Source organism: Loxodonta africana, chromosome 8 (genome assembly GCF_030014295.1).
Source record: "Loxodonta africana isolate mLoxAfr1 chromosome 8, mLoxAfr1.hap2, whole genome shotgun sequence".
NCBI classification, from domain to species: Eukaryota; Metazoa; Chordata; class Mammalia; order Proboscidea; family Elephantidae; genus Loxodonta; species Loxodonta africana.
Window position 1 is genome coordinate 76,360,524 of NC_087349.1, and position 72,089 is coordinate 76,432,612.

A 72,089-nucleotide genomic window follows, 5' to 3' on the forward strand; every position below is an offset into this window, starting at 1 on the left:
ACGGGTACAAAACAGTTCAATCCCCAAATACAGTGTGAAGATAGGAAAGAAGTAGGTCGTGCAAATTAACTTTTTAATCTACGTATTTTAATCTTCAAGAATCTTTATAACTATGAGAAGAATACTTTTTTGTATATTTGGAATTCAGAATTAAAGAAGAAATTATTGTCAGATAATGTGTGGACTGCCTTTCCAATAAAATTAAGGAAAGGAGGGAATCAAACTAATCAAATTAAAAACAATTATTTACTGGACAATGCTTTGCTGATAGAAATTCTGAAATTTAACAAGTGATATGACATATAATCTAATACCAAAGGAAAACTTGCCTACCTATTCCCTTCATAGCCTTTGATGTAAACACGTAGACTTTTAGAAACTCCCAACATTTCCTTCCAGCTATGTGCCTTGCTGTAAAGGAAGGAGAGGGGCCCAGTACTTACATATTATCTACTTTATGCCAATTGTTTTACACATACTAGACGGCACTGGGTTTTGTTTTTATTGCACTTAAACTATATCAAATGTCATCGAGAGAAACATTATAGTCATCTTTTTAGTGAAGAAAAATATGAAACCCAAACAGAGAAAATAACTCTACCAAGGGAATATTGTTAACAAGTGGTGCTTTGGATTTGAACCAAGTCATTCTTATCCATTAACCCCCCATATTTTAATTACTTCGCCTACAAGCTACAAAATGGAAAGCAACTAAACATATTTCCGTAAAAACCTGTACTTTACTTACTAGCACCAAAGAAAAAAATCAAAGGAAAAATGTGTGCTTCATTCACACTTCATTCATTCAGCAACAATAGTTTGGAGCAGTGAGCTGACCAAAGCCCAGGCAAAGAAATAACAAATGTGTCTGCAGCCTTTTCACGTGTATCCTTACTTTCTGGTAAAGCCAGGCTGCCTATTTTACTCATTATGGTGATTGTCTTTTGACTTTCAAGTCACTGTCCTTTCAGAACTTTGGTTTGCAAATACAGTGAATGTTCTTTGCCATCTGTCTAGCAGACTCTTGTCCTTCTGCCTCCCAGAGAAGATCAAGTTGGATTCAGTTCAGCAGTCCACCCTCCTGCATGCAGCCCATGTGACTCAGAAGAAGTTGACCATTCCATTCTCCACTCAAGGGCTGAACCTGATTTGTCTAAGGCTAACTCCCCTCTATTATTAACAGTTGAGTCAAGTATAGGCATGTGACTCCATTTTGGCCAAAAAGATGTAAAGAAAAGATTTCTGGAGGATTCTAGAGTTCTTCATGGATCTGCTGACAGGGATACAGAAAGCCTCTTTCTCTCTCATGATGGATATTAATTAAAGCACATGTGCCTTAGTGCTGCAGGCAGCTGCTCCAGAAGCATGAGAAAAAGCAGTCTCAGGATGAAGGCAGCACTGCATATGGCAGAGCAAATAAGTAGAACTTTTAAACAATAGCATTGTGGAGCCAGAGTGCAAACAATCCTGAAGAATATCCTACCTCTAGATGTCATCTTATTGTTTAAGTTAAGTTGAATTGGGTTTTCTATTTCACATATGGCTCCAAAAGCTTTCTAACTGATGCAGAAGTTATTTAAAAATATATATATATATATATATATATATATATATTTTTTTTTTTTCATTGAGTCGATTCCAACTCATAGTGACCCTACAGGACACAGTAAAATTGCCCCATAGAGTTTCCAAGGAGCACCTGGTGGATTTGAACTGGTGACCTTTTGGTAAGCAGCCATAGCTCTTAACCCCTATGCTGCCAGGATTTCCACAGGAGCTAGAGATGAGTAGAAAAAGATGGAGAGAAACCTCCGTCAGCATTGGCACTGATGTTTATCTGGGAAAATTGTTTGAAAGCTCTACTATTCCACTTGTGTCTTTTAGCAACTCATTGCTAGCAAGTTGATTTTGACTCATAGTTACCCTATAGGACAGAATAGAACTGCCCCATAGGGTTTCCAAGCAGTGGCTGGTGGATTCGAACTGCCAAACTTTTGGTGAGCAGCTGAATGCTTAACCACTGCTGCCACCAGGAGTCCTCTTTTAGCAAGTGTCATATGAAAGGAAATTAGCATAGTCGAAGGTATTTTCAGTGATCCTATGTCCCAGGAATTGGGATCACACAATAAGGCAGTTAGATGAGCATCTACTCTGTGTCCACCACTGTTCTTGGCTTCCCTCTAACAAGAAGCTTACTGTCTCAAAGGCAATAAACAAATGGATAGATAAATATATACCGTATCAGTTGAGAATAAGTGCTATAAAGAAAAGTGAGAGAAAGTAAGGGTGGTGTGCTATTTTATATAAGATGCTCAGAGCAGGTCTTTCTAGGATGGGACATTTCAGCAGAGACTTGAAAGGAACTGAGAGAAATAGCCTCAAAGCTCTTTGGAATATAGAATCTTCCAGACAAGAGGGATAGCAAGTACAAAGATCCTGGGGTGGGAGCGGGGGAGGGGGGAGCATGACTGTTGCATTAGAAAAAAAACAAAAAGCCAGCGTGGCTTGGAGAATGAGTGAGAAGAAAGCTTGTTGGGGATGAGGACAGAGAGCGAAAAGACACGTGCCTTGTAGACAGACATAAATACACAGCACTTCATAGGCCATGAAAAAGGTTGTGGACTTCCCTCTTTTCAAGAATTTTGGGCAGAACAGTGACATTCTTGCTATAGTGAGGAAGTAGGCTGTAGGGAGACAAGATGGCAGACAGAAACTTTGAAGGTAAATGGTATCATACAATGAGAGAAGATAATAGCTTGAACTCAGAAGACAACAGTAGAAAGAATGAGAAATTGATGGAATCTGAATATATTTCTAATATTGCTGAAATGTTGACTATGGGATAGGGGAGAAATAAAGCCACCCATGTTTTTTGGCCTGATAAGCCATCTTTTGCTAAGATTGGATTAACTGTAAGACGGACTATTTTGTGGGGGGATAAAAAACCAAAAACCAAACCCGCTGCCATCGAGTTGATACCAACTCATAGTGACCCTATAGGGCAGAGTAGAACTGCCCCATAGAGTTTCCAAGGAGCTTCTGGTGGATTTGAACTGCTGACCTTTTAGTTAGCAGCCATAGTAATTACCCACTACGCCAAATAAGTGGGTGGAATTATAAGTTAAATTTAAAACCGGTAATTACTAGATTTTGTAGACATTCATAAGAAGTGTTGAGTAAGTGGTTGGGTATACGACATTAGAATTTAGGGAAGAGGTTGATTGTCAAGATATAAATTTGAAAGTTATCAGAATATGGACGTATTCAAAGTCATGGGACCAGAATAAATCATTTGGGGAGTCAGTACAGGTAGAGCAGAGGTTTAAGACTGACCCCTGGACACTCCAGTGTTTAGCAGCTGGGTAATATCAAGATAATTCAAGGAGGGAATACTCACAATCATTAGCCATTAGGGAAATGCAAATCAAAGCTACAATGAGGTACCATCTCACCCCAATAAGGCTGGAATTAATCCAAAAAACACAAAAGAAGAAATGTTGAAGAGGTTGTGGAGAGACTGAAACACTTTTACACTGCTGGTGGGAATGTAAAATGGTACAACCATTTTGGAAATCAATTTGGTGCTTCCTTAAAAAGCTAGAAATAGAAGTACCATATAATCCTGCAATTCAACTCTTTAGAATATATTCTAGAGAAATAAGAGCCATTACATGAATAGATATATGTACACTCATGTTCATTGCAGCACTGTTCACAATAGCAAAAAGATGGAAACAACCTAGATGCCCATCAATGGACAAATGGATAAACAAATTATGGTATATTCACACAATGGAATATTACGCAACAATAAAGAACAATGATGAATCCGCAAAACATCTCATAACACTCATGAATCTGAAAGGCATTATGCTCAGTGAAATTAGTCAGTCACAAAAGGACAATTATTGCATGAGACCACTATTATAAGAACTCAAGAAAAGGTTTAAACACAGAAGAAAACATACTTTGATGGTTACAAGGGTGGGGAGGGAAGGAGAGGGGTATTCACTAACTAGATAAAAAACCAAACCAAACCCATTGCTGTCCAGTTGATTAGTTGATTCTGAATAATGGAGGCCCTATAGGGCAGAGTAGAACTGCCCCATAGAGTTTTCAGGGAGCTCCTGGTGAATTCGAACTGCTGACCTTTTGGTTAGCACTTAACCACTTCACCACCAGGTTTTCCACTAAATAGATAGTAGACAAGAATTATCTTGGGTGAACGGAAGGAGAACACACAATACAGGGGAAGTCAGCACAACTGGACTAAACCAAAAGCTAAGAAGTTTTCTGAATACAACCAAACACTTAGAGGGACAGAATAGCAGGGACAGGGGTCTGGGGACCATGGTTTCAGGGGACATCTAGTTCAATTGGCATAACAAAGTTTACTAAGAAAATGTTCTGCATCCCACTTTGGTGAGTGGTGTCTGGGGTCTTAGAAGCTAGTGAGCAGCCCACCTGGAACAAAGGAGAATGAAGGACACCAAAGACACAAGGAAAACTGCCCAGAGACTCCATCAGCCTGAGACCAAACTAGATGGTGCTCGGTTACCACCAATGACCGCCCTGACAGGGAACACAACAGACAGTCCCTGATGGAGCAGAAGAAAAGTGGGATGCAGAACTCAAATTCTAGTGAAAAGGTCAAACTTAATAGTCTGACTGAGACGGGAGGAACCCTGGAAGACGTGGCACCTGGACTCTCTGCTAACCCAAAACTAAAACCATTACCGAAGCCAACTCTTTAGGCAAAGATTAGTCTGGACTATAAGACATAAAATGATACTTATGAAAAGTGTGCTTCTTAGGTCACGTAGATACATGAGGCTAAATGGGCAACGTCTGTCTGGAGATGAGATGAGAAGGCAGAGGGGACAGGAGCTGGTTGAATGGACACGGGAAATCTGGGGTGGAAAGGATTGTGCTGTTGCATTATAGAGAGAGCAATCAAGGTCACCTAAAAATGTGTGTATAAATTTTTGCATGAGAAACTAAATTCAGCAGTAAACCTTCACTTAAAGTACACTAAAAAATAATAATAATAAAAAAGATAATTCACTGAAGAAAGTAGAAGAAGAGGTCAGTGAATAAGAAGAAGAGTCAGGAGAGTGATATCCCAGAGGCCAAGTAAATTAAGTGTTTGAATGAGAAAGGAATGACCAAGCATGTCAAGTGCTGCTGATTGGTAAGGTAAGATGAAAACTGGAAAATGAAAACGTTTTTTTTGAGAAAAAGGCCAAATTCAAGCTGCTTGGCTTTCCTTTTAGGCAGGTACCACCTTATCATATTTCCCCAGCATTTGGAATGCAGACTAATTGGCCTCTTTTATTTTTTAGATTAAATTTGACCTCTTATCCTAGCTCAAAATGAAAGCCAATAAGTTGTACAATGTTTAGTATGATTAGCAAGCTGAAAGCCCCTGTCTCTATGCCTATAGCTAGACTCCAACTCTATCAAATAGGAATACTCTGAGGGGCGTTTTATACAGATACACGAGACACTTAAGAATACGGAAATAAACCATCTGCACGCATTGTCGAAGCTACTAGGAATTAAGTTTAAAACCAACCTGATTGGTTTTAGCAATAATCAAAGGATAAGGACAGCATAGATTAATGCTTTTTGCCAACACAATTTGGTCAATGCTGTAATTGAATATTTGGCAAGCCATTTGGAGGCTTTTATTTAACTTTCATTGTATATGTGTTAAATTATCAGATGGCCTCATATCAATAAGATAGAGTACGTCTTCCAAACTAAAACCTTTCCACATCTGTGAAACACCTGAATATATGTTAAGTTTGTGAGACTACATGCTTATAAATTTAATTAAGTTCTAATTATATACTAATGAGGAATTCAGGCTTCTAAAATGAATATTATACTCAGATTTGAGTATCAAATATACAGACAGGGCTTCCTTCCTGTATATTTTTTATCCTGACAATCATATTCAATGTCAAGGCTTTGTATTTTAATTTTGTCATTTTAAAAAAGTTGTTTTTAAAATGTTGAATTGACAAATGTTATATATATATCTTTGCAACAATAAAAATTGTGTTTTTAGGCTGAAAAGAGCTAAAGAAGTACAGTAAAATAAAAAGGAAGACTGTATTACCGTAGACCTGGTGATCTGTTCCCATAAGGATTACAGCCTAGGAAACCCTACGGGGCAGTTCTACTCTGTCCTATAGGGTCACTGTGAGTCAGAATTGACTAGACAACACGCGATAACATTAACCATATTCTCCTTCTTGGTTATTTCTATATGGTAATAAGAGTAAAAATAAAGAACTGGCTAGCTTTTTATTAAATTTCTGGTCTTTAAACAGTTTTTTGCAAAGAGATTGTTTTTGTCTTCTAACGAATGATTCACAGAAATAAAGTTTCCATTAAATTGGCATTAATGAGTTTCTATGGCTAAAGATTTGAGAAATATCTAAGCTGCACTGAATAAATTAAAAAGAAATAAATTGTAGATGATACATAAATTACTGATTAGAGACATATGTTTGTCAAGTTTTAAGAAAGTAATAATTTCACGTGGCCATAGGTAACTATAATAACCAAATAATTATTTAATAATTCTTTATGTGCTAGACACTGTAGTAAGCTCTTGATATGCAATTAATCCTCAGAAAAATTCTGAGGAATAATACTATTTAGAGAAAGAGTATCATTTTAAACATAGGAAACTGAGAATTGGAGATTTTAAGTAATTCGGTGAAGGTTGTAATCAGTAAAACAGGATCTTAACCAGTAACTCTTAACTCTAACTCCAAGACTAATGGTAGCAGGGACTCTAAATCTTTTACACCTAAGAATGTCTCCCGCAGATTTATTGTTTGGTCTTCCAGTTGCATCGTTAGAATAATTTTTGCAGGTTTTCTGCACTTTTTTAATGGCTGTGCCATGTTATCTGAGGATGACACAACTCCTAGCTATCACAATAGTGCAGATTCATTACTCATTAGTAGGCATTCCTTCCACAGAGTTTACAAACTAAAAACAGCATGAAGAAGTGGTCTTAACCTTTTTTCCTAGTGTGTCTCTGAAGGAATCGTTTGAAAAACAGTGTAATTCCTTAGACACATTTAGGTGTACATTTTTAAGAAAAACTGTTAAAATATATCCATTGTAATACAAATGGTAGCCATTTGACCTTCATCACTATCTATTGAATTTTCATGAACAAGCTCTTCTTTAATATTTAGAAACATTTTTCTAAATGTTTTCTCCTTTAAAGTTTATTTCCTTTCTCCTTATCCTCACCCAAATTCATCGTAACATAAAATATTGTTTAATACTTGAAAGTCTTTTCATTTACCACCCTTTGCTTTCATCCTCATCTGCAACATCAATATTTGTATTATGCATATGTATATATAAATTGAATTTTAAATTAAAAACTTTCCTGTGAAGATATGTTCTTAAGTGTTAAAATATTTTCCTCTGGTATTCAACTTTTATTGTTATGATTAATAGCATGCAAATAACCACATTCTCATACTTAAAATTTTGATAATTACTCATCATCAGAACATAACATTTATTTGTAAATGCATCTCTCAATGAAGTGGATTATTGTCCCTTCATTTAATGCTTTGAGGTTTTACATATGGAAACAATATATGAAGTAATATTTATTATGGTCAAGAGCTATCCATCTTATTTGAAAAGTATGAATATGACTGTTGGGGTAAAGGAAGTAGCAAAGAAGGATTAGCTTGCCTCTTGACCACATCAGTTTTAGGAAACACACGTATGGAATTTGAGAACATTGCAATTTATTGTCGTAGAACTATCTGTACCATTAACACCACCAGTGATGAGAACCCCTTGAAGGCCCATTGGTACCACTTGTACACTCCCAGGAATATGATATCCTTCTTTGAAGGCTGCTGGGATAAAGGGTAAGTAATTTTTGATGATGCAGAGCGGGCAGCCTGACAACACTGTGTGTGTATGTGTATGTGTATGTGAGAGAGAGAAAGAGAGAGAAGAAGCAGAAGGGTAGTAAAAAAGACTGTGGAAGAAAATGAATAATATATACCATTTTAGCTTATGCTGTGTTAATAACAGGGTGACTGTTTTTTAATAAAATATTTTGATTTGATTTGATTAGTATTTTGAACATATAAGTATTTTCATCTACGTAATGAAAAATAATGTAACCGTCAATATTTTTTTAGTTTTCCAATAATATATATGTAAATTATAATAACTTAGGCTTAAATTTTATTAAATGGCTATTCAAATAATTAATTTCATCAATTACTGGCTAAACGGTTACTACTGATTGAATTCTTAATTCCTTCTATAGATAATATTTGAAAAGTTGATTCAGACGTAACTATATAAAGAAAATTATAATCATTTCCTCAGAATTTGTTCATTTGATCTTTTTTCTCTTCATAAGCATTTATTGAGCACCTAGTATGTGCCAGGCACTGTTCTAAATTCTGGAGATAATAGTACTGAACAAAAGACCAAGTCATTGTCTTTTAGAAGCTTCCATTCTATAAGAGGAGATAGACAGTAAACAAATAAACCAATAAATGTGTCAAGTTCCTTGAGATATTATTTTTTGTCTGAATGGTGAATAGTGAATAACTCTAACATACACAGATTTTATAACTTGCTTTTTTTTTTTTAACATAAGACAAATATTTATGTTAACTTATTAATAAGGTAGGGAGCCAATAAGATACTAGAACCTGTTACAAAAAATTCAAAGAAGAAACACAGATAAGAGCAATCAGGAGTACAGAAATTAATTTGTTAATAATTGCAAAACTGATTTCCTAGAGGTACACCAAACATATTCCTTTGGATTTTTATGGAAAAGAATTATTTTCATTGCTGCCAATTTTTTACAAATTACAGTTATAAAATAGCTCAAAGACAGAGAAAAGCACAGACAGACAACCCAACAGAGTGTGTTAGACAGGACACCAAATAATTATTTCTATCTGTTTCAAAGTCTTTCACATTTTTTCCTTGTCCCCTTTGTGTTCATAATAATATTAAAGATTATTCTTGATCACCAAAAAAGGGTTATTAGGTTTGACCTGATTATTTACATAGCTGCAGCATGAGTGTTAATTAATCACATAGGCTATTTGAGTTTGCAATTCTAGAGTCGTATAGTATTGAACAGCTACTAAGAGCATAAATTAACGTCTACTTGGATATTTTCATAAGAAATCTCATATTGTATTATAAAAGCATATATTTTTCTATCTCAAAGCCAGAAAATCAAGCCCAAGAATCTCTCTCCACCAGATTTCACCTGGAGTATCTATACATTGGGGTGAATTTCTCTCTTTTGTAGGTCTCTTAAATTTGTTAATGTCCCTGGGTTGCTATGGAGTGGCTTTGCTTTCCTTACACCCTTAAGGGTCAAACTGGATCCCTGTAAGCCAGATATCAGGTCAGTTTTCTTGGAAGAAGTTTTTAGGCATCGGCTGCATAAGTAAAGTCAATTTTTTCTTAAATGTAACTGTCATACCTGATTAAAGGAGCATCATTCTCAAATATGGTACCCCATGTAAGTCCTTGGTGGACAGACTCTTATTGAACCTTTGTAAATAACTATATTGCTGTGACAGGTAAGGAGACTTAGTAAGTTTCTGAATTATAGGGGGTAAATGAACATCAAATACTATTTAACATGCTGTATTTCAGTTTTTTTTTCTTTTTATTTCAGTTTACTAAAGCAGATTTTGCTAAATTGTGGATCATAGATAATTTAAAAGATAAACAGCTTTCTCATATATCCAGACATTAGAATATTGAAATGACACTGTCTTAGTCACCTAGTGCTGCTATAACAGAAATACCGCAAGTGAATGGCTTTAGCAAACAAAAATTTATTCTCTCACGGATTAGTCTGAATTTAGAATGCTATCTCCAGGGGAAAGCTTTCTTTCTCTGTTGGCTCTGGAGGAAAGTCCTTGTCATCAATTTTCCTTGTTCTAGGACAGTCTCAGAGCAAGGACCCTGGATCCAAAGAATGCATGTGTTCCTGGCTCTCCTGGCTTGGTGGTAATGAGGTCCCCAAGTCTCTCTGCTCACTTCTCTATTCTATATCTCAAAGGAGATTGATTTAAAACACAACCTAATTTTGTAGATTAAGTCCTGCCTCATTAACATAATTGCCTGTAATCCTGTCTCATTAACATCATAGAGGTAGGATTTAAAATACAAAGGAAAATCACATCGTATCACAAAATGATGGACAATCACACAATACTGGGAGTCATGACCTAGCCAAGTTGACACACATTTCTGGGGGACACAATTCAATCTATAACAGACACCAAATATTTTCCAAAAGAGAAAAAAAATTACAATAAAATTTTCCTCATCAGTTTATTCAGTGCTAGGAAATGAATTCCACTTCTTGAATCTTGGATTCATGATCGGCTTTCAAGAAGCTAGCCATGGCGTGAGAGTTGTCTAAGTAATTTCAGCTCTGAAGCCTGTACCCATGAGGCTATCCTTTGAATTGTCAATCATTGACAGGTTCAAATACTTTCTTTTTCACGATACAACTCTGGCCTGTAAATTATGGCAGAGAGTTTAGGCAAGAGTCAGGGTAAAATAAAACTATCTGTAGATGAAAGAAACTTAATAACTGTTGTAAGTTTATCACCATAATCAATAACATCTGAAAGGAGAATATTGGGATAGATTTCATAGCCATTTTATAAGATCAGTTATTCCCCTGCAGGTAAAAACATATTATGGACAGTAAGGACACTGACAAATTTCCAGGAACTTCCCATATTTCTTAAATATTTATATTAATAACATTTAGTTATATACACATTATCTAGGGAAGGCTGAGTCCCTCTTCTGAATTGATAAATTTTGCCATGCAACTCTTGCAATAGTAACACATCAAATGAACGTTAAGTTTTTCTCATATCTCTCTTTTATTAAGGTGAAAGAATATTTCTCCCCCCTCAAGGGACATCTGTGCAATCTCAAAAATAGTTTTAGGTGTAAAAGATATCCTGAAAGTTTTTTTTTATTCTTTTCTAAATCCTGATACTGATTTTAGGAAGGCAAAACAAAAGAGTTACCAGAGGCAATTTGAGTACTTTAATAAGATAGAATTGTGGATGCTTGAGCAATAAATCCTGGTTATCTATTTAACCAAAGTGACAATAAAATATGTTAAGCAGGCACTTAGAAGGTAATGTGATTGTAAGGACTAGCTCTTCCATAAGTGAGAAATCTTTGTTCTTTTTTTTTTTTTTTAATAACAAAGGACCTAATAAAGTCGACATAAAACACAGAAAATTCTTCTGGTGAGAAACAAGGTCTTTGCTATCTAGATAGGTGTCATGGTTTGAATTGTGTCCCCCCAAAATATCCGTCAGCTTGGCTAGGTCATGATTCCCAGTATTGTATGACTGTCTACCATTTTATCACCTTATGTGATTCCCCTTGTATTGTAAATCTTATCACTATGATGTAATACAATAGATTATTGACAGTTATATTGATGAGATCTACAAGATCAGTCTTAAGCCAATCTCTTTTGAGATATAAAGAAGAGAAGCCAGGAGAGACATGGGAAACTCATATCAGTGCCAGGAACAGAGTGCGTCCTTTGGACCTGAGGTTCCTGCTCTGAGATGCTCCCAGACCAAGGGACAAGTGATGACAAGAACCTTCCTCCGGAGCCGACAGAGAAAGAAAGTCTTTCCAGGAGCCACTGCCTGGTATTTGGACTTGTAGCCCACTAGTCTGTGAGAGAATAAATTTCTCTTTGTTAAAGCCATCCACTTGTGGTATTTCTGTTATAGCAACACTAGATGACTAAAATAATAGGTGTTATGGGTTGAACAGTTTACCCCAAAACTATGTGTGGTAAATCCTAACCCCTATAATTGTGGTTTCCCTCATGTGTCTGTCAGTTTGTTGTACCGTGGGGGCTTGTGTGTTGCTGTGATGCTGGAAGCTATGCCACCAGTATTCAGATACCAGCAGGGTCACCCATGGAGGAGAGGTTTCAGCTGAGCTTCCAGACTAAGACAGACTAGGAAGAAGGACTTGACTGTCTACTTCTGAAAAGAATTAGCCAGTGAAAACCTTATGAATAACAGCAGAACATTGTCTGATATAGTGCTGGAAGATGAGCCCCTCAGGTTGGAAGGCACTCAAAAGATGACTGGGGAAGAGCTGCCTCCTCAAAGTAGATTTGACCTTACTGATGCGGATGGAGTCAAGCTTTCAGGACCTTCATTTTCTGATGTGACATGAATCAAAATGAGAAGAAACAGTTGCAAACATCCATTAATAATCAGAATGTGGAATGTATGAAGTATGAATCCAGAAAAATTGGTAATCGTCAAAAATGAAATGGAATGCATAAACATTGATATCCTAGGCATTAGTGAGCTGAAATGATCTGGTATAGGCCATTTTGAATTGGACAATCATATGGTCTAATGTGCCAGGAATGGCAACTTGAAGAGGCATGCTGTTGCATTCACTGTTAAAAAGAACATTTCAAAATCTATTCTGAAGAACAACGCTGTCAGTCATAGGATAATATCCCTATGCCTACAAGGAAGATAAGTTAATATGACTATTATTCAAAATTACACACCAACCACAAAGGCCAAAGGTAAAGAAATTGAAGATTTTTGCCAGCTTCTGCAGTCTGAAATTAATAGAACATGCAATCAGGATGCATTGATAATTTATTGGTGATTGGAATGCGAAAGTTGGAAACAAAGGATAGGTAGTTGGAAAACATAGTCTTGGTGATAGAAACAATGCTGGAAATTGCATGATAGAATTTTGCAGGACCAACAACTTCTTCATTGCAAATACCTTTTTCCACTTACATAAATAGCGACTATCTACATGGACCTCACCAGATGGAATACACAGGAATCAAATCGACTACATCTGTGGAAAAAGACTACAGAAAAGCTCAATATCATCAGTCAGAATAAGGCCAGGGGCTGACTGTGGAACAGACCATCAGTTGCTCTTATGCAAATTTAAGTTGAAACTGAAGAAGATTTGAACAAGTCCACGAAAGCCAAAGTACGATCTTGAGTATATCCCACCTGAATTTAGAGACCATCTCAAGAATAGATTTGACGTGTTGCACACTAATGACCAAAGACCAGACGAGTTGTGGAATGACACCAAGGACATCATCATACATGAAGAAAGCAAGAGGTCATTAAACAGACAGGAAAGAAAAGACCAAGATGGATGTCAGAGGAGACTCTGAAACTTGCTCTTGAACATCGAGCAGCTAAAGCAAAAGGAAGAAAAGATGAATTAAAAGAACTGAACGGAAGATTTCAAAGGGCAGCTGGAGAAGACAAAGTAAAGTATTATAAGGACATGTGCAAAAAGCTGGAGATAGAAAACCAAAAGGGAAGAACATGCTCAGTGTTTCTCAAGCTGAAAGAACTGAAGAAAAAATTCAAGCCTCAAGTTGCAGTAGTGAAGGATTCTATGGGGAAGATATTAAATGATGCAGGAAACATCAAAAGAAGATGGAAGAAATACACAGAGTCATTATACCAAAAAGCATTAGTTGATGTTCAACCATTTCCAGAGGTAGCATATGATCAGGAACCAATGGTACTGAAGGAAGGAGTCCAAGCTGCGCTGAAGACATTGGCAAAAAACAAGGCTCTGGGAACTGACGGAATATCAATTGAGATGCTTCAACAAATGGATTCAGCAGTGGAAGTACTCACTCATCTATGCCAAGAAATATGGAAGGTAGCTACCTGGCCGACTGACTGGAAGAGACAGTATTTATGTCTATTCCCAAGAAAGGTGATCCAACCGAATATGGAAATTATTGAACAATATCATTGATATCACACACAAGCAAACTTTTACTGAAGATAATTCAAAAGTGGCTACAGCAGTGTATTGACAGGGAACTGTCAGAAATTCAGGCCAGATTAGGAAGAGGACTTGGAACTAGGTATATCACTGCTGATGTCTGATGGATCCTGGCTAAAAGCAGAGAACACCAGAATGGTGTTTATCTGTGTTTTATTGACTATACAAAGACATTCGACAGCGTGGATCATAACAAATTATGGATAACATTGTGAAGAATGGGAATTTCAGACACTTAATTGTGCTCATGAGGAACCTGTATATAGAGCAAGAGGCAGTTGTTCGGACAGAGCAAGGGGATACTGGGTGGTTTAAAGTCAGGAAAGGTGTGCGTCAGGGTTGTATCCTTTCACCATACCTATTCAATCCATATGTTGAACAAGTAAGCCAAGAAGCTAGACTATATGGGGCAACAGGATTGGAAAAAGACTCGTTAACAACCTGCATTATACAGATGTTACAACCCTGCCTCCTGAAAGTGAAGAAGACTTGCATCTCTTACTGATGAAGATCAAAGACCACAGCCTTCAGTATGGATTCCACCTCAACATAAAGAAAACAAAAATCCTCACAACTGGACCAGTGAGCAACATCATGATTAATGGATAATAGACTGAAGTTGTCAAGGCTTTCATTTTACTTAGATCCACAAGCTACACCCATGGAAGCAGCAGTCAAGAAATCAAAAGACACATTACGTAGGGGAAATCTGCTGCAAAAGACCTCTTTAAATTGTTGAAAAGCAAAGATGTCACCTTGAAGACTAAGGTGTGCCTGACCCAAGCCATGGTATTTTCAATTGCATCATATGCATGTGAAAGCTGGACAATGAATAAGGAAAACTGAAGAAGAATTGACACCTTTGAGTTGTGGCATTGTTGAAGACTATTGAACATACGATGGACTGCCAAAAGAATGAACAAATCTGCTTGGAAGAAGTGCAATCAGAATGCTCCTTAGAAGCAAGAATGGCGAGACTGCATCTTACATGGACATATTGTCAGAAGGGATCAGTCCCTGGAGAAGTACATCATGCTTGGTAAAGTACCAGGTCGATGGAAAAGAGGAAGACCCTCAACGAGATGGATTGACACAGTGGTTGCAACAATGGGCTCAAACATAACAATGATTGTGAGGATGGTGTAGGACTGGGCAGTGTTCCTTTCTTTTTTTACATATGATCACTATGAGTCAGAGCGGACTGGATGGCACATGACAACAAGAACAACAACATAACTGTGGCTATAATCTCATTAGGGAATGGCTTTTCTTTGTTATGTTAATGAGACAGTATTAGGGTAGGGTGTGTCTTAAGTCAATCTCTTTAGAAATATTAAAGAGATTAAAAAAGAAAGTACAGATGGGGAAAGAGAGATGCCAAGCCACATGAAGATCGCCCAGGAACAGAAGCTCAGAAGAGACAAAGACCTTCCCCCTTCCCCCCGAGCCGACAGAGGCAGAGCCTTTCTCTAGAGCTGGTGCCTGGATTTTGGACTTCTGGCTTCCTGCAATGTGAGAAAATAAATTTTTGTTTTCTAAAGCCACCCATTTGTGGTATTTCTGTTATAGCAGCCCTAGATAACTAAGACAACAAGTTACACAGAAAGTGAGCAAAAACCTTTGATAATATAAGTGAAGGCACTTATTAGTAAACGAAAGGAAGTTAGCTTATCAAAAGTAAACAAATGTAACTCAAATTTTAACATACTTCATAGTTTTCAAATATAGGTATTACAAATCAAGGATAATAAAATTCACTTTCCAAGTTTTGTTCTTTATTATGCTCTTTCATATTCTGGAACACACTGACCTTTTATAATTTTAAGATAATATATGGTCCAAGGACCACCAGGAGATACTCAGGAGGTCTATGAGGTCAAATACTACTTTCATAGTATTACTAAGACATTATTTTTCTTTTTCATTCTTTTTCTCTTACAAACGTGCACTGTAGTTTTCCAGAAGCTACATGATATGTGATAATGCAACAGATTCCACCACCCATCTGTCAGTTTGGCATGTTATGGTGGTTTGTGTGTTGCTGTGGTGCTGGAATCTATGCAGTAGATATTTCAAACCCCAGCAGGGTCACCCAGGGTCAACAGGTTTCAGGGGAGCTTGCAGACTAAGACAGACTCAAAAGAAAGGCTTAGCCATCTATTTCTGAAAATTAGCCAATGAAAACCCCGTAGATTACAATAGAATGTTGTCTGATGTAATGCTGGAAGATGAGCCCCTTAGGTTGGAAGATACTCAAAATATACAGTGCCCACAACAATGGGCATGAGCATACCAGCAATCTTAAAGATGGCACAGGACAGGGAAACTTTCGTTCTCTTCTACATGAGGTTGCTGTATATCGAAGCACACTCAATGGCAACTAACAACAACAATGCAACAGATTGGAAGCAGAAGCAGATATGAAAATCCAGCACTCATCTATCACGTCAGTTATTAAAGAGATTTACAAGACTCAAAAGCAATGTCACTCATTGCTAATAACTTTAAAAAATAGTTATTTTCATGAAAATGTTATTTATAGTGATACGCAATGAATTCACCACTTCTATTTTTAAATAAATTAGTGTTTTAAAATTTCTCGATTTTAAATTCTAGATGATAAATATTGATAATTATAACCCACAAAATAATGCACATAAACAAACAACCTTCTGGGTATTCTATAGTTTCAGAAAGTTTCGGAAAAGCTGCTTTAGGAAAAACTGACTCCTTTTCCTTTAAAAAAAAAAGCTCATGCAGAATCGTTTCTTTCACTATTGCTCCCTGTATAGCATGAGCCACCATATTAATTATAACTTTTAACCAGAGTAACTAAGTTCTATTCCTAAAGTCATTGAAAGAAACATATTTCTTAAAATGTCATTTTGAATGTACATGTAGGTCATTCCTTTACAGAAAACCTAACTACCGTGACAGTGACAGATAAGACAGTAACATCAAGATAAGGAGAAAAAAAAAAAAAAAGCTCAGGAAGATTAGAGGGATTAGACAGAAAAGAGCACATGTTTTACAGATTAATGAAGCTTCATTAAAATTGCAAGTTATCACATGGAGAAATTCAATATTCACCAAGAGACAGGCTCCCTATCTTATGAATGTAGCCAGAAAATTCTAACAAGAGTACAGGAAGGAGGCCTGTCAGAATGGGAGCCAAAGCAAATAGCCTTCACTTAGGGGAAAAAAAAATGTGGTAGTCTCACTGAATAGCAACATACTCCTGACAGTTCTATTGTTAGATGCCATCAAGTCAGTTATAACTCAGAGCAACCCTATGTACAACAGAACGAAACACTGCCCAGTCCTGTGTCATCCTCATGATCGTTGTTATGCTTGAGTCCATTGTTGCAGCTTCAGTCCATCTCATTGAGGGTTGTCTTAGTTATCTAGTGCTACTGGAACAGAAATACCAGAAGCGGATGGCTTTAACAAAGAGAAATTTATTTCCTCACATTAAAGTAGGCTCAAAGTTCAAATTCAGGGCATTGGCTCCAGGGGAAGGCTTTCTCTTTCTGTTGGATCTGGAGGAAGGTCCTTGTCCGCAGTCTTCCTCTGGTCAAGGAGCTTCTCAGGTGCAGGGATCTGAGGACATGTTCTGTTCTGCTTCTGGTGGTGCTTTCTTGGTGGTATGACGTCCCCAACTCTCTGCTTGCTTCCCTTTCCTTTTATCTCTTGAGAGATAAAAGGTGGTGCAGGCCACACCCCAGGGAAACTCCCTTTATCTTGGATCAGGGAGGTGACCTGAGTAAGGGTGGTATTACAATCCTACCCTACTCCTCTCAAGATAAAATTACAATCACAAAATGGAGGACAACCACACAATACTGGGAATCAGGGCCTAACCTAGTTGATACACATATTTTGGAGGGGACCCAATTTAATCCGTGACAAGAGTTTTCCTCTTTTTCACTGACCCTCTACCAAGCATGATGTCCTTCTCCCGGAACCGATCCCTCCCGATAACATGTCCAAAGTAAGCAAGACAAAGTTTCTCCATCCTTGCTTCTAAGGAGCATTCTTGCTGCACTTCGTCCAAGACAGATTTGTTCATTTTTCCTGCAGTCCGTGGTATATACACTATTCTTTGCCAACGCCACAGTTCAAATGCATCAATTCTTTGGTCTTCCTTATTCATTGTTTAGCTTTTGCATGCACATGAGGTGATTATAAATACCATGGTTTGGGTCAGGTGCACCTTAGTCCTCAAAGTGACATCTTCACTGTCCGAAAGAAAGCAAATCTTACACTTATCAAGCAATTCATTGAAGACCTAGTGACAGAGTGGAGCTACAAGTAACTTTCTTTAGGAAGGATGGATATTTTAATTATAGTGGGTTTTGTTTGTTGTTTTTCACTAGAAAGACTAAAGTCAGTCATGTTATTGTATCTTACTAGGAAATGGGAATGACACAGCGGAGTGCAGTCAGAGATTGGTGAAAGGTAAGAGATTACATATGAATGTGAAAAATCCTTTAAATTTGAGGAATTTCTAGAAATTGCACTTGTTTGCTGAGAAAGATGGTGCCATTTACAGTTATTGGAAACATGGCATGAGTATAAAACACCACCAATATTAAAGAGCCCTGGTGTCACAGTGGTTAAATGCTTAGTTGTTAACTGAAAGGTCAGAGGTTCACTACTGAGAAGCATTGGAGAAAATGATTGTGATTACTATAGCCAGTGTATTGAACTAGAGGCACTGGTCCAGAGTCAGGTATATGACTCTGCATCTTTTCAGGAGGACTATCGCCATGAGTCAAAATCAACACCCTGGCAACTAACAACAGATTGGCCACATAACTAAAACCTTAAATTATGCCAGTCTTAATGTAGAAATTCCATTTGCAGAAATTTTATCTTAAAAAAATACTCAGATGTATCAAAGAATATTATTATAATGCATTGATAAGGAAATAGAAACAACCTAAATGAGTTGGAATCGACTCAATGGCAAGGGGTTTTGTTTTGTTTTTTAACACTCATCAATCCAGAATTTGTTTTTAAAAAGGAATGTTTATTCATTTAACGGAACACTTTTAGTCGTTAATGTGCTTGGCTGCTAACAAAAAAGTTTGTCATATATATAATTGAATCACTTGTATTTTCGGGTTTTAGTTGCAAGAGGGACCACCTGAAGTGTCTGACTACTCTGCCATCTTGGCCCTGCCTCTCTGCTAACAAAAAAGTTGGAGGTTCAAGTCCACCCAGAGGTGCCTTAGAAGAAAGAAATCTACTTCCAAAAAATCAGCCATTGAAAAACGTATGGAGACTGTTCTATTCTGATACATGTGTAGTCACCATGAATCAGAATCGACTCGATGGCAAGTGGTTTTATCAGCCGTTACAAATAACGATGTGGCTTTATTTGTTCAATTCATTGTTCATTCTCTCAACAAGTGCCTATAGTGTTCTAGGTACTATTCTATATTCTAGGGATATAGAAATGAATAAAGTATTCTGAATGAAGTATCTCCGCCATCCTCGATCTTGAATTTTAGCTGGAAAGACAGAAAAAAACACAGTAAACAAGTAAATGCATACAGTATATTATGATCATTCTAAGGAGAAAAATCAAGCAGATAAAGGAAGGGTGAGGTTTAAGATATGGTGGTTGAAGAAGGTTCCAGCGTGACTGTGAAATTTGTGTCAAGACCTGAAGTAGATAAGAGAATAAACCACACAAATATCGGAAGAAATAGCATTCTATTTAAAGGAAACGGCAGATACCAAGGCCTCTTAGAAACTGCTTGGGGCCAGTGTAGACTAAGAGGAGTGAGCAAAATGATAAGTAGTAAGAGATGAGATCAGAGAGGTAAGGTGGTGCCACAGAGGGACTCTGGCCTTTCCTCTGAGGAGATAAGCCATTGGAGAGAACAGAGCAGGGGAGTGATGCGATCTGTCTTACATTTTAATGTGATCATTCAGGCTCCTGGGTTACCAATGGACTAGAATGAGCTAAGAGTAGAAGCAAGCAGTCAGCTGTGAGGTTTCTGCAATAATCTAACGAGGGATAATGATGGCTTGGACCTGAGTGTACAGGTAGTCCCCAATTTATAGTGATCTGCACTTAACAGCATTTTTTAAAATTAATATCTTATTGTTAGTAATATGTTCTACTTACAAAGTTGCAGGGCATTATTTACAGATGTTATCATTCTCATGCCAACCCTGAAGGACAAATAAAGATTGGATTTACAAAGACACTGTTAATAAAAGACAATAATAGTGAAAACTAAAAAAAAAAAAAAAAAAAATGCTGTATTTGACTTATGTTAGAACCTACTTATGATGGAGTTGCTGGAATGTAAGTAAGTCAGAGACTACCTGTAGCAGTGGATGTTGTAAGTGGTAGGATTCAGCACTTATTTAGAAAGTCAACAGGATTTTATGCTGGATCAGGTTTGATATATCAGAGTAAGAGAGAGATCAAAGATAATTTCAAGATTCTGTTTTTCTTGAGTAACACGAAGCATGGAGTTGTCACTTAATGAAATAGTGACAGTGAGTAGTTTTGATGAGTAGTATTGGACCCTCAGTTTTGAATTCAAGCTTTAAAGTTTTGAATCTTAAGTTTGAGATGTCTACGAAACCTCCAAATGGCATCAAATAGGCAGTTGTATATATCAATCAGATGTATATCTGGGAGGTACCATCATATAAATGGTATTTAAAAGCTAAAGTTTGTATGTGAACCCCAAAGGACCAGGTATGGAGAAACAAGAAGAAGCCTGAGGACTAAATCCATTAACAGTGGGACTGTAGAACTGAAGAGAAATCAGTCAAAGAGACCAAGAAGGAGAGTAAAAACAGACAGTAAAAGCCAGAAAAGTAAACGCAAAGAGAGGCCCTGGAAGCCAATAAGGACAATGACTCAAGGAGAGCCATATGCTGCTGATAGGTCAAGTAAAATGAAGAATGAGGATTGTACATTGAATTAGAAGTTAGTGGTGCTCTTATCATAAAACAGCTTCAGTGGAATAGATATAAAAGTCTAAATCTCTCTTTCTACTTATCTGTGTGTGTGTATAAAGTGCAAAGCCTTTTTAAGAGAAAAAGTAGGAAATAAAATAATACATATTTACCAAGTATTGTTGTTGTCACATGCTGTTGAGTCCCTTCTGACTCATAGCGACCCTATGCACAACACAATGGTTCTCACAATCATTGTTATGCTTGAGCTCATTGTTGTAGCCACTGTGTCAGTCCATCTCATTGAGGGTCTTCCTCTTTTTCACTGACCCTGGACTTTACCAAGCATGATGTCCCTCTTCAGGGACAGATCCCTCCTGATAACATGTCCAAAGTATGTGGGAGAAAGTATAATATGAACTTATCGAGTATATATGTATAAATATGTATATGCATAAATGTATATGTGTGTATGTAAATGCTTATATATGTACATCTTTGGTGTTTTAATGCATATGTAGGAAAAGTCTGAAATAAAGTCCACCAGGATATTAACAAGGACTATTTTGAAGCCCTGGTGGCATAAGAGCTTGCCTGCTAACCAAAGGTCAGCAGTTTGAATCTACCAGCCGCTCTTTGGAAACCCTAGGGAGTAGTTCTGCTCTGTACTATAAGGTAGCTATAAGTTGGAATCAACTCGACAACAACAGGTTTCGTTTAGTTTGCTTTGTTTTTCAGCATATGATTTATTAAATTCTCTACTTTTTTTGCTTTCTCTCCAGCTTTTTTCCTAATGATTATTTATTATTTTTGCAATCACGAAAAAAAAAAAAAAAAAAAACTCAAGACATTTCCTAAAAAAAAAGAAGGAACAAAAATACCCAAAGAAACACTAAGGTAATTTGCATTATGATAAAAATATCTGTAAGATAATGGATAAGCTAAAAAGATTTTTTGTTTCCTCTTAAATTAGTAAATGTTTTGGAAAAAAGTTTGGTTGTAATATATACTTTCATTTAAACATGATAAATTTCATGGAATCTTCTTATGCTGTGAAGTATGATATGGTAAAGAGTGTTCTTTAACTTAAAAATAAAAATCTGATTTTAATTGCTCTTAATGGTCTAAAAACAAGTTACAAAACTCATAAGAATATGTGTTAGATAATTGGAATTTCGTTCTATTTCCTTAAAAATTTACTCTTCTTATTTTTTTGTACAACTTAATATATGTTTCATGTAGTAAGACACATTTTGTACATTTTTACAGTGATACTTCAGGAAGGCCTCAGTTTACCAAAAAGATTCTTAGTTATAATCATGGCCCAGGAAGCAGCTGTATCCCATTCCCAAGAGAAAAAAATGCACCATGCTGAATTGTTTAAAAGAAGTAATATAGTGGTGAATTTTTTTCTTGTGATTTAGTTTGAAATACTGTGCCTGAAATGCTGAGCTTGAAGTCCCATAAAGATTGGTATGCTTTGCAAAAAGCACTCCCAGCTTAATTTAGGCCAGGCCTTCTTTTGCTTTGAAGGAAGAAAAAAGAAATATTAACCGTTCCAGGCTTTCTCCTTAGGAGTTGACTCAAGCCTTCCCTAGCCATAAATGTAATGTGCATATCAAACTGAGATAATTCTTGAGTTAATGAATGAATGAATGAATGGACCAATTAAATCAAGAGGAAACCGTAAGTAACATTTTGACTTACACAATGTAAAGTTTTGAATGGCTTGCGGCCAAGGATATTTTTGTGTGTGAGACACTTTCATTTACTATTTCACCTGTCTAAAAACTAATATTACATAGGTTTGAAGTAAATATTTATCTATTTATTCTTGAGTACCAATAATGTAAATGGAGCTTCAGTCTTACCCCAGGCTTGTTGTTCATGTTTTACTTCTTGTTTCCTCTTATAAGCTTAAGAAATAACTTCCTCTTTTTTTCATTTAGTCACTTTGAAAATATTCTGCTTTCTAAAATCTCCACAATCTCAGCTTAGAATACAAACAATATTAGTGTCAAATTGCCTAATATCTGTCTTACTGTTCTCATACAAAGAAAAAGTTCAGATTCAAAAAATGATAATTTCAGATTTTTTTTTTATGTTCCAGTCCATAGAGCAATAGCTAAAAATGTAAAGCAATGAAGTACAGCTAAAAAGCCATTAAAGAGGGTAATATGGAATGCTTGAAAATATTTAATTGTTCCAAAAGAATGTAGGAAAGGCAGATCAAAATAACAAAAAATAGACAGAAAAAATGGAAATCAAATAGGAAGATGGTAGGCTTAAACCTAACAGCGTGGAAAATTACTTTAAATGTAAATGGACTAAGTGCTTCTATTTAAAGGCAGAGATTGTAGACTGATTTTTTTTTTTTTTAATATCCAAGTATAGGCTGCTAACAAGAGACAAGCTTAAAATTTAAAAACATAAAATGACTGAAAGTAAAAGGATGGAAAAAGAGTTACCATGCATTCACTAATCATAGGAAAGCTGGGGTAAACTTCAAACAAGGAGTATTACCATACATAAAAAGAGAGTCATAGTGATAAAAGGAACAATTCATCAAGAAGATAATAATCCAAAATGTTGACATAAAAAATAGAATTTTTAATCACGAAGCTAAAATTGCCATAACTAAAGGAAGAAACATACAAATCCACAATGATAGCTGTTACATTTCAATAAAAATCCCAGCAAGACTTTCTATATAAATTGAAAGCTGTTATGAAAACTTTGTATGAAAATACAAATAAATCAGAAGAGTCAAAATTATCTTGATAAAATTGAACAAATTTGGAGGACTTATACTATCTGATTTTAAGACTTATAAAATTGCAGTAAGAGAGTGATAATATCATAACAGATAAATGAATCAATGGGTCAGAATAAAGAGTTCAGAAATAAACCTACACATATATTGTCAATTTATTCTTGAAAAGATACCAAAGCTTTTTAGTGTGTGTGGCGGGGAGCCTTTTCAACCAATGGCACCAGAAAAATCGATAAACATATGGGGGAAAAAAAAAAGTATAACTCACATTACGCATTCTCGAAGTGAATTGTTAGCCTAATGCAAAAACTAAAACTATAAAACTCCTTGAAGAAAACATAAGAGAATATCTTTGCAAACTTAAACTGACAGAGACTAGAGATAGAATAACCACTAAATGTAAACTAAAAAATTGATAAACTGGACTTCATTAAAATTAAAAAAAAGCTCAATAAAGGAAATTGCTGAAAACATGATTAAGCCATACCAAAAAAAAAAAAAAAAAACCTATTGCCATTGAGTTGATTCTGACCACTAGAATAAAACATTTACAATAAACATCTTGCAAAGGACTTTTATCAACAATATGTGACGAATTCCTACAAAATAATATACAGATAAAAAAGAACAATTAAAAATGGGCAAGATACTTCAAAAAGATATATGAATGATCATTAATGTGAGTACGTGCTTCATATTTTTATCATCAGGGACATGCAAATTAACACTCACTGAAATTGTCAAAATTATGAATATATATACTAGTAATTCCAAATGTTGGACAGCATAGAGAACAATTGGATCTCTCATGCTTTGCTAGTGTGTATTTAAAATGTTATAATCGAACTACTGGGAGGTGGGGCCAAGATGGCTGACCAGGTAGAAGCTACCTCGGATCCCTCTTGCAACAAAGACTCAGAAAAACAAGTGACTCAATTACATACATGACAATCTACAAACCCTGACCATCCAACACAGATCTAAAGAGCTGACCTGAGTGACAGAGACTGAGAAAAAACAACCACAGGGAAGCAGCGACTGTTTTCGGAGCCTGGAGCCAGCGTCCCAGTCAGGAAACCTTGGCACCGGGCTTTGGACTGGGCGAAGGGGAGCTGAGCAAGGCATCCTGAGATGGCGCAAACCCGGGACAAAGCCCTAGCCCCTACAAGTGACCTCGGGGGAAGCCCAGCCAGTTCACGCAGACAGCGCAGCGATGCGGCTGACAGGAGGAGAAGTCACCTGGAGGCAACAACTGGTTTTGGAGCCTGGAGTGTGGCGTCCCAGCCGGGGAACCTTGGTGCTGGGCTTTCGACTGGGAGTGGAGGAACTTACCACGGCTTCTGACACAGCACAAGCACAGGATGTGGGCCTGACCCTCGGGGGCAATCTCTACCCAGCCAGTGCACACAGTCTACAAGCCCCTTGGGAATCTCAGATAAGACAGTCATCCCAAGCAAGATAAGTTAACTTTCTCTATATTCCGGGGTGCTACTCTCTCCTATTTATCTGAACTTTCCCCTCCCTTTCCCAGGTGGCTTCCTTAACATTGGAATTTCCTGAGCCAGAGAGTGAAACGCTGCAGTTTTTCTTTCTTTCTTTCCTTTTTCTTTTTTGTTTTTTTCCTAACCCATTCCCCTGGCCTGAGAGAAGCAGCTACAAAAAATCCAGGGACCAAAAATCCTTCCCTAATTGGACTAAAAACACAGAACCAGCTCCAGCCAAACATATGTGATCCACAGTCTTGGGCTTTCATCCCTACAGGGAACAAGGTGACTATTATAATGCAAAGGCATTTCTGATAGGGATCTGACTGTAGTTGTTTTAGCAGATTACTGGAAAGACAAGTTTCCCAGGTCTGATATCTCTGCATATTCAACAGAGGCCTCACTGACCCACAACAGGGAACTGAGGGCTGAAGCTCCCCCCAGACCACCTAGCCTCCTGTCTTAAGGGTCTAAGGAGGGTGACACCTACCAATCTGTAGAGGTACTTGCATTGGGTGCCTAAGGTACAGCTGCAGAGCCCACCGACTAAAGTGCTTTAGGAATAGAGACCCACCTACCTCACTAGCACTTGGGGGAAGACTGTCTGCATCCTGCCCCCTGTGGAGTGTGAAACCCTGCAGCTACTAGAATCTGGTGCACACAACTGTCACCACTACTTCTCTAGGTGGATAGGTGACAGTCTGTACCACACACTTGATGACCCAAAATCAGATTCTACTCAAGAATAGTGAATGGACTCTTAGGCTTATATATCTGGTAACAGCCCAAACCAGCTAGTAATAGGACATAAGTGATTCAAGGGCTACAGCAATCAAGACAGCGCAATCTAGTAGCCCATCTACATATACTGAAAGAAAACAAAACAAGATAAGACTCAGTGAGCAAATATAGACTAAATCACTACAATATCTTAGAGATGGCTCAGAGACAGCAGTCGATATCAAACCACATAAAGAAGCAGACCATGATTGCTTCTACAGCTCCCCAAACTAAAGAATCAAAATCTTTCCCAAATGAAGATACAATCCTGGAATTGCCAGATGCAGAATATAAAAAACTAATTTACAGAATGCTTCAAGACATCAGGGATGACCTCAGAAATGGAATAAGGCAATCTACGGAAAAAGCCAAGGAACACACTGATAAAGCAGTTGAAGAACTCAAAAAGATTATTCAAGAACATAGTGGAAAAATTAATAAGCTGCAAGAATCCATAGAGAGACAGCATTCAGAAATCCAAAACATTAACAGTAAAATTACAGAATTAGACAACTCAATAGGAAGTCAGAGGAGCAGACTCGAGCAATTGGAATGCAGGGTGGGGGATCTGGAGGACCAGGGAATTGACACCAATATAGCTGGAAAAAAAATCAGATAAAAGAATTTAAAAAAACAAAGAAACCCTAAGAATCATGTGGGACTCTATCAAGAAGAATAACTTGCGTGTGACTGGAGTCCCAGAACAGGGAGGGATAACAGAAAATACAGAGAGAATAGTTGAAGATCTGTTGGCAGAAAACTTCCCTGACATCATGAAAGACGAAAGAATATCTATCCAAGATGTTCATTGAACCCCATTTAAGATTGATCCAAAAAGAAAATCACCAAGATATATTATCATCAAACTTGCCAAAACCAAAGATAAAGAGAAAATTTTAAAAGCAGCCAGGGATAAAAGAAAGGTCTCCTACAAAGGAGAATCAATAAGAGTAAGTTCAGAGTACTCAGCAGAAACCATGCAGTCAAGAAGGCAATGGGATGACATATATAGAGCACTGAAGGAAAGAAATTGCCAGCCAAGGATCATATATCCAGCCAAACTCTCTCTAAAATATGAAGGCAAAATTAAAACATTTACAGATAAACACAAGCTTAGAGAATTTGTAAAAACCAAACCAAAGCTACAAGAAATACTAAAGGAAATTGTTTGGTCAGAAAACCAATAATATCAGATACCAGCACAACACAAGGTCACAGAACAGAACATCCTGATATCACCTCAAATAGGGAAATCACAAAAACAAATTAAGATTAATTTTAAAAAGAAAAAAACGCTCAAAACAGGGAATCATTGAAGTCAATATGTAACAGATCACAATAGAACTGCCATATGGACAGGGAAAGTAGGCGATATAGGACAATACAAGTTAGGTTTTTACTTAGAAAAATAGCGGTAAATATTAAGGTAACCACAAAGAGGTATAACAACTCCATAACTCAAAATAAAAACCAAGAAAAACATAACGACTCAGCAAACATAAAGTCAAATACTATGAAAATGAGGAACACACGATTTACAAAGAAAAATGTCTCAGCACAAAAAAGTAAGTGTAAAAATGAAATTGTCAACAACACACATAAAAAGGCATCAAAATAACAGCACTAAACACATACTTATCTATAATCATGCTGAATGTAAATGGACTAAATGCACCAATAAAGAGACAGAGAGTCTCAGACTGGGTAAAGAAACACGATCCGTCTATATGCTGCCTACAAGAGACACAACGTAGACTTAGAGACACAAACAAACTAAAACACAAAGGATAGAAAAAATATATCAAGCAAACAACAAGCAAAAAAGAAGAGGAGTAGCAATATTAATTTCTGACAAAATAGACTTTAAAGTTAAATCCACCACAAAGGATAAAGAAGGACACTACATAATGATAAAAGGGACAATTGGCCAGGAAGATATAACCATATTAAATATTTATGCACCCAATGACAGGGCTGCAAGATACATAAAACAAACTTTAACAGAACTGAAAAGTGAAATAGACACCTCCACAATTACAGTAGGAGACTTCAACACACCACTTTCGGAGAAGGACAGGACATCCAGTAAGAAGCTCAATAGAGACACGGAAGACCTAATTACTACAATCAACCAACTTGACCTCATAGACTTATACAGAGCACTCCACCCAACTGCTGCAAAGTATACTTCTTTTTCTAGAGCACATGGAACATTCTCTAGAATAGACCACATATTAGGTCATAAAACAAACCTTTGCAGAATCCAAAACATTGAAATATTACAAAGCATCTTCTCAGACCACAAGGCCATAAAAGTGGAAATCAATAACAGAAAAATTAGGGAAAAGAAATCAAATACTTGGAAACTGAACAATACCCTGCTGAAAAAAGACTGGGTTATAGAAGACATTAAGGAGGGAGTAAAGAAATTCATAGAATGCAACGAGAATGAAAACACTTCCTATCAAAACTTCTGGGACACAGCAAAAAGCAGTGCTCAGAGGTCAATTTATATCAATAAATGCACATATACAAAAAGAAGAAAGAGCCAAAATCAGAGAACTGTCCCTACAACTTGAACAAATAGAAAGTGAGCAACAAAAGAATCCATCAGACACCAGAAGAAAACAAATAATAAAACTTAGAGCTGAACTAAATGAATTAGAGAACAGAAAATCAATTGAAAGAATTAACAAAGCCAAAAGCTGTTTCTTTGAAAATATTAACAAAATTGATGAACCATTGGCCAGACTGACTAAAGAAGTACAGGAAAGGAAACAAATAACCCGAATAAAAAACGAGATGGGCCACATCAAAACAGACCCAACTGAAATTAAAAGAATCATATCAGATTATTACGAAAAATTGTACTCTAACAAATTTGAAAACCTAGAAGAAATGGATGAATTCCTAGAAAAACACTACCTACCTAAACTAACACAATCAGAAGTAGAACAACTAAATAGGCCCATAACAAAAAAAAAGATTTAAACGGTAATAAAAAAAACTCCCAACAAAAAAAAGCCCTGGCCCAGACGGCTTTACTGCAGAGTCCTACCAAACTTTCAGAGAAGAGTTAACACCACTACTACTAAAGGTATTTCAAAGCATAGAAAAGGATGGAATACTACCTAACTCATTCTATGAAGCCACCATATCCCTGATACCAAAACCAGGTAAAGACATCACAAAAAAAGAAAATTACAGACCTATATCCCTCATGAACATAGATGCAAAAATCCTCAACAAAATTCTAGCCAATAGAATTCAACAACATATCAAAAAAATAATCCACCATGACCACGTGGGATTTATACCAGGTATGCAAGGCTGGTTTAATATTAGAAAAACCATTAAAGTAATCCACCATATAAATAAAAGACAAAAACCACATGATCTTATCAACTGATGCAGAAAAGGCATTTGACAAAGTCCAACACCCATTTATGATAAAAACTCTCAGCAAAATAGGAATTGAAGGAAAATTCCTCAGCATAATAAAGGGCATCTATACAAAGCCAACAGCCAACATCACTCTAAATGGAGAGAGCCTGAAAGCATTTCCCTGGAGAATGGGAACTAGACAAGGATGCCCTTTATCACCGCTCTTATTCAACATTGTGCTAGAGGTCCTAGCCAGAGCAATTAGGCAAGACAAAGAAACAAAGGGCATCTGGATTGACAAGGAGGAAGTAAAATTATCTCTATTTGCAGATGACATGATCTTATACACAGAAAACCCTAAGAAATCCCCCAGAAAACTACTGAAACTAATAGAAGAGTTTGGCAGAGTCTCAGGTTATAAGGTAAACATACAAAAATCACTTGGATTCCTCTACATCAACAAAAAGAACATCGAAGAGGAAATCACCAAATCCATACCATTCACAGTAGCCCCCAAGAAGATAAAATACTTAGGAATAAATCTTACCAAAGATGTAAAAGACCTACACAAAGAAAACTACAAAGTACTACTGCAAGAAACTAAAAAGGACTTACTTAAGTGGAAAAACATACCTTGCTCATGGATAGGAAGACTTAATATAGTAAAAATGTCTATTCTACCAAAAGCCATCTATACATACAATGCACTTCCGATCTAAATTCTAATGACATTTTTTAATGTGTTGGAGAAACAAATCACCAACTTCGTATGGAAGGGAAAGAAGCCCCGGATAAGTAAAGCATTACTGAAAAGGAAGAAGAAAGTGGGAGGCCTCACTCTACCTGATTTTAAAACATATTATACAACCACAGTAGTCAAAACAGCCTGGTACTGGTACAACAACAGGCATATAGACCAATGGAACAGAATTGAGAACCGAGATACAAATCCATCCACATATGAGCAGCTGATATTTGACAAAGGCCCAGTGTCAGTTAATTGGGGAAAACATAGTCTTTTTAACAAATGGTGCTGGCATAACTGGATATCCATTTGCAAAAAAATGAAACAAGACCCATACCGCACACCATGCACAAAAACTAACTCCAAGTGGATCAAAGACCTAAACATAAAGACTAAAACGATAAAGATCATGGAAGAAAAAATAGGGACAATGTTAGGAGCCCTAATACAAGGCATAAACAGAATACAAAACATTACCAAAAATGATGAAGAGAAACCAGATAACTGGGAGCTCCTAAAAATCAAACACCTATGCTCATCTAAAGACTTCACCAAAAGAGTAAAAAGAACACCTACAGACTGGGAAAGAATTTTCAGCTATGACATCTCCGACCGGCGCCTGATCTCTAAAATCTATATGAGTCTGTTAAAACTCAACCACAAAAAGACAAACAACCCAATCAAGAAGTGGGCAAAGGATATGAACACGCACTTCACTAAAGAAGATATTCAGGCAGCAAACAGATAGATGAGAAAATGCTCTTGATCATTAGCCGTTAGAGAAATGCAAATTAAAACTACGATGATATTCCACCTCACTCCAGCAAGGCTCACATTAATCCAAAAAACACAAAATAATAAATGCTGGAGAGGCTGCAGAGAGACTGGAACTCTTATACACTGCTGGTGGGAATGTAAAATGGTACAACCACTTTGGAAATCTATCTGGCGTTTTCTTAAAAAGTTAGAAATAGAACTACCATACAACCCAGAAATCCCACTTCTCGGAATATACCCTAGAGAAATAAGAGCCTTTACATGAACAGATATATGCACTCCCATGTTTATTGCAGCTCTGTTTACAATAGCAAAAAGCTGGAAGCAACCAAGGTGTCCATCAATGGAAGAATGGTTAAATAAATTGTGATATAATCACACAATGGGATACTACGCATCGATAAAGAACAGTGACGAATCTGTGAAACATTTCATAACGTGGAGGAACCTGGAAGACATTATGCTGAGCGCAATTAGTCAGAGGCAAAAGGACAAATATTGTATAAGACCACTATTATAAGATCTTGAGAAATAGTAAAAACTGAGAAGAACACATACTTTTGTGGTTACTAGGAGGGGAGGGAGGGAGGATGGGAGAGGGTTATTTACTGATTAGTTAGATAAGAACTACTTTAGGTGAAGGGAAGGACAATACTCAATACACGGAAGGTCAGCTCAACTGGACTGGACCAAAAACAAAGAAGTTTCCGGAATAAACTGAATGCTTCAAAGGTCAGCCGAGCAAGGGTGGGGGTTTGGGGACTATGGCTTAAGGGGACTTCTAAGTCAATTGGCAAAATAATTCTATTATGAAAACATTCTGCACCCCACTTTGAAATGTGGCGTCTGGGGTCTTAAATGCTAACAAGCGGCCATCTAAGATGCATCAATTGGTCTCAACCCACCTAGATCAAAGGAGAATGAAGAACACCAAGGTCACACGATAACTATGAGCCCAAGAGACAGAAAGGGCCACATGAACCAGAGACTTACATCATCCTGAGACCAGAAGAACTAGATGGTGCCCGGCCACAACCGATGACTGCCCTGACAGGGAGCACAACAGAGAACCCCTGAGGGAGCAGGAGGAGAACAGTGGGATGCAGACCCCAAATTCTCATAAAAAGACCAGACTTAATGGTCTGACTGAGACTAGAGGAATCCCAGCGGTTATGGTCCCCAAACCTTCTGCTGGCCCAGGAGAGGAACCATTCCCGAAGACAACTCATCAGACATGGAAGGGACTGGACAATGGGTTGGAGAGAGATGCTGACGAAGAGTGAGCTGCTTGTATCAGGTGAACACTTCAGACTGTGTTGGCATCTCCTGTCTGGAGGGGAGATAGGAGGGTAGAGAGGGTTAGAAACTGGCAAAATTGTCACGGAAGGAGAGACTGGGAGGAGGGAGCGGGCCGACTCATTAGGGGGAGAGTAAGTGAGAGTATGGAGTAAGGTGTATATAAGCTTATATGTGACAGACTGACTTGATTTGTAAACGTTCACTTAAAGCTCAATAAAAATTGTTAAAATAAAATAAAATGTTATAATCACATTAGAAAATGTTATTTTCATATGAAGTTAAGGAGACACGTACCTAATGATCCAAGAATTTTTCTCCTGCGTATTTACACAGTAAGACATTAAAGCACATTTCTACAAAAAGACTAGTATAAGAATATCTATAGCAGCTTTTTTCATAATAGCCCTAAACTAAAAACAATTCAAATGTCTATTAGCAAGTGAACGGATAAACATATGATATACTAATCCCACTCAGCAATTAAAAGAAAAAAAAGAATTAATACAGGCAACTGCTTGGATGAATCTTAAAGACTTTGTACTAAACAAGAAGAGCCCAAAATAAAAGTATACATACAAATGTTAACATTGAAATTGATTATGGTGATAGAAATCACAACAGTAGTTGTCTGATGATAGAGGAGTAAACATTCTAGGTTGTTGGAAATGTGTTGAATTTTGATTAGGCAAAAAAAAAAAAAAAAAATTTTTTTTTTTTTTTTTTTTTTAGTGGTTACGTGGGTGTATGCATTTGTCAAAAGTTACCATATATACCTAAAGCCTGTACATTTCATTGTACTTAAGTCATACCTCAATTAAAAAAAAAATCATTATGGAAATCAAGTTACTAGCATTTACATACTGGGGCAAAGGATTTCAAGCAACACGCTACCTTTGTTTTGCCCAGGAATCCCAAAGATAGCTCTACCCTGAGGATACAGTGATGGTAACTCTTTACAGTGGTCCAGCACACAGAATTTTAAAACACACATAACTCCCTTTTTGTCTTAAAATAAAACCTTGAGGTAAGAGGGAAGACATCATTTTTCCATGTCATATTGTTGAATGTCATTGAGTCGATTGTGACTCATAGCAACCCTATGTGACAGAGTAGAAATGCTTCAGAGGGTTTTCTTAGATGTAATCTTTATGGAAGAGAGACTGAGTTGGTTCAAATGGCCAACAATATTGTTAGCAGCTGAGCACTTAACTGTTGTGCCACCAGGGCTCCATGTCATAAATGTGGAATTGATGCTCTCTAAATTTTTTTTTTCACTAGCAGGACATAGAGTTAGAAGGAGAATCTAGTAACTATCTTTATACAGAACAATTATCTTCTCAAGGCATTGATTGATTGCCACCATTCAACAATCTTCTTGCAGGGATCTTAGGTTATAAATATAAATAATATAAGACCTCTGCCCTCAAGGAGATTGTAATCTAGAGGGACTTTGACACCGTTTCCTGCAGTGCTCCCTACACTCCTTATACTTTATGGGCATTAAGATATGAATGTGTTTTCTGAATTATCAGATACGCTGAAATTAAATTAGACACCCTGCTCAATATATAATCTATCAAAGTGTATTCATTAAATCAACAAACAAACAAAACACTATGGACTTTTAATTCACCATTCATCCAACTCTTCAAGCCCCGAATAGTAATTTTTATTCCAACAGAGCAACCCACTAAATATGTACCTTTATCTGGGTTTATTTCTCAACTGGAAGTGGAGGCCTCAAAACCTCAAAAAGGAAACATTTGGTTTGGCCTTTTTTTAGCTGTCCTCATTGAGAATATATGGACAGCTATGAGAAGGAGGGATCTTGTTAAGTTTCCACAAAACCATCGACTCTGACACCACAGGACAGTTTGTTCTTTTTGTTGGTTTTCCCATTCCCTGAAACTTGGAGCTGATGACAAAAAGAAGAATGACTCACCAGTAAAGAAATGGAAAAGTTATCTTTGGATAATTAGGAGCTTGGTTCTCCCACAATTTTTAATCTAATGAAAGAAAATGAAGTTTCAATTTCGCTATGAAAATTAAAGCAGTATTACTTTCTTTGAAATGGTGACTTTATCAAGGATATCATTTAGCCATAATATTTATTTTCCATTATATCCTAAGGTTTAAAATGACTGTGCTTAATTTCCTTTTTTAAATTAACAGAACAGAATAAATATGTATATAGTAACCTTTTAACCTTATTTGGGAATATTAAAATTCATAGCTTTTAACCTGTAGAAAAATAAAAGATGTTGATAGTTTGTATAGCCTTTCTGACAGGTTACAAACAGCCCAAATTACTGTGTAAACACTGGGCTGTGGAGCAACTGAAAGCTTTAATGAATGTCAGGAATAATATTCATTTAAAAACTTAAAGGCAGTTAATACCTTATTTGTTATCCTTTTTTTTTCTTTCATGTAAAACGTGATTTGGAATTAGTCTGCCGAATAAAAAGCACTTCAGTATACAAATTTTATGATAAAAATCACAACTTGCTTTTAAAATTTGGGACCAAAGAAGAGAATGATGGTGAAGAGAGATTTTAAATAGTATTCAGTAATAAATGTGACTGGTGGTTGAATTATAAGACTTAATCAGCAGTGCCTGTGAATATGTTGACTATCTTATTAAATCTTGCAGGCAATCTGAATGAAAAAGACTGATCAAAAAGAGAACCCAGTTCCCATTCCTAGATTTTGCAACTAATTAGATGTGTGAAATTGGATAAAAAACAGAATTTCAAAATTAGATCAGGATCCAAAGGATCCTGAAGATGTTTTCCTCAATGGAGAAGACCGTAACAGCTGATCTCACAGCCTCAGCTTGAACACCGTTGTTAACAAGGAATTCACCCCTTCAAGAAGCAGATGTTTCTATAAATTGCCTGAGATTACTTCAGCTTAAATTGACATAAATGTACATGCTAGTTTTAATCTGTGCCCGAAGGAAAATTAGTTAACTTGAAGAATCCTAATGAAGGCTATATATCCCAGGGATGGTTAAATACTACATACTTGGAAATTTCTTATCAGAATTCTGCAATCCAAAATCATTGTCACAACCACTTCAACCATCTTGATTTCTGCCTAGTGCCAGACAGTATGATAATCAGCCTAAGCAAAGTTAGCTGTGATTTTTCTGTGGTAAAATGAGTACTGCCTAAAGTGATATGGCCTGATCGCCCTGCTTTTGTTTAAATGGGGTGTATCTTGGGTTAGTTCAATCCTTCAAAATGGTGCCCAAGTCTCGTGGTTACAGTGAAGAGTTATATCCCTCATTCTGACTAGAATGATAACAAAATTCTGCAACTGGAATACTGTCATATTTGCCACATGGGATGGTTTTGTTCAAAGTAACTGGAAGAGTGCCCAAAAGAATAGAGAAACTCATTATACTTACAGGTTGAACAACTCATTTGTGTGTGTTTGCTAATAAATATATGTGTGACAGAAGTAAGCCTGTTTTTACTGTAACATACAAAATGGCAGCAAGGTGCTGGAACTACAGATATCTAACGAAAGCAATCCAAAAATTCTGGAATGACTAAATTTGTTTAGGTAAGTTCGCAACAGCAGCCCATTCTATTTTTGTGTAAATGCCTCAACACCATTTCTTAATTTGCAAAGGGAAAATCAGATTTTAAGTGGACCAGAATATGTACATGAGTTAATGAACACATTGCCCTTTCTGGTTTTATAGCTCCCTTAGGAAATAGTCTTTATATTGAGCTGACATTGACTTCTGTAAAGCTTCCGAGGATTGGACATGGTTTTTGCCCTCTGGGCCACATGCATAAAACTAATGCCCCTAAATCAAGGATAAATTTTAAACACGAACTTAAGGTAGACAATTCAGAACATGATTTCCTTTTTTGTGCATAAAATTTATGCTGAGCAAGCCCTTACTTATCAGGACAGCATAAAATTCAATCTCAGTCTATTTGATTGTTCACCACTTTTAAGGTCAAAGCCCTGGAGTCTTACACAATTTAGATTATTCAGGGAATCCTTCCTGGTCTACAGTCTGTATTTGTTGCATCCGATTTGCTCATTTTTCAAAACCAAATGATTCTTTGAAGAGGGCTACCCCTGAGCAAAGTGGGGCACTGGGATCCTTGCTATGGCCCACCACCGTACAGTTTAAGATCAGACCTCTGGTTGCGCCAGGCCATTCTGACGTTCTGCCACTCCCCTGCTGGGAATCCCTGCTCTGACAAAATCCCAGGTCTCGGTCCTTTTCCCATTTTCTGAGAAACATCCCTACCTAGGTCCAAGTATTTCTGCTTTGCCATTTCCAAGAGTTCTACCTTTGCACACGAGCATTCACATGGACGTTCCCTTCACCCCATAATGTTCCCTCATGCTCCTCCCCACAAGTTCCCCACTCCATCTCCCCAAAGGCAAGAGCTGTTATGATTGTTTTTTAAGCTCTAGGTCAGTTTTTCCTGCTCTGAAATTTGTATAATACAATTATACAATATGTACTCTTTCGTGTAAGACTTTTCTCACTAGGAAAAATGCTTTTTGGGTTCACCTATGTTGTTTATATTAGTAATTCATTTCTTTTTGTAAATAGTAGTATTTCATAATATTAATACCCCACCACCCCCCAGTTTTAGTCATTCCCTTATTGATGGACATTTAGGTCATCTTCAGTGTTTTTTTTTTTTTTTTTAGCTTTTTAGCTACTGCTATGAATAAGTCTATTTGTGAACATATGTGTATATGTATGTATTATTTATTTTTGGTTAAATATCTTGGAATGGAATTGTAGGTTCATAGGATAGGTATGTATTTAGTTTTACAAGCAAATTCCAGATCTTTTTCCAAGATGGTTGTACCATTTCACATTCCCAGCAAAAATGGGTTGCTCCACATTCTCACTGACATTTGGTGTTGTCAGTCTTTTCAGTTTTCACCATTCGGTTTGGTGTGTGGTGGTATCTCATTGTTGTTTAAAGTCATTCTTGTTCCATATACTCTTGTTTCTTTTGTATTATTAACTTCAACTATAAACAGTAATGAAACTAACCCCTGTGCACCCAAGTTTTAAAAATTCTCACTCTTAAGAAAGACATATGCAGCCCTACTCCTAATATTTGCAAGACCTGGAAGAGAAGTATAACTGGAGAGAAACATGCCATAATTTAATATATAAAATTCTAAATCAAACTAGCAAACTATTATACAAAGCAAGTTTTATCCCCCTACCTTAACATATATCCTTAATTACCAAGAAGAACAGATTCATAGTTCATACCTGAACGTGAAGGTGTGAGATGAGCCAGCTTGAACCCTCCTGGTCTCCGTTATATTCTCAGCTCTGACTCCCTCCAACACACCATGAGGTTCCTCGTGCACATTCATGTGGACAGTCCAGGCCAGGCAATTAGCTTTGTTCTTACCCAGCATTAACAGCCTCCTCTTAACCACCCCTTGGGCCTACAGGAGCATATTCCAGTGTAATAATCTGCTAGTGGATCGAGAACCTATGGGCAAGGAATTCTGGTACTCCAGGTGCATGGAGGGCAAATCAAAAAGGAAGAGCATGCACTTCAGGTGGGGACTTGATCTTTGTTGTTGTTGTGTGCTGTCAAGTCAGTTCCAACTCATGGTGACCCTATAGGGCAGACTAGAACTGCCCCATAGGGTTTCCAAGACTGTAATCTTTACTGGAGCAGGCTGCCACACATTTCTCCCACAGAGCAGCTGGTGGATTCGAACTGCTGACCTTTCAGGTTGGCAGCCAAGCACTTAACCTTTGCACCTCTAGGGCTCCTTGACTTTGTCTTCACCCCATGCAAATCCTTGTTTGATGGGAGAGATTTGACCGGGAGAGGAAGCAAGAGAGGGAGGCAGGGTAGAGAATGATCTTGCACAAATCCAAAAATAACAGTGTGGAAACACCCACCTTATCTGCTGGAGTTTCATCTTATTACTTCTCTCATTGCCACCAATTTTCTTGCTGGACTACCATTATTGCTGCATTGGCAGATCCTGAAGGGTTTTCAGTGCTTGGCTGAGATCAATGTGATGTTTTCACAAGGAAACCAAGAAGGAACAACAAAAATCAACAAACATGGAAAATGCATAGTGTTGAAATGGATGGGAACCTATCTCAAATTTTATGGTTGATATCTAGATCTAGAAACATATTAATGAAATAGCCAAAACGTAAATAGCCAGAAAGAAAAAGAACACATACAAGCACTCACACAAAAACCCTGACAAATTTACAACCAGTTGGGTCATTCAGAAATGCTTCAGAAAATATTTACTGATAATAGTTTTATTGAACACTGATTATATACACTAGTCACTGCTCTGAAAGTTTTACCCGGATTTCCTACTTAATCCTTACATACTGTTATCACCTCCAGTTTACAAATGTGGAGGCCGAGGCACAGAAACGTTAAGCTCAAAAGATTTGTGCAAGTTTACTTGCTAGGCAGTGGCAAAGACAACATTCAGTCCCAGACCGTCTGGCTGCAGAGTCCACAGGCCTGGCCAGGAGGCTATGCTGGGTAGGTCTACTACGTGATAGGTGTTTTATGAGGTGTTTTATGTAGATTAGCTAATTCAGACTGCGATTTAGGTATAATTATCTCTGCTTGACAGATGAGAAAACAGAGACTAACTAATTTGCCAAAATTTTATAACCGGTGAACCGCTGAGCTGGATTTACTAACTTGCCAAAGTTATATAACTAATAAGCAGTTGAGCTGAGTTTCAAACTTGATTGAATTATATTCAAACTACATTGCACAGACAGGTAAACGTGTAGTATTTTCAAGGTGTTTCAGGAAAGTGGTTTTTGTGTTTTTAGTTGTCAGTTTACCTACACAGGAGTAAGATTTAAGTATCTGGACATGTCTTTTACATGGAGCACCAGGGCCTTTAAAAATGCCTGATAAACGAAGCATTTCTGTACCTCACTACACACAGGGGAAGCGTGATTGGATTTCCAGTCCTGCGGCCTAAACCAAATGGTAGTTTTGAAAGGTGCATTATAATTGGCATTTACTGTATTCGACTTCTCCTTGGACATAGAAAGCCATATTTCCGTTACGTATCAAACGCTTTCTTTCATTTCTATGTTACTCTATGGATAAGATAACCTAGTGATTTCATATTTCCCTGTGAAGGCGAGAAAATCGAAGAAAAAAACCATCTACAGTAAATCATTCAGTGAACATTCCTCAGTACATTCCAGAGCCCAGAACACATACAGGAAGGCATGGAAAAAATGACTGCCTGAGCTTTCCTACTTAGAAATGTTTAGTTTTCCTTTTGAGCCTGCGATGTGAGCTCAGGTGTGGCCCTTTAGTATACATTCTTTACAGGGTTCTAGTTGCCACTGCATTCAGCAGACACTTCTGGAATATAAGCCAGATTAAAACCTGGAAAATTTCCTCAAAGAAAGCAATGGACTCTGTCCTTGATCAGAGAGGAATCTGTACCTTTAAGCGTAAAACTGAGAGGTGTATGCCTACCTGACCCCTTATGACTTTAGTCCCCAATGCACTACTTTTACGATAGTGGCTCTTACTTGAAGAAACATTGATTATTTTTTCTGGTTAAATCACATTTCCCAGGTTTTACAATAAAATCCTGGAAGATCTGAGGAGAGAGTCCCTCCACAAATGGGTAGTCTCTGGTAGCATTAATGGACTGGTGATTTAAAAAAGAAAAGCAAACAAAATACAGGAATCTCCTGTCTCCTTTAAAAATAGAGACCTCTGTGTAATATCACTTCAAATGAATGGGCCTAGATTTTACTAAGCCTGGAGATGTATGTGTTGATCTTGTGTTAATATGCTGTAAATGTCAATACACATTGTTGTAAAAATTTTCTGTGCTGTTTGTTTAGCTTGGGAACTTGACTTTCCAAGAATGTTTCTGCAATGAATGAGAGGGCCATGGTGAGAATGGACCCCACACAGCTTCTGGCACCGAGGACGCCTGGGCACAGCCTACACCTAGCAGGAAGTTGTTCCCACACATTTGGCAGCCCTGCAGGGGAATGGAGCCAGTGGCAGCCTGGCCACCACAAATTCTTCCTTACAGAGAGGGTCTCCGTGAAAGGATGGGGACCAACCTTACCAGAGGCAAGGCGTAGAAATGGATACTTGAAGCAAGGGGAGAGAGGAAGGAAAACAAATAGATCGCGGCATCCTTCTTGCCAACAATTGACGGTATGTGAGGAAATCCTTTAACTTGGTCAGTTGGAAAAGGGAAGCTTCAAGGTAAAGAATATTTTTCTTTTGTTCATTGTTTGAAATCTGCCCTACTTTGATTCGTAATTCACTGTGTGTGGGTTTTTCGTTGTTGTTGTTGGTTGGTAGCTCTCTCTCTCTCTCTCACTCTTTTTACTTTAGGAAATAAAACCAAATCCGATGGAAAAAAAGTAACATATAATTATCCCCCCATTATAATAAATGTCTTGAAAGTATCTTTTAAATTAACTTAAAAAAATTCTGTAGGGGAGAAATAAGGAGCAGAAATTCTACAGGAGAAAGATCGGGCTATCTACTCCCTTAAAGAGTACAGCCTGGAAAAAACCCTGTGGGGCAGTTCTACTCTGTCACATGAGGTTGCTATGAGTCCAAATCAACTCAACGGCACCTAACAACACGGGAGAAATACAATATCTTGAGACCCTGCTATGTGCCAGACAGTAAATCGAGTGTTTAATACCTATTATGGCATTTGGTACTCATAACTACATGAATTAAATATTTTATTTTTATCCTCATTTTGCTATTGTAAATTTTAAGGTGCGTAGAGGAAAAGTGACATGTCCAAAGTCATATAAACACAAAGATGACCATTAGGTCTATCTTTGTCCCATTTGTAAATCCATTCTGTCAGCAAAATATAAAGCAATAGTGTGCATTTGCTCCTCATTACTAATTATTAAGTAGTCTTATTACATGATAATAGCTCATAAAAAAAAATAGCAACCATAAATTTAGATGTTTTGCCTGAAAATTCCATCATTAATTTTATAATCTTTTTTTAACAGGATTTCTGCAGAGATATAATTGCCAAACTAGCTGGTGACATGAGCTAGAATTGAACATTATTTTACACAGAAGCAAAAATAATTAAAAAAAAATTAAACTAGGAGAATGTATAGAGATTGTCAGTGGTGCAGTGGTTAGTTTGAATCTACCATATGCTCTTTGGAAACTATGTGGGGCAGTTCTACTCTGTCCTATAGGGTTGCTATGAGTTGGAAAACACTGGATGGCAACAAGGTTAACAAGGTAGTCCTGCACTGATTACAGTAGTCATTATCCACATGTGGCTATTTAAATTTAAATTAATTGAAATTAATAAGATTAAAAGTGCTTAACAGTCACATGTGACTAGTGGCTACCATATAGGACAGTGTAGATTACAAAACATTTCCATCATTGCATAAAGCTCTACTGAACATCACTGTTCTTGTCCTCACTGCTTTATATTTCAAAGGAAGAAACAGAAGTTCAGAGAGTTAGTAATTGTGTAACAAGTAACGCTGGTATTGTACTTTCTCATCCAGCCCTCTTTCCACCAAGCCATACTATCATATAAGTTGAAATGAGGAAAAAAAAAAAGGTAAACATTTAATTACAAAAAAATAGGAAATTTGTTTGTTATTTATTATGTACCAAAGTGAGGGGGAAATGCTACTTTTTATCTAAGAATCTTACTAGAAACTCTAGAATGATGGCAAAGCTGGTGCCCATTTGTCCCGGTAACAAGTGGATGTCCCATCAAACTGCTTCAAAATCTTCATAGAATAACAACAAAACCCAACTTGTTATGAAACTTTGAGAAGCAATTTCTTTTTTTCTAAACACATATACATGTGAGAATTTAGCTCTTATTTTTAAGTGGCAATCATTCAGTGTGAAATGCTTTCCAAGTGTTTATTTTGAGGTAAAATAAAGTGATCTGCTTTATTACATTTAAATAATAAAATATTAAATAGAATCTACCAATATATTTTGTATAAAGAAAAATACCAATATGTTTTGTACAAAGGAAAAAAATTCAAAATATTTTAAACTTTGATTCTTACTGTATTTCAAGGTTGTATTTTCTTCACTGCCACTTTCCTGTCATTAATCAGATATAGATTCAACCCCTAAATAGACATTTTTTCACTCTGGCCTAAACCTTCTTGTAAACAATCACAAATAGATAAAGTCATTATGAATGAGACCAATAAACTTTTGGTTCTACAGTTATTTAAAAGTAAAACCTAGCTTCAATCACTTGGAAGCCTGTTTTCCCTACAGAGACTACAGCTGACTTTATATAATGTCCTACTGGATCTTTGCAATAAAACCAGCATTACATCTTTGTAATTCATATTTGTTTATTATGAAGAATTCAAAACACTTTGGTTTTTAAAATATCCTCACTATGTCCTCCTACAAAGAGATATATAGGAAAACAGCTGGGTAAATTCTGGTTCACAAGGGAAACAAAGAAGCACAACACTGATTATCTGAGTGCTTGTTCAGTATACCAGAGCATGGAGCAACTCAGCCTCAGGAAACCTAGATCCAATGCCTCACACATAATCACAAGCTGCCTAAGACGCTTGGGCCTTAATTTTTCTACATGTAAAAATCAGTATTATAGTTAAAGGGTCTTGACAGATGTAATATTCCATGAATATGCTCAGTACATATGTCCGTATGTTTATCTCCTAGGATATAAACCAGAGTGAATTTATTTGTTAAATTCTGTAAAGTAGACTGGATGTAGGGTTAAGTCCTGACATGATTATAACATCTCAAGAAATGGGTCTTTCACCTTAACCATCCCAGCCCATCCTCTTCCACCGCAAGGGCTATCTCGTGAGAGAAGTTGAAGAAACATAGTATTAAACTATTACCCTTTAGTGCAGAAGGCATTTCAGATTTCTTTTCTTTACGTTCGTTTTGTTTCCTACATTGCTTCTGTCTCATTCAAGTTATTTTTTTTTTTTTTCTTTCTGTTTGTTTTAGTTGTGCTCTTTTCTATCAGGAGTTTTTCTGAACTGTTCTGTGATCCTTGGTGGTCATCTCACATTAGGATATGTTATAAAATCTGATCAAGAAGGCAGAGCTTGTGCACTGGTCGGCTTCATTAGGGGTGCTCTGACTGGGCTGTTTCATCAGGGAATCCCAAGTGTAATATCAGTAGGCCTTTACTCTCTGGCTAGTCAATTTTGTCAGAGACTCTCCTCCAAAATATTCCCAGGACAATTTCTTTGTGGAAAAACTAGCCAGGCCACGAGAAAGGGCCTCACTGGAGTTTTCTTTCTTCACCTGTGCTACTGATTTGTGGTATGCAAAAAGGACAGATAATATAGTCAAACATCTGACCCCATCCAACGAAGTAGACAGGGAAAATTTTCTGAGCGCAGTAGTTCTCCAACTGCATCAGCATCACCTGGAGGACTTGTTATAACACAGACAGCTGGGCCTCACCTCCAGAGGTTTGGATTTAGTAGGTCTAAAGTGGAGTCCAAGAATTTGCATTTCTAATAAGTTCTCCCCAGGTGATGTTGATACTACTGACCTGGGGACCTCGTTTTGAGACCCACTGCTCTGGAGGCTAAAGTCATCCAAAGATCATTGGCCATAGTAGTAGGAAATGTCTTTAAGCCACACTCACAGGTAGGGAGAGAGTGTCTAACATTGTTCAGGACTATCTGAGCTAACATTTCTTGAGAGCCTTATTCAATTATGGCTGTAGGTGACAGTTAGAGGTTCGAAGTTAATTTTTCATTTTCCTTCTTATATTTATCTCTTCATTCATTCAGCATGTCTTTTATTGAATTTTTTTTTTAACGTGAAAGGTAGTGTTTAGCGGGTCAATCAAGAGGAATAGCATGATAAAAGGCAAGGAGATGGGCAAGAATGGGATGGTCTGGGGAACCACAAGTGCTCAGTTTGGCTGAATTATAAGCAACTTCTTGAATAGTGGAAACCCCGGTGGCACAGTGGTTAAGAGCTACATCTGCTAACCAAAAAGTCAGCAGTTCAAATCTACCATGTGTTCATTGGAAACTCTATGGGGCAGTTCTACTCTGTCCTATAGCGTCACTATGTGTTGGAATTGACCCGACGACATTGGGTTTTTTAGCTTTTACTTGAGCAGTAATAGAAGAAAGGTTGGAGAAGAAATTGGCAATAATAAGCCATGGCGATTTTTAAAAAAAGAGTGACAAGATCAGAGTTGTGGTTTTGGGTGGCGACTCATGTGATGAAATGTATATTGCATTGAGGGACAAAACACATGGAAAAGAAACACATTAAGGAAGAAATGCAATAGACACAATAGGGTTAAAGAAAGGAAGCAATATTGTGATTAGATAGGATGAAATAAATGTGAGAAGCTATAAGTAGTTAAGGATATAGGTTCTGGAGTCACACTTATCTGGGTCTGAAACCCAAGCTCTTTCCTTTACTAGTTGTGTGGGCTTAGATAAGTTCCAGACACTCTTTCCTTATATGAAAAATGGAAATAATCATAGTACTTACCGCATAGGGTTGTTCAAAGAATAGGGTAGATGAAACATTGCTCCTTTAATGTATAATACAAGCTTTGTGTAACTTATACAGTAAGCCCTCAGCAAATATTACACACACGTATACACACATGCCACACGTGTCTGTCAGTTTATCGTACTGTGGGGCTTGTGTGTTGCTGTGATGCTGGACACTATGCCACCAGTATTCAGATACCAGCAGGATCACCCATGGAGGACAGGTTTTAGCTGAGCTTCCAGACTAAGACAGACTCAGAAGAAGGACCTGGCAGTCTACTTCCGAAAAAATTAGCCAGTGAAAATCTTGTGAATAACAGCTAGCACTGTCTGATATAGTGCCAGAATATGAGCCCCCCAGCCCCCCAGGTTGGAAGGCACTAAAAAGACAACTGAAGAAGAGCTGCCTCCTCAAAATAGAGTCTACCTTAACGATGCCGATGGAGTCAAGCTTTCAGGACCTTCATTTTCTGATGTGACATGACTCAAAATGAGAAGAAACAGCTGCAAACATCCATTAATAATCAGAACCTGGAATGTAGGAAGTATGAATCTAGGAAAATTGGAAATGGTTAAAAATGAAATGGAATGCATAAACATCAATATCCTAGGCATTAGTGAACTGAAATGGACTGGTATTGGCCATTTTATTTCAGACAATCATACAGTCTACTATGCCGGGAATGACAACTTGAAGAGGAATGGTGTTGCGTTCATTGTCAAAAAGAACATTTCAAGATCTATCCGGAAATACAACGCTGTCAGTGATACGATAATATCCATACGCCTACAAGGAAGACCAGTTAATATGACTATTAGTCAAATTTAGGCACCAACCAAAATTTGAATAAGGCCAAAGATGAAGCAATTGAAGATTTTTATCAGATTCTGCAGTCTGAAATTGATCAAACATGCATCAGGATGCATTGATAATTACTGGCGATTGGCATGTGATAGTTGGAAACAAAGAAGGATCAGTAGTTGGGAAATACGGCCTTGGTGATAGAAACAATGCCGGAGATTGCATGATAGAATTTTGCAAGCCCATCGACTTCTTCATTGCAAATACCCTTTTCCATCAATTGAATGGCGACCATATGCATGGCCCTCACCAGATGGAATACGCAGGAATCAAATCTACTACATCTTTGGAATTTCAGTCAGAACAAAGCCAGGGACCAACTATGGAACAGACTATCAATTGCTCATATGCAAGTTCAAGTTGAAACTGAAGAAAATCAGAGCAAGTCCACGAGAGCCAAAGAATGACCTTGAGTATATTGATTAACAAAGACCGAAGAAGAATTGATGTCTTTGAATATACCATGGACTGCCAAAAGATTGAACAAATCTGTTTTGGAAGAAGTACAACCAGAATGCTCCTTAGAAGCAAGGATGGCAAGACTACTTCTCACATACTTTGGACATGTTGTTAGGAGGGATCAGTCCCTGGAGAAGGACATCATACTTGGTAAAGCACAGGCTCAGCAGAAAAGAAGAAGACCCTCAAGAAGATGGATTAACACAGTGCCTGCGACAATGCGCTCAAGCATAACAACAATTGTAAGGATGGCGCAGGACCGGGCAGTGTTTCGTTCTGTAGTACATAGGGTTGCTATGAGTCAGAACCAACTTGATGGCACCTAACAACAACAACATGTATGTAAAGACCTAATATGTATATTTATATAGTGTATAAAGTACATAGAGCAATGAGTTGCAGTTAATATTTTAATAACTTAGCAAAGTTTGGATATGAAATTAAAGGAAAGGCAGGGAAATTCAAGCTTAGATGACACGGAGAAAATGGGACATTAGCAGAAGTAGCAAAACCAAGAGAGATAACTGGTTTGGGGAGAAGACAGGAAACAATAATGAAGATGGGGTTTGGTTTTAGAGCATGCTAAGCTGAATTTACTAAATGGATGCCTAGGGAACATATTTAGGTAGCTGGAAGTGAGGGTTAGTAATAGGTGAGAGATATGATGCCTAAATTCCAAAACAACTGAAATGAAACTGCCAAGATTTTAATATATGTATATTTCCATATTAATATATGCAATTGTGAAATGTTAAGCTAAGACAAAAATTTTTATGAAATGGTTGGAGAAAATACTGAATGTTACAATCAATTCTGTCAGCACTTATGTTAGTCAATTATGTCGTATAAAATTATTGTGCATTATGTTTTTCATCTCTGTAGTGCTTCAGACAAACCCTTGCTTTGGAAGTGGGCATATATGTCAGATGTTAAGTACTATTAATTGAAATAATATAATTTATTTATGATGAATTATCAAATAAATGAGAAGTCATGGTCCTCCATATGTATGATTAATTAGTGTTGGCCATCTATTATGTTCCATATTCTATGTAGTATTTACTTCATCTCTTCCTCAGAATACTCCTATTGGATAGGTTTTTCTTGCCCAATTTATAGATGAGGGCCTAACTAACTCACTTCAGAACACATAGCTTCTGAGGACATAGATTGATCTGAACTCAAATTCTATGGTTATGACAATTGGAAGAGTTACCAGAAAGGATTTTGTTTCCCCAAGGGTTATCAAAATTAAGTACATCTATTGGCTAGAAACATCTCAAGGGTATTGCATGACTATTCTTTCTGAGTCCTGCCCAGTCACAAAAGAAGTTGTAATAAAAGTTCTCTCAGGGTAAGACTTAATTTTACTTCAGCTACTGTCTCCTCCTACTCTCTATAAAAAGTTTATGTACCACAGACCATAAAGAATACAACTGAAGACAGAACCTCATAGGACAGGGCTGAGGTAATCTGTGTTCTGCAAACACTCCTCTACACCATTTGTGGAAAAGCACAACAAGGCTTTTCAGACATCTGTTTTTGAGGTTACAATCCTGGAAACATCTACAGACTTCAAATAGCTTTAAAAACTTTAATGCAATCTGCCAATTGAAAACTAACATCAATCAAAATACATTATCTTAAAGAGAGACATTCTTCTTTCATATTTTATTTGTATACTTATTCTATTAGTCTAGCATTGAGTATATATACTGTATCTGGGGACTCTTTTTGGAGTTAAAGTTATTGTAAGTTGTTATAAATTGCATATTTATCATCCCATCACATTTTTAGGCTTTGAGAAAAACCAGGGCAAAAGTCTTTGAAGATGGTCCAGAAACCTGCAACAGGAGGGAACGTGTCAGGGAACTGGCCTTTCGAGGTGATGAAGTTTCTGGCTGCTCTGGGGCTGGGCCATAAGTTGGCTAATGGGCAGGGCAGACAGGCGGCCACTTACAAAAGCCCCCTAGAAGGTACCTAGAAGACAACCTTCAATGAAGAACCTAATTTTTTCCTACTCTCTCATAGTCAAACCATTATTATTCCTACAGGTAAAATGTTAAAAAATTTCAGCTACATTCCTGAAAACATATTTCATACCACAAAAATACCAAAAGAAAAAAAGCACAAACATACGCTTTTGAAACATTTATTATGTAAGTAAAGCCAAATAAATTAAGAGCCACTTTTTAAATCTTCCTTATGTGGATTATCCTATCTGAGCAGAAATGGCAAAATCTACTTCAAAGACAAATCCAGTGAAGTTAGGAGCACATATTCCTCTGTATCAGTAAACCTTCTTTTGGGAAACAGACATTTCTTTTTACGTCAGAGTCAAAATTAGGTTCATTATCAATTTATTAAAAACTTTGAAAGCCTCTGAAATGGTAAATACTAGAGACAGGTTTGCCCTGAACATGCACAGGGCCACGATACACATGCTACATGTCTGAATAATATAATGTTGTAAATCTAGGTGCAGCTAAGCCCTGCCATGTTCTCAACTACGGCTCTTGGAACCTGCCCCTGCGTTCATCCTTATAACCCAGGCTTGAGGAGTATTGCTCTCCCCCAGATCACATCACTCCTGATAAGTCTGAGTCACAACCTGGAGCTGCTGGAACAGGCAAGGCAGAGGCTGTTTCAGGGCCCAGAATGCCTGGGCAGTCACTGGACTTACTGGAGCCCAGAAAGGGACTGACCAGGTCAAGCTCCTCAGGGAGTCAGGGAGGACAGATTCTCCGCCCACTGTCCCTACCTATCCAACTCAGGATTTCCAGGCAGTTCTAATTGATTCCAAAAACTATACAGCCCCAGTAAGAGGGAGGGATGGAATTCAATTATTTTGGGAAATCCAGTCTGAAGAAACACACATTTTGGGTGATTTGAGCAACTAGCTTTCACAAAACAGCCCCTTTCCCTTGGCTTCCTGGGCAGAGGTAGGGATTTTCTCCCCTTACCCCTCCCACACACTGGCTTCTCTCAACCCTGCATTCTTTGTCCAGGGCAGTTCAATTCCAAACAAACATCCCTCCTCAGTAATTCTAATCGTTTGTCCAATTAGTTGCCCAATTTTTAAAAACTTTCCTTAAAAAGATCAAAAAGAAGAAAAGAAGTCTTTGTGTTTGGTGTTTGAGACATTTGTGGGGTCTCCTTGTAGCACAACTCCCAGCTCAGGGGCTCCACTTGGCGTGATCTGAAGGCAGGACTGACTGTAGGAGACTCTTCTTGCTCCTGGGTTTTAACATTAACTTCATTGCTTTTCTCCAGTGGAGGGGAGTCCAGCAATTCAACTACATCTACGGGAGAAACTTCTCGCTGTCTATCTCAATTATACTTTTATTATTTCTTATTATACAGTATTTGGTATAAAGCTTTTCAAATCTTGAAAGGTGGTATTTTATTATCTGCATATGGTTGGATCGATCTTAGAAACTTAATTTTCCCATTCAGAACCCCTCTTTCCAGTAGATTTCTACCCCTCTCCATCCCATGTGGTTTTGTTAGGATGGTCAGTCACGGGACCTTACGTGGCCCTGGCCCCAGCATTAGGAACATGACCAAGACTCTGCAATCTGAATATTTCACCCCCTGGTAACACAATTAGCTTATGACAAACCAGGCTCATCAGAGTTCAGATGTTCGGAAAGAGATGTAGAGGAAAGCATGGTCTGTTTCACAGGGATGAAGAGCACGTAGGATTAGGACTGCCAGGAGCCATCTTGCTGCCTCATGGGAAGAACCTCTCTGAAAGTGAAGCCAAACAGAAGCAAGGAGAAATGAGAGATAAAGTCCTGATGACAATATTTGCTTCTCTGAATCCAGCTGTACCCAGCTGCAAAGGCCAATACATCCGTTGATTTGGTTTAAAGTAGTTTGAATTGGGTTTCTGTCACTTGCAGCAAAAAGTGACCTGAATAAAAGAAGTTCATTCTGGAAGCTTACATTACAGCCACAACAATTCCCTCTGATCATAGGGAAGTGCACCCAGATGTCCTATAGGCAAATCATTTTTAAAACCAAAGTTTTTTTTCCCCCCCAGACAAATCTGCTTTTTCCCTGTATTCCATACCACTAGCCAAAGAAAAAAACCCAAAACCCCACAAACAAACAAAAAACACCATTTCCCCATACCCCACTTCCATATTACTGCTAAGTACTGCTACACTTTCTCCTGAATATCCTTGAACTTAACCTCTCCTCTGTTCTTCCTCTTCTGCTGCTTCTTGCATAATCTCAGTAGTTTTTGCCTGAATGATTGCAGTAACTTTCCAAACTGGCTTCCCATACTTCCAGTTTTGCACATTCCTAAACTGTTTTGCACATTGTTGCCAAAGTGGTCTTTCTGAAGCGTACATTTAATATGTGGTCTTCTGCATTAGTAGCTTCAATAGCTCATCACTGCCTAAAATATAAAGTTCAGATTTCATAGCATGGGATAATTGGCTTCTTTATAATTTTGTATCGATGTTAACATTTCTAACCTTGTTTCCTGCCACTACCCCACAAGTAATCTGTGGTCAGTCTACAATAAATGCTTTAGTTCCTTGCACACACTATTTGGATGTGCTGTTTTCCCTTTACCAGGAATGGCCGTTCCAACATCTGTGCCTATGATGAAACCACTATGTGTCCTTCAAGAATCAATCAAGGCTTGTTTGCTTATAGTGGATTTGGTCTTTTGAGGTTCTATATAACCTGAAAACCTCAAACCCTTCTACTTCATAAGCTTAGCATTGCATTCACATTTGTTATTTTTATATTCACTTACAGAATCTGTGAAGTGTGACCTCAGGGGAACAGGAGGTAGAAGAAATGAGTCTAAGAACTTTGCTAGGAAGAGCCAAAGCTTAGGTTTTTATCTATTGTTCAGGAAGCAAAGGTGAACGTAAAAATTTAGATCTCGTGATCCACACTCTGTGGCTGGTTCAATATATCCATGGATTACACACTTGTGGTCCCATAATACCAAACCAAACAAAACAAACCCATTGCAGTCAAGACATTCTGACTCATAGCAATCCTATAGGACAGAGTAGAACTGCCCCATAGTGTTTCCAAGGAGTGGCTGGTGGATTGGAACTGCCAACATATTGGTCAGCAGCAGTAGCTCACTGTAGTTCTTAACTACTGTGCCACCAGGGCTCAAACTACAAGCCCTGAGTATGCACTGATATTTGCTGAATCGTAGGTGATACTCTATATTGTTTATGGCCTGCCCATTTCAATGTAACTTCCTTCTTACGGCAGTTAAGGACTTCCCCCACCCCTCTGAATTAGGGATTTACCTATAGTTTATCACCTCCTGGCTTTAGGCATTTTATTCGAGGCCTCTGGGTTGGATTCCCTCTGCCGGCTCCCCTCACTCTGGGTTGCTTTGTAGAGTTACTATTGTAGTCAGCCCATTGGAACCCACCCCTTACACATACTCACACTTTTGGGAATTTGGACACTTCTCCATACTGACCAGAGCCTCTTTTTAAGTCTGGTTAGTAAGAAATGTGGATGCTGGCTTAGTCATCACCAATTTACAGACCCATCAGTAATCATGATATCCAACCAGATATTTTTGCAGTCATTTAGGACTCCCTTCTTTGTCTTGCTTTTTTAGCCTCTAAATGGGAGAAAAAACAAACATTCTTATTTATTTCCCTAAAGTGCCTGCCTGCAACACTGATTTGTCCATTTTGAACCAGAGAATAGTTGAAGGCAGCAGTAGTGTGACTGATTCGTTAGAAATAATTATTTCAGTCCATCTCAACAGCTGGGCTTATTGAGGCTTTCCGAAGCCACAATGCCTGGGTACAGGTGGTTTATCATTAACTAATGGCTCACACGATGCTAAAGGCTGGATATTTAAGAGTCATAGGTGTGCTGCGAAACTCTCAATGCCCAGGCAAGACATGCTGAATACATTGTGTGCATTCTGGTAAATACATCAAGGTAATAATTATTTCCACATTTCCCCCTTTTAAATGCACATTTTAAATCCACAGTTTGCCCTTACATACACCCAATGCATTTCAGATTTCTGTGTAATTTAAAGAAAAAGCATTGCTGAGGTGAGCCAAATTTATATATGAGTTCTTTGTGTAACTATTTCGGAGCTACAAAGCTATGTCCCAGCTTATGTACGGTTTGTTTCCTCACGGCGGCTTTCTGCCATCAATTGGAATACCTTTCTTACGGTGCCCCAGATCCCAAAATGAAAAAAGTTTTATTTATTTATTTTTTCAAGGAAGATTCCTTATATACATGTTTCTTCGAGGGGAGGACTGGTTTACGGTTTCAATGCCCTAGCTCTCGACGATGTAGTGAAAGAGGCGATATTTTGGGAGTGGGGGAAGGGGAAGAGTGACCTGTAATGCCGGTGGGAAGAATGCATTTGTTTTCTTGCTTTGAAAGCAAGGGAGAGCATATATGATTTTTCACTCTGTAGGAACTGAGAACAAAAAGTAACATAACATGTCTTCATTAGACAAAGCAAATGTAATAGAATATTTCTCTATAAAACAAGGGAAATGTGTAATATTAGTCATGAACGGAAATAGCTTCTGTTCCGTTTATTTTCTTCCTTGAGAAACGTATGTATTCACGTACTTTCATAACGCCTTAAATTGCCTTTACAGTTATTGTCAGATTACTATTTATTGATAATGCCATTTCAGAGTGAAATCGTTCAGCTACACATATTTTGGGTTCATTAACATTTGGAAGGAGCCCGGGGGCGGGGGGCAGTGGTTAAGAACTTGGCTGCTCACCAAAAGGCTGGCAGTTTGAATCCACCACTTGCTCCTTGGAAACCTGTGGGGCAGTTCTCTGTCCTATAGGGTCATTATAAACCTTATAGGACAGAGGGTCATTATAGCACTTGGAAATAGCTTTAGTATTTCCTTAGTCACAGGTTTTCCATTTAAAACTAGCTTCTTTTAGTTTCAGCTTCTGTTTCAAATTATATTTGATTCAAAATTGTTTGGGGCTTGATTTTTTTGTGCTGAGTTCTCTTTGTGCATTGTTTTTACATTTTCTTAAAAGAGCTGACAGTTTATGGATACATTGGAAAGTCACTAGGTTTTACTGTTTCTTCCTATCACCCATGATTTCTATTAAAATGCTGTTTTAAAATAGCACCAAATTTTGTCTGTGGTTTTGGGAACATTAAACTTAAGTGCATCCTGTGAATCCAATATGTGTATTTCCAGAGACAATCAAAAACAAAAAGCAATTGAAAACTCAAGTGAAATGTTACATTTCATTATAAAGAGTATTTAAAAACCAGATATTGTGGTGCCAGATACATGACTTTAATGGTTAACTCTTTGGCATTCCATCAGAAGGTAGAATTTGTATCTGGAATAGCTTGATGGGATAAAAATGTCATAGCTTTGAGTTTCTTTCCTCAGAGGATGGAAAATTGTCTGTTTAAGTTTTACCTGGTTAATCCTAAGAACAGTCGTGTATTAAGCACCAAGCATGGAGGTTTTGTGGAGGAAGTTACGCAGGACCACAGAAAATATTACGTTTACATTTTCCTAGGGTTGTTGGAATAAACCTTTAGGTTAAAATGACTTTTGAATACCATAAATCAAAAAAAAAAAAAAAATTGCTGTTGAGTCGACTCTGACTCCTGGTTATCCCATGCGTGTAAGAATAGAACTGTGCTCCACAGGGTTTCGGATGTAGATTGCCAGGCCTTTCTTCTGAGGTGACTCTGGGTAGACTCAAACTTCCAACCTTGTGCTTAGCAGCTGAGCACATTAACCTTTGGATTACCCAGGGATTATGAACACAGTAACATGAGTTCATTTTCAACTTAGAATTTAAATGGGCAGTTTTCAAATGAGACGTCTAGAACTCAGAAGAGTCTCATGATAATAACTTATTATCTTTATTTGCAGCTTTTGGGTGAGTAAATCAAAAGTCTCAGTAAATATATTTTTCAGTATACATATGAATCATGTTTATTTCTCTCTACTTAAGCTAATGCATTCATATTTGACTCTCCATTAGGAAAAGAGAATCTGAAGGGCAGGGACAATTTCTTTGTATAATTAATATCAGAAGTGATGCAACTGGGTACATCCGAAGGATTCAAATGCCTCATTTTCAAAATTGGGACAATACCACAGAACAGTAGGTATGTTTCATAGTGTAAATGAAAATAGTAAAATGCCTAATATTCAATGGATATGTTTCCTTTTCTTCCCTTAGTAGTTAGTGTCTGTTCACAAATTAGCTCAAACCTATGTCTTCCTGTGTAATTTTTCCTTATCTGATCTTCCAAATGACACTGTAAAGAAGGTCCCACATAGAGAATGAGAAGAGGGAGGAGAGGGGGCTACTAAATGCAGAGCATTTACTATATATCTCACAAATTCACCATGGTACCTCATTTGGGTTGATGCTTCCAGTTGTTTCCAGTCCCATAGCTCTTCTTTAGAAGGGAGTATAGTCAAGTGGTTAAAACCTTCAGATTTGGAATCACTTTGACCATATTCACATCCCAGGACTAACACTTGATAGGATGTGCACTTGGGAAAATTTATCTCTTCTCTCTGGGCTTTAATTTTCACTGCTAATTTTGAATAATACTTAGCATGGTATAGTTGGGAGGATTAGATGAGATTAACAAAGTTAAAATATTTATCATAAACTCTGGCACATGTTAAGATTTGTTAAATCATTCCCTAAGTGTTAAAGATGGGGGTGAAAATACAGAAGGAGACAAATTCGGTGATAAATGGCATGCTAATTATGTTTGCTAACTTTCTGACAAGATGTAGAGACTGACAAAATTTAACGTGCCCTCATCCTTATCACCTCACTTCTCTTAGCAAGTCAGCTACCTCAGTTTCCAGCTCTGGTATACTCCAAAGCAGGGACTCCGAGCTGCTCAAAGTATGTGGCAAGCTACAGAATGTTGAATAGCTGTGTTAGCTCAGGGGCTTCCTGTGTTTTTAATATGAGACAGTTTAGTGATTGGGCTGATCAGGTAAGGCTGTATCTATCAAACCAGTTGTTCTTGATCAGATTAACTATAGAGAAAATTGAGATGTGGAAAATGTGAGTAGTTTACGCCAACTCACAAAATATCTAAGTAGAAGAGACAAGTCTTACCTATGTTTCCTTCAAAAGGAAACCCTACAAAGGGAAAACCCTTAGTCATGGTTTTAGAGGAATATTAAAGGAAAGATAATTAGCTACACATATATTAACTGGGTTGTTTCCGTCGGGAAAGAATGCATACCGTTCAGAAAGCTGATGGAAGCATAATATCCCTTCCATGACCCGTGGGGCATATATTGCCCACCCACATTTTCTATCTCCAAAGTTTCTTGGGAAGCTGCTTTCCCATGCTGCTGCAAGGCAAGGACATGAATAACTGTTTGAAATGAAAGAAATGGGCAAGTGCCACAAATTACCCTTTTTACAGGGTATTGTATGAGGTGGTGCTTAATTCATATTTTTGGTAGGTAAAATATGAATTTTGCTAAAAATTACTTGGCACATATATGTCCCTCTGGACTTTGAGGGTAGGATTGATGGTATGAAGCAAGAAAAAAATCCTTAATTCCTACTGAAAATTCAGACACACTCAATGATTTAGCATGCATTTCATTAATGAAAATATATAGTATCAACAAAAAATTCAAAGCAGAAAATAATTGGGTCCTGAAAGGGATAAAAAAAATGACTGTCAATGAAAAAAATTACCTACGATATTTTCTAAAACAATTGACAAAAATTTATCACCCTTGCATACGGAGTGAAAATTTAGAGAATATATGAATGTTATAGGTCCAGTTCAGAACAATGGGTCTATGCACACATTCTACTGATAATCTCTTGTTTCTGTGACCATATTTGTTTCCCTACCTACATTTTAAGTTCTTTAGTACAGAAGCTATGTCTTACCCTTCTACTAAGAATAGTTAATATTAAATTAAGTATCAATAAATGGCTTTCAAAAAATCATTGATATGTCCAATCCACTTACAGAGAGGCAGGGGCTTAGGACACCTGCCCAAATGTACGTGTGGATCCCAGAAGCTTTGGTTGCACTCAGGATTGCAGAGTCTCAATGGTCCACCAAGAATGAGAGGCAGAGCCCAAAGACTGATGAAATGAGAATCAGTCTTGAGATGGCCAAGCAAACCATCCTAGGACATTGTCAATACAAAGGGCCTAGACCAACAGGGAAAAGCAGGTAAAAGGACAAAGTTCACAGCAGGGGGTGGAAAAGAGTTTAAAGTAAGTCACTGAGCTAAAGAGAGTTAGCAGTAGCAAGCTTTTGGGGGGATGGGAGAGAAAGGAGTATGTTGAGGCTATAACTTTGGGCATGTGTAAAGAGATAGCCATTAAAGTAGCTGAGCTTGTGTGGATCATCACAGCTATTTATTGTGAAGACACATCTTCTTAACTTCTTCCTCTCTACCAAGCAGCCCTGCTAAATCATAAATGATTCTCTCCAAAAAATGTTTTAAATAACGGTTCATGCTTCTGAGATTTGGCTCAATTTCATCTGTCCTTCTCTTAACCAGTGCCACCAACACTAACGTGGAATGAGAACACAGTGACACTAATTATAAAAAGAAATTGTTCATCATCTTCAGAGATGCTGCTACTGAGACACTGTCGGCAAGACACGCACTCAGCGTTATGTCCTCACAAGTGTAGATAGTGGCACTTAGCCACCCACACTTTGTCACCTGATCTCCCTTTTGATCAGCAGCAAACATTTGCAAGACAGCTGTCTGGAGTCATGGGTGGATGCAATATGGGCAGAACACAAGTTTTTGTTTTTATTTTTATGTAAGATACTAAAGGGATAAATATCATAGACTTGGCATCGGTAATGTTGTATAATATATAACGACCAAACCACATGTCGGTACATATATTTGAATTGGGACTTAATTCACAGTGGCATACTATAATTACTTTCAACACACTTTTGCTGAAAATGCCAAATCAGAATTTCTATTTATTTTGTGTGGTTAAAAGGTTAGTAGCGCAGTGGAATGGTGGATAAGGATCCAAGAGACCTGGGTTCTAGGCCTAGATGGGCCATCCATCTTTAGGTTTGTTGATCCTTTTCCTTGGCTTTCATGTTAGTATCTGAAAAACAAGAGAATAGACTAGTTCGTGATTTTCCAAACTTACTCCATCTTATTAAGCATACAAAAAGTGCTACCTAAAATCAACACAATTTCCCCTTTCCTGGACATTCCTACTCAGCAGGGACAGAGCCTGGAAATACATGATCTTACCAAATACTCCAAGGAACTGATACGATAAGACAAATTGGAGAAACACTGGATTAGGCGTTATTTGACTTCACATTGTTATTAGTGCATTCGTCTGTCTCTGAATGGCCACAGTGAGAGATTTGCCTATAACAACAACAAAATCTAACAGATACATTTCTTTAAGGGCACGTTATTTCATTAAGTGGCAAAATATAGGTTCACTCATACATACTGTGCACTGAAACCAACTGACAAAACATAGCGGTCCTTAAAAGAAAGGCTTATGAAATCAAGCTGAATGAAATTTGTTAAACAGAGAAAAAACAGTTTTACTTTTCTATTTTCATAGTACTATCTACAGTTACTGAATGCCTTTGCAAATACTATTGTAAGATCTGGACTCTAATGAAGTGTTAAAGAAATCATGAAAATTTAGGCCTGATATGATCACAGCTGTAAAGATTATGAGTACAAGCCCTTTTAAAGAAATAAATGATTAAAGATAGAATAAGTTTCACAACACATACATACACCTTTGCTCAGGCTCAAAAATCCACACTTACATGCAAACACACTCATGCACACAAATGCGAACACGTGCACACCCTCTTCAGATCACATGCCGTCTCACACTCTCAACTCTGGATTGAGTTTTTAGTTGATTAAACACATGAAACTGAAACTATCCAAATAAACTCTCTTGGCAGTTATTGAAAGTCTTTTGAAGTAAGCCAGAATGCCTCTCCAGTCAATGTTTCCATACTGAATCAGTCCCTGTCACAGTGATATTATGTTTATTTTTTATGCTGGAACATAGATTTCTTCTTTCATTGTACCAGCTCAGCAAAAATTAAATAAAATAAAAAGTAATAAAGCACTAGTTTCTGGGTTTGATGAATTTCTCCCTGGTGAAAGCTTAAGCTCTAATTCTTTTAATAATCTATTTATAGTAAGACTCAGTTGCTGGTTTGTAGCAGTAACCTGGTTGGTTCCAGCCTTCTTCTAGCCCCTCAGAAAGAGAAAATATTTTCTTTCCTCTGTGAACCAGTAAAGCATCTTAACTCTTGGTGATTCCTCCCTTGCTCTTATGTTTCCAGGGCTTTATGGTCTGTTGAAGCTTGTCATCTGTGACAGGAAATGAGAGAGATCCCTTATTTATTTATTTTTAGAGCAGTTTCTTTAAAAAAAAAAAAATTATTGTCCTTTAGGTGAAAGTTTATAGAGCGAATTAGCTTTTCATTCAAAAATTTATACACAAATTGTTTTGTGACATTGATTGTAATCCCCTCAATGTGTCAGCATTCTCCCCTTTCCACCTTGGGTTCCCCATGTTCATTTGCCCAGCTTTCCTGTCCCTTCCTGCCTTCTGGTCTTTGCTTTTGGGAAGGTGTTGCCCAGTTGGTCTCATATACTTGTTTTATGTAAGAAGCAGGTTCTTCACGTGTGTTATTGTTTGGTTTATATTATTTTATCTAATCTTTGCCTGATAGGTAAATTTTGGGAGTTTCTCCAGTTGAGTCAGAACGGTGTCTGAGGAGCATAGCCATGTGGGTTCCTCCAGTCTCTGTTGGACCGGTGAGTCTGGTCTTTTTTGTTAATTTGATTTTTGTTCTACATTTTCCTTCCACTTTGTCTGGGACCCTTTATTGTGATCACAGTCAAAACAGTTGGTGGTGGTAGCCAGGTACCATCCAGTTCTTCTGGGCTCAGGCTGGTGGAGGCTGTGGTTCATGTGATCCATTAGTCCTTTGGACTAAAATTTTCATTGCGTCTTTGGTTTTCTTCATTCTCCTTTGCTCTGGATCAGATGAGGCCAATAGATTTATGTTAGAGGGCCTCTTGCAAGCTTTTAAGACCCAGATGTACTCATCAAAGTAGGATTTAGAACATTTTTTTTATGAAATGTGTTATGCCAATTGATCTAGATGTCTCCCAAGACCATGGTCCCCAGCCTTCAGCCCCAGTAACTTGGTTCGTCAAGGTGTTTGGATGTGTCTAGGAAGCTTCTATGGCTGTGCCCCCTTTGTGTTTTATTATGTATGTGAATATACGTGCTTTATCTACAAATATGGATGTACAAATATTCACAGCCTAACTTATATAGGTATGTGAGTATACTCCTATATGCCCTCCTTCCCCTATTCAGCATACATATCTGCTCATGTATCTGCTTATAAGTTATTGTTTGTTTCTACTATTGTTATAAGGTTGTATATGTTATAATATTTACTGTGGTTACCTCTGTGTGTGTGTATGTGTGTTCCTCTAAGTATCTTCCTTTGCCTTGGTCAAGTTGTGCTGACTTCCCCTATATTGTGTATTGTCTTTCAAGAGGAGCCCTTGTAGGAAATTCTGAGTACACATTTGAAGATTTCCACAAAAGTCCCCCTGAGCCTAAGCTTCTTATTTCAGAGTCTTTTACTGCTCAGAAGCAAAAAATTTTAACCTGACAAACTGAGAACTTTGGTACAAGGTACTACAAAATTAAACACAGCCAAGAGTGAACTCATAACATTCTACACCCCACATAAAACCACTCCGTTCCTCCAAAAGTCAGTTTTGGATAATGATGTCAAATTGTCTGTCTTAAAACCATAAACTGAAGAGCCTCCCCGTCCCCCCGTCCTTCCCTACTCACCAAAGCCTGATATTCATCACATGCTGTATATTCTACTTCCAAAATATTCCTCCTTTCTCATCTCTCTGTTCTCTCTGCACTACTGAGGCCTCAGATTAGTATCTTATTGAATTTAGCCTGTTAATCTCCCTGCCACTAGTCTTTTCCTAAATTCCTAATTCTGCTGCCACAATTCGTATTTCTAAGGCACAAATCTAATATTCTCTTTAAGAAAGTTGTGAATAGCGCAAATAACAAATGATTTTCTCTTAGAATTGTCCATTCCTTCATACCCTGGCCAGCCTGTCATTTCAGGCTCATATTTGTTATTTCCTTCAGCCTCCATCAACCTTCCCATTTAGAGAGACTGACTTTCTTACCATTCCCTAGACATTCCTTGTTGTTGCCTGTCTCTCTGCCTTTGCATGTCAAAATAATTTTGAGAGGTCTTGTAGTAGGTGGAGGCATATATGTGAAACAAGGTTGATTCTGAGATGATAATTGCTGAGTTGGGTGATGGGGACATGAGGGTTTTGTTTTATCATTTTCTCTGCATTTACGTGTGCTTGAATTTTCTCACAGAAAAAATAATTCATTTCATTTTATAATATATACATTTATAAATAATAAATAGAATTTCAAAATATTTAAAGTATTACAAAAGTAAATTGAAAATCAATGTCTCTACATTACCTCAAACCAGAAAGTTTTGATACTCCTAAAAATTTCTAAAAGACCTAAAATTCTCTATTAAATAGGCAACTTATGGATCTGAGGTGCAACAATGCAAATATATATATATACACGTATATATTTGTATTTATACATATAATTTACAAATCTATCTGTAAATTAGATGTATCTATAATTTAATGTATTTTAAGAAAAATAAATATTGCTAAATTCTGATTCTTTTCAAAGTAAGTATATTTTAATATAAAAATACTAGAAAGGAAGAGACAATTTTTATAGAATGAGCCATTTTATCTAAAAAGCAGAGTTGAGTGGAAATATTTTGGCTATCACACAAGGTCTAGAAAACCAAACATAGTAAGTTCCTTTAGCATTAAAACAAAAGTTACAAGAGAGGATATTGGGATAGCTTCATAAACTACATATAATATGATATTGAGTGTAATTTATTTGTAGTGACTTAAGGGAGAAAATAGGATACAATCTATCATGCAACTTCATAGTAAATAATTTCATTTATGTTCAATAAAATTATTGGTAAATCACAAATGGGAAGGATCCCCCCACATACACACATAAGACTATCCTTAAATAAACTACAAATTCATGTTTCCATCTGGCAATGGACAGAGTGGATTAATCATTTCCTTTTTGAATAATGAAAAAGTTCCCTTCAAAATGCCCCAGAAAATACTGGTCAGGAAATGAAAACACTATGGCTTCATTTGTGATTTCAAATGGTTTGCAGTGCATGAAATCCTGCAATATAAACTTGCTTTGCTCAAGCTAGTTTTACTTCTTATTAGTAAATATATTTTTATTAATATTAGAAAATTTGTTTAAGAAAGAGCCAAAAAAAAAAAATCTTAACTCCTGGTTTTCAAAAAATACAGATTGCTCAAATACAACATCTTGGTTCCCCAAGAGTCTCCACCCAGCCCCCTCCCAACACCTCTCACTTCAGTCTTCTGCTTTTGCATTCTTCTCTTCCCCATTGTTTATGAAAGAAATTTCTGGCCCTTCTATCATTTTTAGCAAAATAAATTGTTGAAGTTTGAGTTGCTGTCAGCTTGCTGGTAAACATGGAGAAAAACTGAAATCTGGGTTTGGCATAACCTTTATTATTTGGTTGATGTTTCTTTTTTGCCTGCAGCAATATTTTTTTCTTTTGTTTTTAGTTTTCCTTGTTTTTTTAAGCTTCTTTGATATTTGCTACATACTTTAACATTTGACTAATAGAAAAATGTTTGCTTCTTTTCTTAGTCATTATTATGTCCAATGATTCATTTCTTCTCTGCTTTTTTTTTTTGTAACCTCAGGCATTCTTAGTGGTGCCTCTAATTTTATCACACAGCTGGTAAAAAAAAAAAAATCTGCACTAGAATCCTAGCATGTGGGTTTTACAGTGTTATGAGACTTGCCTATTTGTAAATAATTATTAATTTAATGTATGTGAAATAAGTAACAGCAGCTATAAACCCATTGCCTCTTCCAGGAGTCAAGAATAGGCTACACAGAAGACAGTACTGGTATAATAATTTTTTAATGACTTGGATTATAAATAGTCACTGCCTCCTTTTTCCAGTGTTGTAATAACTTGCCCTCTGTTCTGAGACGGATCTTTCTTTGATTCTTCAAACTGCTTGACCGTTGATTCTTCAAAGACTTCCAGTTATGTTAGGTTAAAATTCAAAATCCTTTACAGGACCTAATGGAGTCACTGTGTGGTGCAAATGGTTAAAGTACTTGATTGCTACCAAAAGGTTGAACGTTCAAGACTATTCAGAGAGGTGCCTGAGAAAAATGGTCTAATAAATAGGATACAAACAATAATTAACAATACACAAACACCAGATGATAAGCTAGATAACTGGGGTCTTATAAAAATTAGAAACTTATGCTCATCGAAAGATTTCATCAAAAGAGTAAAAAGAGAACTTCAATAGACTGGGGAAAAATTTGACTATGACATATTCTACAAAGGTCTAATCTCTAAAATTAGTAGGAAAATCCAACATCTCTACAACAAAAAGGCAGATAATCTAATTAAAATTTGGGCAAAAGATATGAACAGATACTTGACAAAAGAAGACATGCAGGCAGCTAGCGGACATATAAGGAAATGCTCACAATCACTACCCATTAGAGAAATGCAAATCAAAGCTACAATGAGATACCATTTCACCCCAGCATTATTGATATGAATCAAAAAAAATAGAAAATAAATGTTGAAGAGTTTGCTGGGAGACCTGAACTCTTATGCTTTGCTGGTGGGAATGCAAAATGATACAACCATTTTGGAAAACAATATGGCACTTCCTTAAAAAGCTAGAAACAGAAATATATGATCCAGCAAGCCCACTCCTAGGAATGTATCCTGGAGAAATAAGACCTATCGCATGACTAGACATATGCGCACCCATGTTCACTGCAGCATTATTCACAACAGCAAAAAGATGGAAACAACCTTAGTGCCCATCAATAGATGAATGGATAAACAAACTATGGTATATACACACAACGGAATAAGATGCAACAATAAAGAACAATGATGAATCTGTGAAACATCTCACAAAATGGATGCATCTGGAGGGCATTATGCTGAGTGAAATAACTCAATCATAAAAGGACAAATACTGTATGAAACTACTATTATAAAAACTCAAGAAAAAGTTTCACACAGAAAGAAACAATCTTTAATGGTTATGAGGGAGAGAAGGGGTGGGAAGAGAAAACACTGACCGGCTAGTAGATAAGTGGTAACTTTGGTGAAGAGTAAGACAGTACACAATACTAGGGAAGTCAGCACAACTTGACCAAGGCAAAGTTACAGAAGATAGGCACATCCAAATTCCCTGAGGGACTGAGTTACGGCGCTGAAGGCTCGGGACCATGGTCTCAGGACATCTAGCTCAGTTGGCATAAGGTAGTTTATAAAGAAAATATTCTACAGCTGACTGTGGTGAGTAGTGTCTGGGGTCTTAAAAGCCGCAGCAAAGGAAAATGAAGAAACCAAAGATACTAGGGAAAGATTAGTCCAAAGGACTAATGGACCACAACCTCCACAAGTCTGAGCCCACAACGACGAGATGGTGCCTGGCTACCACCACCGACTACTCTGATAGGGATCACAATAGAGGGTCCCTGACAGAGCAGGAGAAAAGTGTAGAACAAAATTCAAATTCACACACACACACAGACTTTCTTGTCTGACAGAGGCTGGAGAAATCCCAAGAGTATGGTCCCCAGACACCCTTTTAACTCAGTACTGAAGTCACTCCTGAGGTTCACCCTTCAGCCAAAGATTAGACAGGTCTATAGGGCAACAATAACAGGTGTGAGAAATGTGCATCACAGTTCATTCAAGTTTAGGAGACTAAATGGGCACACCAGCCCAAAAGCAAAGACGAGAAGGCAGAAAAGGACAGGAAAACTGGATGAATGGAAATAGCGAACCCAGGGTAGAGAAGAGGAGAGCGTTGACATATCGGAGAGTTGGCAACCAATGTTGCAAAACAATTTGTGTATTAATTGCTTGAAATGTTTTTTTTTCCATCCTTTAAGTTTTAGTTTGTGTCTTTAAGTCTAAAGTGTGTCTCTTGTAGGCAGCATATAGACAGTGTTTTTTATCCATTCTGCCATTTTCTGTCCGTGTACTGTTTAATGAGGAACTAATTTACTCTACTAGTGATCTACTTCTTAAAATCAGCCACTGAAAACCCTATGGAACACAGTTCTACTCTGACACACATGGATTCTCCATGAATTGGATCAACTTGACAGCAATTGGTTCAAAAAGGCCCTAAATGGTCCTACCTGATCCAGCTGTGTCCTTCTTCTTCTGATTTGTCTCGTGCCACTCTCTTCCTTGCTAGTGCCAATTCACAGTGGACTTCTTTAAGTTCTTTGGAAGGACATGCTTTCCTAACCCCAGAATCTTCACACATAGTCTTCCTTTTGCCTGAAATGTTCTTCTACCCATTGCCTTCCCATTTCCTGTCTAAGGTCTTGATCTATACATTTCCCCCCACAAAATAAAACATCTTCACTTGAGTTCTTTTGTAATAAATACTTCATGCTCCACCCAAATCCCATCTTCATATCTGATGCAAAATTATTAGAATATCAGCTATTGACTGCTCACAGCTGTGTCTTTCACTGGAAATGGCCTTCTGGCCCAAAGTTTTTGTATTTCTAACAAGTTCCCTGATGGTGCTAATTCTGCTGGTTAGGGACCAATTCTGAGAACCACTAGTAGAGATGGAGATTCTGATTCAGTATACCTGGGTGGAAATGCAAATTCTCATCCGGGGTTTGAAACAGAATGAAATGGTTTGAAGCCCTGCTCTTGAGATAAACGCAAAACCAAACCTGTTGCCGTCGTGTTGATTCTGACTCATAGATACCCTACAGGGCAGAGTAGAACTCCCCATGGAGCTTCCAAGGAATAGCTGGTAGATTAGAACTGCTGGTCTTTTGGTTAGCGGCCCAGCTCTTAACCACTGTGTGACCAGGGATCCCCCTTGAGATAAAGTGGGGATTAAAAAAAAAAAAAAATCAAATTGAGACAACTCAGCTCCAGACCTCCCAATAGTATTGTTTGAGGCCTCAGTTGTATTGTGGATCAACATCTTTATTTGTCCAATCCTTTTTTTTTTTTTTTAAACAGGTATGTCTCCTTACAGTACTTTCAATGAATGTTAAGAAAATAATTTTCAGAGTCTATTTCTGGGGAACCCAAACTAACATACTTAATATCAAGAGTGGTCTTAGGAGGCAGATTATAAAGTGGGATTTTTAGAGCTGGACCACTCATTGTCTGGGTGTTAGGTGCTAGGAGAGGTATGGATAGCCCCTGACATGCTCTGGTTAAAATGCTCACTTGGGATGAACTGGAAGAGAATACCCTTGTTAGATGCAATATCCAGGGCAATATCCCTGACACGTGGAAGGGATGAGTGAATAAGTACCTATAAACCAAAAACAAACCCGTTGCCACCGATTCCAACGCATAACGACTCTATAGGACAGAATAGAACTGCCCCATAGGGTTTCCAAAGAGTGGCTGGTGGATCTGAACTGCCAACCTTATGATTAGCAGCCATAGCTCTTAACCACTGTACTGCCAGGGCTCTAAGTACCTATAAGACCTATGGAAATAAGTGGCTGTTGATTGGCTCCTTTGACTCATTGAAGACTCAGAATGATTAACCCCTAATTCAAAGCAAAATGTAAAAGCTACAGGACCATATTAGTTTCATTTATAGAAACTTCAATTTCACACAGCTGAAAGAATACAGAGCAGATAATCAGATACATGATTTATCCTAAGAATTACAGAGCTTCAGATAACGCTGCATTCTCAGCCTGGTGGGTCAGAGCCCAATAGGAAAGGAGGAAGACCCTGAGATTTGAAATAAAGATTTCTAAATAAATGTTGTAGAGAACTTTGAATTTCCAAATTCCTTTACTTAGTAGCTTCCCTGTGCTTGAAAATTATACAGAGGCCTCATGTGAAGCAGGTGCCTTACAAAACAATGCTTATTCTCTGACAATCTACTCCCACTTTTTATCCTGGTAATAACCACATCATTAAAAAAGGTCAAATCCCAGCATAGCCTCACCAGGGATGCTATGACCCTGCCAAGGAAAGGGAGGGACTATATGCTAAAGAATGTACACCGGTAGGAATAGGAAGGGGATGCCTGGAACTGGATTCTGAGGTGCACTCAGGGGCAGACATGCATCAGTAAAGAAAACTTTATTTGTGTAGTACAGGATTTAGCACCCTGGCAAGGACCCCAGAAGACAGTACTAATACACTGCTACAAAGACCCTTGGAAACTTGGAAAAATTGATGGCTCATACTAAGTGAAGTGGAAATGCCAGAACTGCTATTGCAGATAGAGGAGGAAGAGTTCAAAAGCTCAGAAAGGTGAGCATTCCAGAGTGAATACACAGGCAGTCTCTGGGTTAGGAATGTCCGGCTTAAGGCCAACTGATACTTGCCCTTTAATGTAATATAAATTTGCCCTCACTGTAAAACAATTGAACCAGCTCCTACTCACAACAAAGCACCTTCACTTGCTGCATGCGCAGCTTTTAATTCATTGAAAAGGCTTCAGCCTTTTCTTGCACTAAAGTGAGGCTAAATAAAAACCATATGCACATGTTCTGACCTACCTACAAATTTGATTTAAAAACGCAGTTAGGAACGGATCTCAAGCAAAACTCGAGGACTATCTGCTTGTATTACCTAAAGATGGAAACCTACCAGCTGAACAGTGTCCATGGGAAGACCTGAGAGATGCTCCATTTACCAAGTAAATAAGAAGTGCTTGGGAAGAGGAGCATCATCTTTGTTTAGAAGCTCATCTCTTCTGTAGGCCATAGCTGATGATGGTAAGAGATTCTGTTACAGCACTGGACTTCATGATAGCAATGGAGATGATAGGATGAGAGGAGGCCAGGTGGCAGCATTTAACTGTTAGAGACTAAATGGTGAGTGCAGTTGCCACAATGATCAGCAAGATAAGATTATAGCCAGGTCAACCCAACCCACAGAGAGGTATGGAGACGGTTAATAAAACACAATATTACTGGATGAAATAAATAGGCTAGTGCTGCTATAATGGAAATACCACACGTGGGTGGCTTTAACAAACAGATATTAATTTTCTCATAGTTTAGGAGGCTAAAAGTCCAAATTCAGGGTGCCAGTTCTAAAGGAAGGCTGTCTCTCTCTCGGATCTGGGGATGTTCCCTGTCTCCCTTCAGCTTCTCTTTCTTGGTTCCTTAGAGATTCCATGTGGAGTGGCATCTATCTTTCCCATCTGTGCTTGCTTGCTTGGACGCTTGCTCAATCTGCTCTTTTTACATCTCAAAAGAGATTGATTTAAGAAATTCCCTATACTAATACTGCTTCATTAACATAACAAAATCCATTCCCAAATGGGATTATAACTATAGGTATAGGGGTTAGGATTTACAACACATATTTTGGGGGGACGCAATTCAATCCATAACGCCCATGGTTATAACTTCTCCCAGGAGGCCAGCCTGTGACTGAGTAATGTGAAGATGCAAAGCTCTATCCCCTTTCCTCAATTTAAAGCAGCTCTGAAGGGCCATCCTAGCAACCAAGCTCCCCACAGGATCATTTGAAACTTTGACTGAAACCACATTGTAGCTCCACTTCTACCTCAACCCAGTTCTGCTTCCTAATGTCCTCACAAGTTTCCTGAGAGCACTCCACAATAAGTCTTCTTTGTAAAACTCCCCTTCTCAGAGTCTGTTTCCAGAGAATTTAATCTTAAACATTCCAGCTTTACTGTCGTCTTAGTTTCTCACAACATCTTTTAATTTCCTTTCTGAGCAATTAATGTTATTAATAATCATAAATTTTTATGAGTATTTATTTTTTATTTATTCATCAAGGGTAGGACCCACAACTATTTTGTTCACCATTGTATCCCCTTACATATAGTACATTAAAATATATATATATGTATATAGTACATAGTTGGTATTTAATAAATATTTCTTGCTTTTATTTCTGCTATTTTACCTAGATAACACGATCTGTTTTCACAACCACTCTGTAATACACTAATCTTCTCCTTAATGAGTTCCATAGGCACCTGTACAGAAAAATTCCAACCATGGAAGACTATAGATGCCTCCCTTCTCCAGATGTTGATCCAACTCTCAGATCGTGCCAAGATCTGTAGCCTCAACTTTTTCTCAACACTGTTTAATGATCCTTTTACGTTCTCCTACTCAGATGCTTTTCCTTTACTGCCAACAGCTAATTCAGCCTTCTCCAAGATCCTTAATCTCCTCTTCTCTGTAACTTGATGAAATATTCCAGAGGACTTCAGCTTCTTGACACTATATTTATTTGCAAAATATGTGCACCTATATCTGTATCTATGCCTACTTTCTTACTGCCAAAATGGATTAGGAGTGCTTTTTGTCTGAGCTTATTTGTCTTATTTTTACACATCCCCTTCTGGCTAGCATTCATTCTTATGCCTTCCCTTCACAGATGAGCTTCTTACAGAGGTGTTAAATTTACTATTTCTACTTCCTCACCTCCCATTCTTTCTCCAATCAATTTCAGATGGCTTTGTTGAATCCATCAGTCCACTGAAATTACTTGCACCAAGATGGCCAACAATCTCACTGTTAATGAATCCAGTGGAATCTTTTCAGTCATTAGGTTACACAGCCTTTCTTAAGAATGTATTAGTTTCCCTGACTTCTGAAAACTTTCTTTACTTTTCTGACACATATTGATTTGTGTTCCTCCCATCACTGTTCAAAATTGTTTTTGGTCAACATTGTTGACTCCCTATGCTCTGGATCCTCTCTATTTGTTGGAGTTTTCCCAGAGTACATGGCTTTCTTCTCTCAATTCTTTACAATGTTTAAAGAGTAATATTACTCACTTCCTTAGCTTCATTTACTCCATCCATCTCTATTCTTCATCCATATCGCTTGTGTAAATCTCTATTCTGCGTGTGAAATTCTACTCCACCTCTCACTCCCCTGAGAGCAACCCCACATTTCCAAACCTTAGTTCATTATCTAACTCACTTAGACTGTTCTCATATAGATATTCCACTCATTCAGCAACACAAACCAGAAACTTGGAAATCATACTGGGCCTTTTCTCCCCTTTCTTACCTCCAATTTACCACACAACTACCAGACAGAACTTTCTGAAAGGGTATCCAATTATGTCAGCCTCTTGCTTAAATTCTCTCAATGATCTCTGTTGTCCCCGAGATAAAGTCCTGTTTTGTTTGCTAGGCTCAGTAAGGCTTGCATGAGACGAACTTGTCTCTCACAAGTAATATTCTATTTTAATTATTCTTCTCTGTCTTGTCTCCAAACCTGAGGAAAAACCCATTGCCCTCAAGTCAAGCCCTATAAGACAGAGTAGGGTTTCCAAGGAGGAGCTGGTGGATTCAGACTGCTGAACTTTCAGTTAGCAGCCAAGTTCTTAACCATTACACCACCAGCGCCCCTGTTGTCTACAAAGGCAGTATAATTCAGAAGAGTTGTGCTGCCTAAATTTGAATTAATTATTTACTATCTCTGTGACATTTAGTATCCATATGGAGCAAGTGACTAATGTACTCATGCCTCAAATTTTTTTTTCTATTAAAAAAGAAAATAATAGGAAATAATAATAGTACCTATTTGGATATATATAGAAATTGAAACCTGACATAAAATGCTGCAATGGTGCCTGGGAAGTAGGAACAACTCAATAAATTTTAGCTCTTTTGATGATGGTTAATAACAGCAGTAGTAGTATTTCATTCTAGGCATTCAGTTTTTCCTGGGTAGGCACTATGATGGACATATAGGAAATATTCATTAAATAATTGTGCATGAATAAAACTTAGAAGAGTTCTGCTTCATAGAGCAAACTCATGATGCTACTTAAAATTTTACTAGTTTAAACTCTGTAATAATTGTGAAAAATAAACACATTTCAAAGAATCGTAGTAAGTGTAAACTCTGAGACTATAGTAGGAGGAAGATGTTTTGAAATTTAAGGCACATATAAAATGAGAGGAGGTAGTAAGACCATCTCAGGAAACCCAATTGCTTCACATATAGGGCATTGAAAAACAAATATTTTCTGAAATATTTAAAAAGAAGATGAAAACTTAGGACATAAATCAATTGCATCTATTACACTGGAGAAAGTAATTTTGCAAAATAAAGCTCAACGAAAGGATGACTTTCAAACTTTCTTATTTAAACCTTCTGGCAGAGACTGAAAACTCAACAAGTTGACTTATCAAAGACTGCAATCAATATAGTAAGGCTTAAGAAAGATGGGAATGAACAAGCTGCTCCACAGACTCTGAAGATTATTAGAGTTTGATAGAGTCAGAGCCAGCCACACCATATGGTTGCTGAAAAATTCACTCATCAGGAAGAGCCATAAAATTGCAGTATATTTCTAGAGGCATAAAACCTCTACTTATTAAGGATCAAAAAAATAACCACTGACAGAGAACTTGCCAGTAAGGAAGTGAAACAAGATCAGGAATCATCTAAAATACCCTCAAGGTGTTTGTGTTGTGGACAACTGCACAAAGATACCGCAACGTGTCCTGGGGGTGCAGAGATAAAGGTGCACAGAAACTACAGTTTATGAATGTTTAAAGACAATACTGACTCAACACTTACCAACCATTAACATACACCTATCCAATGGACTTTCACCCGTTCATGTTCTGATTCAACTACTGCCATGCATTTCCTTCTATTCCAAAAACATTTTGGAATGAAGTGAACACTATTTTTTTTTAATAAAAACACAGCATTTAAGTGTAAAAATAACATAATGCTAAGTCAAAGTAAGTCAAACTTTGAAATACTGGTGAGAAATTCAATCTCTCATTTTGCAAATTCCCAGGTCCCAAGGATTGTATCTCATCCAGAACGTTTGAAAAGAGCCTCCCAGTTTTTTGCTGTTGTTTTTCTTTTCCGTTCATTGAAATACACACTAATCACGTGGAAATACACATTGATCAAGTGGGAATGTCCTCCTGATGGTGAGAGGCATTGCTGTCCACTGTCAGGCTTGAGAGAGGAGTTTCTGTTAGATTGGCAGTTCCAGTGCCCAGAACCTAGACTTGTAGATGTGTCCTGGAGCTATTATCCTCTAAAGTCTTGCCACCATCTCAGCCCTTTGTGAAGGAGGCAGGAATGAGTCCTCTAAATTAGCTTATACCATGGATTGTAACTGATAAAAATTCAACTTTAATTTTGTTTTCCAAAGCCCTTTTAAACTTTATTCAATGGGGGAATTCTTCCCCATTTCTAGGTAAAAACTTACAGGTCCCATGTTTTTCTGTTTACTTTTAAGTAACTGTCTCTCCACTAGTCACTTTAAGTGACAACACTGTCTTATTTCAGTCATAGGCATGTCCAGAACAAGAACTTAATCCAAACTCTGAACTTGATTGAACATAAAATTTATCTTCTAACCTAGGTGAGCTCTAGGCTGGAATTCTGAAAAAGGGGGCAGGAACTGGGATATTTTAAGTCAGCTGTATTCTCTAGCCTTAGCACATAATTAAACTTGACTGTTTCTCTTGTGAAGCCCTTTCATACATTCTTTTGTAATCCTCACCTCTGGAAATCTCTATCCTGCAGCCCCAGGTTCATCTCTGTTATGAGCAGAAACGAACTCTTCTTTCAGCATCCAATGTTCCATCTCTAGCCAGCCTCTCTCTGCTGAGACCTCCTCACACTTCCAGTCACCCTCTTGGGCAAGATCTTAGATAACCTCATGCCAGATATCTATCCCACATGATCTGCACTTATCTGCAGAACACATGCTCACATCCTAAAGCTGCAGCACTCTGTTGTCACCAAGTAATTAGTTAGCACTTGTCCCGCCCACTAGTACTCCCTGTTGGGAGTTACAGCACAGTATGATGGGATCCCCAAATGCAGGAACACATATGTTATCTCTGCAAGACACCTCCTGAAAGCCCTCCTCACCAGTTTTGAGGAAGTGGCACATATCCCTATGCCTCTGGTAGGGGTATACTCAGGACTGT